The 55,292-nt window shown below is 26.3% G+C and overlaps 2 protein-coding genes across 7 annotated transcripts in view; one reads left to right on the forward strand and one right to left on the reverse strand.

Annotated features, from left to right (window-relative positions):
• Positions 1-697: 697 nt before the first annotated feature.
• Positions 698-28,179, forward strand: LOC107448581 (BCL2/adenovirus E1B 19 kDa protein-interacting protein 2). Of its 2 annotated transcripts, none has more exons than XM_016063843.3 (12): positions 698-933; positions 7,409-7,534; positions 8,682-8,871; positions 9,786-9,876; positions 11,151-11,372; positions 12,206-12,322; positions 14,170-14,272; positions 16,698-16,829; positions 22,529-22,615; positions 24,227-24,325; positions 24,775-24,813; positions 27,635-28,179. In XM_016063843.3, exons 1-11 carry the CDS (start codon positions 869-871, stop codon positions 24,803-24,805), a joined length of 1,263 nt encoding a protein of 420 aa, XP_015919329.1. In that variant the 5' UTR covers positions 698-868; the 3' UTR covers positions 24,806-24,813; positions 27,635-28,179. The 2 variants fall into 2 exon arrangements, with proteins under 2 accessions (XP_015919329.1, XP_015919330.1); XM_016063844.3 differs by lacking the exon at positions 698-933 and adding an exon at positions 6,015-6,218.
• Positions 28,180-46,634: 18,455 nt separating this feature from the next.
• The window catches only part of DPCoAC (dephosphocoenzyme A carrier), a 20,110-nt gene continuing 11,452 nt past the window's right edge, over positions 46,635-55,292 (reverse strand). For all 5 annotated transcript variants that reach the window (XM_071187968.2, XM_016063839.3, XM_016063840.3 and 2 more), the window contains 4 exons: positions 53,064-53,253; positions 52,198-52,314; positions 51,116-51,267; positions 46,635-48,347 (listed from right to left, as the gene is read on the reverse strand). In XM_071187968.2, the coding sequence (XP_071044069.1) occupies positions 48,028-48,347; positions 51,116-51,267; positions 52,198-52,314; positions 53,064-53,253 (779 nt within the window). In that variant the 3' untranslated portion in view covers positions 46,635-48,027. The remainder of the gene's footprint in view (positions 48,348-51,115; positions 51,268-52,197; positions 52,315-53,063; positions 53,254-55,292) is intronic.

Raw genomic sequence — 55,292 nt, forward strand, 5'->3', positions numbered from 1 at the left:
ATTTTAGTCACCAAAATGTTCAATTTTAATTTCATTTTTAAAAAGATTTCAGTTACAAAAATGTCTCAAATTTGAAAATTATCTCATATTAAAATACGCTTTGAATAAACAGATATTTTACAGCATTTATTAGCAAGTCCTGTCAAGTTCAATACCCAATTTCTAAATTTCAAATCTGATGCGCAGTTTGATTAACTTAATACCCAGGTCTAAATTTTGTTTCAATCTTGATGCTGACTATTAAAATGCGTGTAAAACATATGGAAGAATTAATTTTAATCAACAACAATGTCAATTTTCATTTCATTTTTAAAAAGATTTCAGTTTCAAAATGCCTTAAATTTGAAAATCACCCTCATATTAAAATTCACTTTGAATTACCAATTATTTTTCCAAATATTGTAATTAGTAAGTCGTGCCAAGTTTAATATCCAATTTTAAAATATTTAATTTAATTATAACAAGTTCTTATAACTTTTTAGTATCAAGTTTTGCATACGAGAATTCTAAACTGCAATAATTAAATATATTTTAAACCAGAATCTTTAAGATAAAAAGTTCCGGAGAGATAAAATTATTATTTAATGGATTTGTGAAATAAACTCCTGAGGGTAGATTACAATTTTCTTGAGTACGCACTGTTTTTTTTTCTTTCTTTTTTTTCTTGTTTTTAAGGTGCGTTTTTCATCCGTTCTTCAATTCGAAGGCAATGTGCAGTTCTAGCTGTATTGATTCTCGGATTGCGCTTGCGCTTCATGCATTTACTCCTCCGTTTTAACAACTATGATGTGGAGGGAGATGATCAAGAATCTTAACATTTGAGAAAGCATCTTTTATCTTACGCTTCTTTAGTTTAAATAGAAGTAGGATGCCTTCTTTTGATGACGATCCCTTACAACTGGAATTTATATTACCAAAGAAAACTGATAAAGGGTAAAAAAAATTCTAATTTCATTAATTTTTTTATTTTTCAACGGCGTAATGATTACATAACTCTCTTTAAAGATACTCACATTTTACGATCATTTCTTGTTTTGATAAATAAAAAAATATTATTCGAATTTACTAAAGATTGGATTTTAATTTTATATATTAAATCAATGATTTTTGTTGTCAAAATAATATCATGAAGGCCAAGTTATATTCTAAAAATAGAATAATCTTTCGTGGTGATGCTTGTAGATGTCGCAACTCTCCAAGTATGTTATTTCTACAGGTTTTTTCTTCTTTTTTACATAAATAATCTATACTTTACTTTAACCAATATTTACTTTTACAGACGTTATTTATGTGAGTAAATATAAATGTTTTATTGTTTGGATGAATAAATTCCCTAACTAAAAGTTTTTAACTTATGAGTTTTCTTTCGATTTGCTTCTGGTTTTAACTGTGATTCCAATAATGTTTTGTCAATGTAAATTGTATCGATATATTTGATTATTTTATCTGTATTAAAAAACTACACACGGGAGCATTTAAATTTATTATTTACTTGTTACGATATTTGGAGGGTAATTACTTCTGACATTTTCAAATGTTTTGTTTTGATAGTCAGTTTTGATGATTTTTTTAATTCATCTCTATAAACCAAAATTGAATGTGTGATAAAAATCAATATTTTATATAAATGTTAATGAAATTCGTACAATTTTTATGATTGATAAATTTTTATGTATAATAAACGAACAGGATTCATGTGTCTTTGAGATAACATGGTTTAATTTATGATTGAGAATGTCACGAAATCATTATATTTCTCATAATATTAAAAAAAAATTTAGTTGAAAAAGGATTATAATGCGTAACTTAAAACGTTTTAATATTTTTATCGCTAAAATTCTAAGTAACAAAACTTTTTAAGTTAAAGAGTCAAGATTTTTTTATTTGTGAATTGATTATTGCATGATACGTGAGTAACTTAATTGTTTCATATATATAATTGTTTCGTATAGATAATTGTTTCGTATTGATAATTGTTGTTAATTGTTTCGTATAAATAAGCGACTACTTATTATAAAATTAGAATTTGTAAACCGTTTTTGAATGAACGATTCTTTGAATTCATTTCATATTTTGTTTTGATAAGTGTAGCTTTTATTGGATTAGAGTCATTTAAAGTACCAAGTTTATGTACTTAATATAATTTAAGTACTGTTTAAATATTACTGATTCAAAATATTTACAGCCGGTTTTCAGAACTTTTAAAATATTAAAAGCAGATTTGGCAGATCTTTTTCTTATTTACCCAGCTCATCTTGAACAGCTGAATAATAACACAATCTGAGTTCCTTTTATTTCCCATAAATCAAATAGTCTTACATCTTATAAATTATTCAAATTATTACAAATGTATTTTCAATCGATGTTAGGAATAACATTACAACGAATTTAAGAATTTTATGATCTTATTAAATACATAGATTTAATTGAGCCATGAATAATCATGAATATTTTAATCCATTTAGACTCTAGTACATAATTTGAAATAGATTATTTGAATTTATGAACTTATTTACGAATTTTTTTCATTTAAAAATTGATATAGTCTTAATAACACACGCTTTATTTTAATTTGGAAAAAATTACGCCAAAGTCACATTTTTATATTTTATCATACATTTGCATCATTATTTAACTAGAAAATTATCTATCTGTCTTTTAAAAGGAAGAAAATGCTTCTTCTGTAAGATAATTCCTTAACCCATTTTATTACCCTATATTTAGAAAATTCTCTTTTATATTCAATCCAATTAAAACAATTTATCCTCAAAACTAAAAGTTATTATTTCTGTGAACTGAAAATGAAGTAACCTTATAATTGTTGCATATTTCAAATTAAAAATAATTGCGGCATTCTTATTAAGGAAAATAATCTTCTTATTAAAAGCTCTGCATCGGCGTGTAATAAGGATTAAAAAAAAATTTATATTTCATACATCAGTAAGTTAAATATCATCTGACTATTTTTCGTGAATAAATCATTTTGTAAAAACCAAAAGTGGTATTATCTTTATGCATTAATCCTTTTGTATAATTTTTGCAATTTATACTTTTTTTTTCCATTCAAAGTGTACAATTTCAAATCAAAAGCACATGCTAAGCAATGTGCAATCTTGTTTTACACATATACTCCTTGATTTATCATCAATCATTGATCCACATACCCTAGCTTCCCCCACTATGTATAATTATTAAAATATTCATTTTTATTTGTCTTAATTGTACAAAAATAAGGTACTCTGATAACACATTTAACTAATTAAAAATGAAAATTCGTACGATATAATGTATTTTTCACTATATTTTATTTATCTTAAACGGAACCTTCGTTTTGGATCATTTCAATAATTAATCGTCATTTAATGTCCGTTTAAAATATATTTTTTCTTGAAGGTTTTAGAAATATTATATGATTTTTCTCTATAAAATGAGCTTTAGTAGACACTTTCAACAATAAGAAATATAAAACTGAAGGGCATTATTAAGAAGAAAAAATTACTTTATACCTGTATTAAATATTCCAAATTGTATTCTAAAACGGCTATTAAAATCAATTAATAAAATTGTAAGTATTTGCAAAAGTAAATAAGGCTCTTTGCAAATTTATCGTGCCTGTTACAGCACACTTTTCGCATTTTTTTTTAAACTATGTCATACGGCAACGCACGTTTATCATTGAAAACAGTTTAAAAAATAAAAGCTCACATTTTGAATGTATTCTATGTACATGATATATGGTTCATAAAGCAAGAATTTTTTGTTATAAGTGCTTCTTTTACTGTGCCACGTGTATTACCATAATTAGTTGAGTCAAAAGTATTCATTTATTCAGCAAGAATATGTTATTATCTAGTTGCGTACAAATTTTTAACTAATGCCACAGAGCCATGATGGCTCAGGGAATCTGTTACCTTCCAATGAGGTGAACCTGGTTCGAATTCCAGTGATGACTGGTCGATACGAGCTCGCATCATTCACCGACCACAGTGTTAACGTAAAATATCCTCAGTGGTAGACGGATCATGGGTTAGAGTCCCCTTGCCGTCAGGCTAACCGTGTGAGGTTCTCTTCTCCATGTAAAGCAAATGCGGATTGGTTCCATCAAAAAGTCCTCCACGGAGGCAAATTTCTTCCAACGCTTGATATACTTGATTCCTTGTCTTCTGGATTGGGTTCAAAGTTACAAGGCTATGGAGTTAAACATTAGTAGTCGTAAACCCAAAATTGGGTGTGCTGTTCAACGACGGTTGTAAAATTAAAAAAAATAATGCCACAAATTAAAAAAAATATATATGTATCTTTAAAACTCGTTAAACGAAGATAATCTCACGTAAAAAGTAATTCTTAATAATTAATTTAATGATAATTAAAATATTTTTGCCCAATTTTTTCTGTAAACTTTAAAATAAATTATGTCTTAAAATGCTCAGTTTTAAACAGCAAAATCCAGAATAACAATAATTTTGGTTAAAGGGCATTAACATTCTGAAACGCTGAGGTACCGGGTTCGGATCCCGCCATAAATCTTGACGTATCTTTATTCTGTCTTCCTCTAGTGCGTGCTATCTCTTCTTCTATGTATGTGTTCCGGATTTGTAAGCTGTTACATTCTATTGAGCCCACAAACCCACAAATGTACGTTATTAAGTAATTAATAAATAATTAAATAAATAAAACACTGTGCTATTTTAAAACAGAAATGGTTGGCAACAGAAAAAAATATCCTCATATCCGCTTGCTTTAAACAAACAAGTATAGTGTGCAAAAAAAAAGGAAGCCACTTTGAGTAACTTTTGATCAAATGATCGAATCTTCAATTTTTTTGACTCAATCTTAATGGCTTGAGGGGGTGACCTAAAATATGCTAATTAATTAGTGCCCCCGATATTTCAAGTTATGAAATCATACACAAAAACATACTTTCCCTGAATAAACATACCTTTTCTTCGTTAATTTGTATTTATGATCCCCAAAATACAGCGGCAATCTGGGAAATATGGTTCCAATAATTTGGTCAAGAGAGTGATCCAAACTTTGGATCCCTTAATTTCAATTTTACATTTTGCGTATTTCACCATATTTTGAAAAAATTTTAAGCGAATTAAAATATTATTGAATTTATAACATTCGTTTATTCAAAGATAATATCCTGCAAAGAATAATTTTTAGTAAATATTTATTATTTTTATTCTTTTATATAATAATTGTTGAAACAATTTTGAATTTAAGGATATAAATTTTTTTAACATCGTAATGTAATTTTACATTGCAAGATACAAAATTGGCATGAATAGTTCCTAAGAAATCAAATTTTAAATTTGATTTCTTAGAAACTATTTGATCGATTTTGCTCAAACTTTGTATTTTACCGTATGAAGTTACATTAAAAATGATGCAAAAAATTTTATTATTACTAATTGTACAAATTATGATTTCTGATTTATTTCTTCAGAACAATAAGCACAAAAATAGAAGAAATATTACATTCAGACTTACTATTTATTCAAATATAAAAATTAAGACTTAAAAAGTGACTTGCTAAGAAAGATAATAACAAACAAAAGAAATAAGATTGCAAGCAAGAGAAATAACAACGTTATCACAAAGGTTATAGGTCACTTTAATCTCACCAGATTTTTTTTTTAAAATTATCTTTTTTAATTAATAAATCGAATATTTGAGCATCAAATTTTTATTCCATGAATTAAATAAAAAGTGAAAACCTATTCCATTACTCTCCCCCTTAAAAAAATAGTTTGCTAACGACGCATTTTTATTAAAAATATTTCTCTCAAAAATTAATTTTTCTAACTGTGCAGCTTTGGAGAAATATTTGCTGCCTTAAGATTTATAATAAAATAAACTCGGATATTAGGGACTAAATGGTTTCACACGTATTGAAAATGAATCATAGAATTGCCCTCAGGCGAAGCTATTTCTGAGCCTTGGCGATTGCACTGCTGTGGTTTCCATGGAAACTTCAACCATGTTGTTGCCAGATTATAACCGCATTCGATGCCGAAAGAGTGGAGAATCGTATATATTTTTAAATTATCGTACAGAAATTTAACTTCACATACTTTCCACTAAAAATATTTGTTTTAAAGTGAAGATATTAAAAATTAAGTAGGTTTTAAATATTCTCATGAAACCGATAGATCATTCATTCATGACCCTTGTGGTATCTCAGTTTCGTTCTTTCACATGGTCACTTGAAAGTAAGTTTATTTTTAGTTTTCAGAGCATGTTTGCTTTTTAACTTAATTTTTTGTAATAAATGTAGTAAAGAAAATGGAAAGTGAAATAAAGTCTCATAAAAAAAGTGTAAATAAGCTCCGAAAAAAATTTTGTTGTTTTTTATTAGGATACATGTATCCACATTTGAGAATATAATATTGCAATATACAATAAACAATTTCGAACAAATGTTAGAGAAAAATAATTTTCGAGTGTATAAACGCAATTTTTGATGAAAAAAGTGTACATTCACAAAAGAAAAAATGCATTCATTATGTTCATCTAAATGATTAATATATTTTTATTATAAAGAATAATTATATGAAAGAATAATTGCAAAGCGATAATTATTATATATACAATAATAACTGTGTATAACCATTAATATTATTAGTCATAATATTTCTCATCATTTAATATATATATATATATATATATATATATATATATATATATATATATATATATATATATATATATATATATATATATATATATATATATATATATATATATATATATATATATAGAAATTATATATCAATAAAAATATATAATTGACATTGACATTTAGAAATAAATTTAAAATATGAAACTCGGGATTTTTCATTTATCCTCAAGGAATTAAGAATTATTTGAAAGAAATTTCAATTAAGGGTAATGCACTCTACAGGGATAAAAGCACCCAAGACACAATGTTTCCAATTTGCTTAGGCAAAAAGTTAATAGAATTTAAAACCATATATAAATATAAAATCGAAAAACAAACATTTTAAAGTAATGTATAAAGCAAGGAATGAAACATTCATTAACATATTAATGAGCGAAGGAAAAATATTTTTATTCCGTAGCTAATTAAATCATGACCGTTTGTTAAGAAAATATGCAAAATTTATTTTAGTTTTATTTGTAGCACTAAATTCAAGGTAATTATTTAAATAACTATAATAATTTCTCGACGAAGTCAGTTAATTTTCCATTTCTGATATAAAAAAAATTACATATTTCTCGAAAAATGAGTATTTGTTTTATATTGCAAATTCTCTTCTTTTATTATGTTAATCATCAATTAAAAAATTAATATTTATTGTTTACTTACATAATATAATTAAAATGTTGTTTAAACCTTGACAATTTTTGATGCTTAGAATTTTTTGTTTATTTAAAATAGAATGACTGAAGATTTGACTCCAACCGTTGTACTTCGTAACAACAGGCTGGCAAATCCTAAGGACTCTGATGCTGAAATTGCAACCGGAAAAGCATCACCAGAAAGCTGTGAAACTTCTAAGGATTGGTAATTTACATTATTTGAAATATCCTAATTTTTCTAACTATGAGTGGATAAGTTTACATTTAAATGTTTCATGCTTTCAATTTTTAACTGTGAAACTTCTGAGGGTTCAAATAAATTACATTATTTGAAATGTCCTAACTTTTTCCAACTATTCAACTATAGTGTCGGAAATGAGTCCAAGAAATATACATAATAAAAGTCATAAGTAAATGGAAAAAAAAGCGTTAAAATCATTATCGAGGAAAACAGGAAGATATTAAAATCGGTTTGGTTGACCACCAAAACATGAAAGCCGTTTTTCATCTCGTCTAATTTTCCTTCAGACAGCTAAAAAGTTTCAATACTTTTAACTTTGCTTTTTTTTCGTTCTTGAGTCATCAAGAATTTATAAAAATTCTTCTTGCTTCATTTTTGACAATGATTTTAAAAATATATATTAAGAGGTGATTATTATGGAACACAATATAAATATTATTTGAATTTGTGTGATATGTTAAAAATAGCATACACAGCAATTCAGATATCAGTCTATAGAAAATAACAACCAAATATTTTATGCGTATAGTTAAGTAAAAAATAATTTTTGAATTTGAATAATATATTAAAAACCACGTTCTCGGTAATTAAGATATCAAACTGTAGAAAATAATAACCAAATATTTTATGTGTACAGTTATTTTTTGAATTTGTAAAATATATTAAAATTCACGAATTCTGCAATTTAAATGTAAGTTTCTAGAAAATAATGACCAAATATTTTATGCAAATTTTATGTAATATTTTAAAGTTATGTAATTAATATTTTTTGAATTTGTATAATGTGCTAAAAATCACATACTCCACAATTTAGATATCAGTCTATATAAAATAATAACCAAATATTTTAAGTATGTTTGTTATATCTTATTACCGACTCTAATTATAAATTTAAGTATAAAACTGTTCCTGTATAAATTTTGGTTAGTTATTCTTAATCCCGAACAAATTATAAATTTCAGAAGAAAAATAGTATAAATGAGAAAAAAAATTATTATAGTAATTAATGCTTGAAAATTTTTATAAAATTTAATTAAATGCAATAATATGTTTTTGGAAATATTAATTAATTGAAGCTTAATTAATTAATTGAATTTTTTCATGTTTTCAGTGGGACAGAGAAAGAAGAATCCACTGAAAAATGCCAATTTTCTGATCCACTACAAAGTGGCAGCAGAGACATAGATTCAGATCCAGAGGACGATGCTCAAGGATCTAGAGGTTACTTCGCAGAAACAGTTGATTTTCCAGATAGCCCCCTTCATTTGAAACTTTTGAAAAAAAGGAGTAGAGAGGCTCAAGTAAGTGCTCATTCATAATTGAAGATTTTAATAAAAAGATGTTTTAAAAGATATTTTTGAAAATTTACGATTTTTCGGGATGAGATCTTATTTTAGTCGTGTTCAATTGTGCAGCATAAATTTTTGTCAAGTCTTTGAATCTGGTAGATTTTAGTGGATGAAGGTATTAAGTGACAGTCTTTAAGTGGCTTCGGAATGGAAGAAGATTCCTAGTGCGTTTAGTCAAAAACAGTCGACGAATAATTAGAAAGTCGTTCTTTTGGCAGCAAAGCAAATCGCCAAGAGTTCAAATGCTAAAACGCCAAATTTTTAAATGAGTTTAGAAATTTTCAGATTTCGCTAAATGGAATCTTGTTGGCAAGAAATAAAAGCAAGGCATAACTATATTTTTTGTCAATGTGTAAACTTTAAAGTTTTTTCATTAAAGTGTCTTTCGAATCTTTATCCACTTAATTATTAAAGAAAATGTTTCATGCGATTTGAATTTAAATAAATGCCAAGAACTATTTAGCAGGATTGGAAACGCAACATTCAAAATTGACCTAAACTCAGTGGCGCGACAGCCCATTGAGGGCCAAGGCCTACTGTGTCCATCTCAGTTTTCTGGACCTTGGGCTCTGGGGTGCAGGAGCAGATGTTCCGGTTAGGTGGTTAGCCGAACGCGTAACTCCCAGAGTTCAGTTCCCAAGCATGCTTTGTACTCATTTATCTACCCACTGAAGGGATAAAAGACTGAGTCAACCTCCGCCCGAGGATCAAACCCAGGACCTGTGGCATGGGAGCGCGAAGCGCTACCACTCTACCACCTGGTGTCCCGTAATTATGTAGCTCATGTGAAATTGTATGAACTTCAAAATTTAAACTTTTGTTATTAAGTTAAATTTCTGTGTCTTGATACAATTATTTTCTTACAGGGTCTTGATACGGAGGATGATGATGAAGAAGAATCAACAACTTTTTCTATTATGGGAAAGGGTCATCATCCACCTAATCGGTCCAGAAAAGGTTACATTTTATGAAAAAAATTTTGATCTTGAATTATTTTATAATATATATTTCATATTTTATAAAATATTTTTTATATTTTATAATATATTTTTTATATTTTGAAATATATTTTTTATATTTTATAACATTTTATAGCATTAATATGAAACTTCTGCTGCCATAGAAAACGTTTTGGTAAGAAGGCCATATAAAACTTCTGAAAAATGTCAAATTTATATTAAAAAAACCAGAATAAAATACTGCAAAATGTCAAAAAATACATTTTAACAAACTGCAGAAAAATAAAAATAAACGCTTAGCATACTTATACGTAATAATACGAGATGTAATACAAAAGTACCTTATTTAGATCACGTCCGGAAGATCTTGAGCCTTTGGAGTCATAAAGGCCCGTGTCATACCATGGGTCGTGAAGGGAGAATCACAGAATCACGGTCCTGAAGGGGTTAAGTGCATTGTACCTTTAAATGCGCCATTTTTGAATTTTTATTTGAATGAATTTATTGGGAATTAATTTTTAGGAACAAAAATAAATTCGCATTCAGTACTTAAAAATTAAAGTTGTACTCATTTTCAGTGACCGCGGAAGTGTCTTAAGATTGAGAAACGGAAGTTAAATATATAAGCTATATGAATGCAAATAAAATTTCTACATGAAAGTAGACTATTTACTAAAAGTATTTCAATCAAATGTAACGACGAAAACTTAAACACATAATTATTTGGAGGCGTATTGTATAAAGTGGTATTTAGTAAATCATATTTATCCAAAAATGTATGAAACACTTAACTGAAGTAGCTAATAAATTAAGAGTAGCACATAATTTTAATAATGAATAGCGTGCAATGTTACATAATTTCAAAGTTTTATACCATTAATTTAAAAATTAGGCTTACATAAAGCTTAATAAGCTAAAAATAAAATAAAGGCATCTATCATTATATGAAAATAATTGATTTTTCAAATGTTGGTAGACGCCTTTATTGTGAAGAGCTGGAGGCAGTTAAATGATAAGTCACATTTTCAAATTGTTCAGGAAAACTACGGGCATGAAGATGTTTCTATGTTTTGTGTTGTTATCTTGCGGAATATAGTAACACTTGTGAAATACCTGTCTAAAATTTATACTATATAACTTTATAATATATACTATATACTTTATAATAACAATTTTGAGGTAAAAATGTCATTTTTGAAAAACTGTGACTTATCTTGCCCCAAACCCTTCAATACGCATTCGTATTCACTAACAATGCCCTCCTTTTTTCAGAGAGACCTAAAACTCTAAGTACTTCTAATGCTAAGAATGTGGATTCACGACGCAAAATAACGGTAAATCCAGATATTCTTAGTTCAGATGTTCTTAAAGATGATGACCAAAGAAGCATTGACTCTTTAAGTAATAGAAGTGATGGATTCACAACTCTCGATGACCTAGCTACTCCGGATGATATTGATACTCCAGATGATCTGGATGATGATTTATTTGATAGTAAATATTTTTCAAACTAATATATTAAGTAAAAAGGAGATAACAATAATTCCATCATAAAATTAACTAGATAAGTGAAACCTGGTGTATAGGGTGTTCTAAAATGAATTTGAATTACATTTTGAAGTTAAAAAAATAGTTATATAAGGTTATAATATAAGGTTATAATAGTTATATAAGGTTATAATATAAGTTGCATAGTTATACAAGTTATAATAGTTATATAAGGTTATAATAGTTATATTCACTGCTTGAGCTTCTTGCTGTTATAACTAAAAAACTATTTGATGAAATAATAGGAAATTTTGAACATTTCTATAGAAATGTTTAAAAATCCATTCTGATATCAAAATGTTATAGATGCGGTCATTAGTTTTTTTAGTTATTTTGTGACGAAGTTGATTTTTTCTTTCTTCTTTTTTGTCTCGCTTAATACAGTTTAGCGAAAGCTATTAACAGGAGAATTATGATTATTTTGTATCCTTTTTTTCTTAAGTCTTTTTTGGAATTATTAAATTTTAAATTCTTGGTATTTTTTATACAATTCCAAATGGTTAACAAAAAATACCTATTTTTTCCTGTTTTTAGACACAATCCCAACCAAATATTCTTCTTTCGTCAATAGCAAAATTTTTCTTAGATTAGTTTAAGTATGGAGCTCAATATAAATATTTAAAGAGACTAATTTCGAGTCTGTGATCAATTGTTCTATGATTTCGAGTCTGTGACTCCAAAGTGACGTCACCTGTATGTAAGGTCAGACTATCCTCCTCCTTTAGTATTTTTCATTTTAAATCTTTGCAATTTCAATTTTAAAACAATTAATATTTTAGCAACTGAAGAAATTCGAGACGATGGAGGCCATTGGAAATCATGCGTAGTTGGTGGAGAGGAAAGGCGTATTGATATGAAAGTTATTGAACCTTATAAAAAAGTTTTATCACATGGAGGTGAGAATATTCTTACTTTAAGTTTCCTTCATTAAAAAATGTATTTACATAAATGAGGCTGTTTTTCCTTACATTTTTCAAAGCTGAAGAAAAATATTATGAATGAAAAATCGAAATTCGAAATCGAATTTCGGCTTAAAATTTAAATATATCCGCATCAATTATTATTAGTTTGATTTCAAATCCAAATTAAGTCTTATGATATGAAAAGACACTAAAAATTTAATTTAGTGCGGATATAATTAAACTTTGGGTTTAAATTTGCAATGGCATGAAAAACAAAAGTCTAAACTGCACCAAATTTAATGTAAAAAGTACTCGAGACAACAAATTTTAACGATTTTAGAAACTAGATCTGACGTAAAAACAAAAGAGAGAAGTAAAGCAAGAAAATAAATTAAATTATGAGATGTTACGAGGGATAGTTTATGTAAAAAAATTATAACTGTAGTTAGTTAAATACTTTTAAAACTAGATTCAATAAAAGATAAATGATAATTAAACTGCAGATCTAAAATTCTCTAAAACGTTTTGATTCCATTCAATAGATTTATGTAAGATGTATAAACTTTAGAAAAAGTAGATGACAAGTAGTAGACTTCAAATTTCTTATAACATTTTAGTTTGTGTCATCATTTATTTTGAACAGAATTTAATCGAAAGACCTCACATATTCAGACTAAATTTCTGTTTCCTCAAAAATAAAATAAAGCATACCAAAATTTTCCTTAGGCAATTTACTATAAAGATAGCAAACGGATTTTACTAATTTACTTCATACTTTTTTCAATTAATATATTTATTTATTTTACCAAAAAAAGGTATCCTGTCCTACTATGCTCCACCTACGTCTATTTGCAAGTTGATCAAAAGTTCAATCAAGTTGCGATTGAATTTTCTTAAATTTAAACAAAAAATTGCAATAATTTTTTAATTTGCATAAATTCTGGCAAGGAAAATGTATGAATGCAAACTCAAGACGTTTAAAAACAGTAAAAAATCTTAACTTTAAGTAAAAGAGGTTAAAGCTGTATAATGTAACTAAGATGAAATTTATTTATTAAATTAAACAATTATTTTTATTAATAACTTTAGTCAGAAGTTTATGTTGTAACCACAAAGTATTATACAAAAGCAATTTAAACATATTTTCTCCGTTTAAACAGTTTGTATTATAAGAAAGAGTGAATTATTTTTGTACCCATTCTTAGAACTAAAACTCTAATTATGACCATATTCTACAATCCTTGGGGCATATTTCGTAATTTTTGACCAATATTTCGTCACGAAATCACGCGAATTTTGTTGAAATGCGAATTCTCATTTATTTGATGCAGCTACTTTCTCACACGTGTATTATCTTAGTGCAGTTTTTTAGCTCTCTAACATTAATTTATTTGAGTTTTGCGTCATTTACACTGCGTGACGGGATGGTACAGAGGATAGTGCTCTTACTTGCCAATCAGTCTTCAAGGGTTCAATGCCTGACTTCGATTGAACACTCATACATTTATACTCATTTTATGTTTTATTTCCTAATCGATTGTGCAATCGATGACATGTTTCATTGAGCCTCAAAGCAGATAGCAAACAAATGAAATCAATGCAGATAGCAAACAATTTATAGAAAGTTCGAGCGAAGCATTTCTAGAGTCATTGTTTCGTCAAAGGAAAGAAAATTTTGTTAATTTTAAGTATGCATTTTGCACATTGCCGGACGCATCAAAACCTCATATTATCAAAAACATTTCTCCTCTGATAAACTGTAAGGATTCATATAAAAGTTAAATACTACATCCGAATATGTAATGATGCGTCTTGAATACATTGTGACTCTTTTGATTTAGGTTACATCGGATCATCGAATTTAGTCATTATAGTCTTCAGTGCATGTTACTTACCAGACCGTGCTAGACTTGACTACGATTACGTTATGGACAATCTTTTCTTGTAAGTATAAAAATATAATTCGTTATTTTTATTATTTGTTGAATAATCTTTCTAAGAAAAAGTAAAATAAAGTTTTAAAAAAACTGAGAAGGAAAATGAGAGTTTAATTTTGTTGGAAAATTTCCTGGATAATATTTGATTTCAAAATTGAATATCCAAAGCAAACTCAAATACACAAAGTCTTGTACACTATAAAAGTTAAACTTAAATAGTTGAATTTTTTTGTTGAATTTTAACTACCTATATTAATAGATATCTCTAAAACAAATCAAAATTGTTACCTAAACAAAATGTTAAAGATTTCATGTCAATTTCAAATTGGACATTAGAATGGTTATTCTTCTTCAGTAGTACAACAGCCCTGGGTGAGGCCTTCTCGAGAAGTTTTTCCCCGGCGTCTCTCCGTTCGGCGACTGTCCACCAATTTTTGGTTTTCAGAATGTTCATGTCCTTTTCGAAACTGTCGATCAACATAAGGCAATATCTGCCTCTTTGTCTAATTCCAATAAGCTTGGCTAAAAGTAGTTTTAAACAGTTTAGATTTTCTTGTATTCTAACCAGATAATCAACTCATTTTATCCTTAGTATCTTGAAGTATTTCATGACGTAATAGTTATTTATTGAATAAATCAACAAGTAGTCTAAATTTCGAAAATTGTTATTAAAATTGCACAAAATATTGCTAATACTATGGAAAATAAACATAATTTAATATTATTCTTAAAATTATAATGTATCTTTAATAAAGTGACATTAATATTTTTCGGTTATTATTGTTTTTGACATTAATGGTTTATGAATTAAGAAGGATAAGTAAAAGATATTATTAGTAAAACTTTTTAGCAGATATTTCTTACAGTGTAATTTCTATGTTATCGTACAAAGTTTAATTAATTTAAAACAAAGAGGGAAAAAAAGCAAATAATCCCAAAATTAATGAATATATTATATCTTTGAGTATTTTTTTTATCATCTAACAATTTAAAATATAAGAAGGAAATTTGAAATTGTATTATTGTACTATACTGTTACGTCACAAATTATTTACTACCGAGCTAGTATTTTTTTACTTAAAAAAAGCACATACAATTTAGCTATTAGGATATTCTATTCATTGGCGTATTAGCATTTCGTATCTCACCCTTGAAAAAATATGTGTGCTTTCATTAACTTTCCCTTCACCCTTCAAATAGATTCTAATTGAAATAAGTACTTTATCTTCGCATCACTGTAAAAAATTCGGGATCAAGTTACATGATAAAGTACCGGCACTTTAGCTTTAGTTGCATCATCCGTAAAATTCATTTTATCGTAAAATCCATTTTTACTGTAAAACATTTTACCGTAATTTTCACAACAATATTTATTTAATTAGAGTGATTCAGTGATTTTACGCTAATTATTACTGTAAAATTTACAGTATATTAGATTTTTTTTGTTCCGTAACATGTTTCGATAAGAATGAATTTTCTGGTAAAAAGTGCTGGCAGTTGAGTGCCCTTGAGTGCCAACACTTTTTACTGTAATTTGATCCGGAATTTTTTACAGAGTACGAACTTTCTAACTTTTTTTATTTTAAAAATATATATTATTCGTTTGCAAAAATCTGTTTTTCTGTTTTTCATAGTTTTAAATTATTATTAATCTCCTAAGACTCACCTATACTGGACAACATTTAATTAAACTTTATTACTTAATTAATGCTTCAAGATTTTTGTTTCTGTTTGTATCTCTTTACAAAGAAATTATCTATCCAAAAGCATAAATGGATTCACCTCAGAAGGAAGGATTTTTTAATTACATTAAAAAACTGTTAAAAAAATAAGAATTTCAATTCAAAAAACCTTTTTGATAGTATAATGTCATTTAAAGTTCCTGTTATTTGGATCTACGCTGTAAAAAATTCCAGATTGAATTATGGTGGGTGACTGTAGATTCTACGGTGAAATCCATTTTTACCGGAACATGGTACGAAACAAAAAATATGATATACCGTAATTTTTAAAGTATTAATTATCAAAAAATCACTGAATCAGTCTAATTAAGTAAATATTACTGCAAAAATTACTGTGTAATATAATAATAATTGAAAAATACTATAATAATTAAAAATAACTAAAAAATTTAAAAGTTTAATTAATTGAATTTAAACAAAAGATATATATATATATATATATATATATATATATATATATATATATTTTCTTTAGGTACATATTTTTAAATAAAGATCACATTTTTCTGCTTATATTTAAAGTTTACACATATCAGGAGGTTGTTTGTTCAACCTTAATTTATAGATCAATTTTTTTATATTATTTTTGTAATTTATATCCAATTTTATGATTAAAATTATTTTTACTGATGATTATTTTTACTAATGAAACAAACTAAAAAAAGTGTAAAAACGTTCATTTATTTTTAGATACGTTTTGACAACCTTGTCTCAATTAGTTGCTGAAGACTACGTATTGATTTACCTTCACGGTGCCACATCTCGAAGTTGTATGCCGAGTTTTGGATGGTTAAAGCGTTGTTATCAAATGATTGACAGAAGGTGACAAAGGATATTATTTTCATAATGCAATTATTGCTTTCATAGCTCTTACTCTAAATTTGTATCAACAATTAGTAATAACAATTAGTATAGTTTTAAGTAAAACAAAATGTTAAAGAAACTAGTTGTTCAAAATAATAATTGTTTAATTGTTTTACTTCAAAATCATGAATCAAATCATGATTTACTATCATCTTAAAGTTGTATGCCGAGTTTTGAATGGTTAAAACGATATTATCAAATGGCTGATAGAAGGTGATAAAGGATATTAATTTCATTACAAAATTATTGCTTTTATATATCTCACTCTAAATTTGTATCAAAAATTAGTAATGACAATTAGTATAGCTTTAAGTAAGGCATTAAATTCTTAAAGAAATTAGTTGTTCGAAATAATAATTATTTAATTAGTTTTTTCGGAATTGGATTTAATTGGAGGAAGTTTTTTCTCTTTATTACAAGACATAAATTTCGAGAAAAAGCCATCTTAACACAGATTTAAATTCCATTTCAGTTTCCAAAAATTAGACTTAACAAAGTTAAAAGATGCTCATCTTAAATATTTATTTATTTTTCTTAGATATATATTACAACAATTATTTCTGAAACATTTGGTAGTGATTTTATACTTAAATAATGATTGTACTATTATTTAAAAATCAAAGTATATTCAATTAAAATAATCTAAAACTTTCTGTATCTGTGATTTTGTTGCTAATATTGAAGAAAGTACTTATTTTCCTTTAAACAGCATTTTTCAAAAAGTGTCAAATATGTTAGATATAAATAACGAGTTAAGATTACTCCTAAATGCTGTTGTCGTGTCTATATCAGTGCAAAATATTTCAAAAAAGTTAGGAGGATGAGCTTTGCGAGTTCTGGCACCTGGAGATTGTACAAGATGTCCTCTGAGGGCGAGCCGAGTTTAATCTATGGAGCTAGAAAAGCCTGGCAGTTAAAAAAGTGTTTTAGCGTTAATTGTGTTTGGGGGCAATATCTTTACTTCTAAAAAGTACAGATAAAGATAAATACAGACCCCTAAATAATACAGATACAGATAAAAAAGAAAAAAGAAGAATGCCTTAAAATTCTCGTAAGATTTCAATTTCGCACTATTTGTGTGGAATAAAATGTTGCCAACGAAACGAAAAAAACAGAGGGTTTGCTACCAGCTCAAGGTTTTTAAAATGGCACGCTACTTAAAAGATCAGCGTGGTATCATTGTTGAAAAATATTTTATAAATTGTTGAGTCCATTATTGTAATTTCTTGGTTTGGTTAAAAGAATTAGAGGCCGAGAATATGCTATTTAATGCATATTCTCGTTTCTCGATCGCATTTTCTCGATGTTTTTCTTCTTTCTCTTTTGTCTAAGATAAAGGATTTTATACCATTAATCCCATAATCACCTTATAAAAATAGAAAATTGAGCACAATATTAAAATTGCAACCACATTTATGCAAAATGGTCATGGAAAGCTGTGTGCCAACAAAAATGTTAACACACAGTGTTGATTGATAAAAATGTTAACACATGAATTAAATTTTTTTTTTATTTCATTTCCTTCGAAAAAATATTGACAGTTATGCCTTAACTTAAGTGGTAGAAAAAATTGATATAAATTATATTTTTTAAGCTCTACAGTTTTCATTATTATCTTCATTTTCTATGATACCCCCTTTCTAACAACTTATTACACCTCCAGTAAAATAATTGGCAAAAAATACGCATTATCCAAGAATTTATGGAAAAATCATATATCATGAAAAACCGTGTGTTTCAGTTGACAAATAAAAGTATTATCACATCAATTATAATTTTTTTTTCATTGAAAAAACATTTATAGTTGTGTGTGAAGTATTGTGGCAGTTAAAATTTATAAAAATGCAAGCATATTTTTTCGTTTTTCAGTTTTAGTTATTGTTTTCTTTTCTGTGATAGCATTTCTATGATATCATTTCTTATTACACATTCAATAATATTGTTGGGAAAAATATGCATTAGTTAAGAATTTATCGGAAAATTATATGCGTGCCTAAACTTTGTAGCTAACTGTTGTACATAACATAAAATATTCCTTATACGTGCAGCATTAAAAAGCAAGAATGTCTTTAATTTGGAATAAAGTACTTAAAAATTTGAATATTTAAAAGAGTTTTTGAACAATCAATACCATATTCTGAAAACTTAAAAATCCATCTGAATTTCAATGTCACGTTGCTTAAGTTGTTTCATCTGTTCTGTAGTTAATGTAAGGAGAAAACTATGCTGTTCATTCCGGAGCGGGTAGCGAAGCAACCTTGTAAAAGTTGTTTCACCTTTGTTTTAGTTACTGTGCAGGGAAAAATGCACAAAACAGAAAAAAGGGGAAACAATATTCGCCACATGTTGAGCGATCAAAAGGCATTCTTACATAAGTTGTGTGCTCTTAAAGATGCATTAAAAAAGAAAACGCATCCCACTTTAGCTAAAAAAAATTTATTAAGAGATATTTAAATTGATTTATAAAATTTTGTATAATTTTAAAGATAGTTATAAAGATTTATATAATTTGGAAACTCTCACTTAATAATCTTTTTTGCATAAAACCAAGTTAAAATAAAAGCTTGTCTATTTCAATATACAGAATAGATATTTTCTTTAACGCATACATTCATTTTCTGTCATTCCGAAAGGTTTAGTTTAGTAATATTTTCAAACGCTACACACTTAACGTTTTAACTTTTTCTACATTTTACATTATTAATCCTTAATAATTTAACTGCGTTTAATTTTGAATGAATCCTTAGATTTCTTGACTTATTTTTGTTTTTAAATTGGGAAGATAATAAAGTGACAAATTATAATTGAAACTTTTGTTTAGTAACATTTGCAATTGTTCCACTCTTGAAAAATGCGTCCCGCACACACTTTACGTTTTTACTTTTTCTATAGTTTACTTTTTCATTCCTTAATAAATTAATTTGGTTAAATTTAGATTATAATCCTAAGATTTCTAGACATATTTTTGTTCTGCAATTGCAATGATAATAAAGTACCGTAAACCGGGGTGAGTCTACCCATCCAGGGGCGAGTCTACCCATTTTAGTTTTATTTAATTTTCACTATTTTAAATTGCAAATAAATTTTTTTTTACCGACCGAGGACTTAGTTCAGACTCTAAGGAAGATGGAGCTGTAGTAGTTTGATCCGTTTTTATTTATTTGTCATCTTTTTAACCGACCTGTTCAAACGTCTTTTGAGAGATTAGTATTGAAAATCAGCAAACTTTTAGTTGGTGCTCCGTAAGTATATTATTATTATTACTATTTTCACTTTGGTTAAGTGATAAACTTATCTAAGACTAAGATTACATTAATTTTATATGAAAAAAAACAAAAAGAATGTAAGTTTTGCTGTTGTGAACAAAAAGCCAGAATTCGCGGGGCGAGTCTACCCATTCGTATTTAGTTTTAATAAAGCATAATAATATAATTTAGAACTTTGTTTACATTAAAATTAAGTAATTTTAAATGAATTTTATTATATTATTTTAATTCTGCATTGATAAGTTTATCATCAATAAAAAATTTATAGGTTAAATATAAATGTAAATATAAAATATGTTTATTTTACCAATTTTTTCAATTTTTATATTACAAAATTAATTTTTTTTATTTAATATTATATTTCAACGAGAAAACATTGTAAGAAAAATGACACCTCCCAAAAGAATGGGGAAAGGATTTTTCATGATTCCTAATGTTTGAATTTCGATTTTGTTAATAATCTTTAATTATTATTATTTATTAATTATTTAATTGTAAATTTATATTAATTTTAATTTATTTTTATCAACAATAATCAGAAAAAAATGTTATTTTATAATGTTAATGATTATAAAAACAAAACTGTGATCAAAATGTGATAATCGATCAAATACTCAATTTGTGTTATTTTATGAATAAAAAAATGGAATATATAATAAAGTTATGAATTTTACTTCATACATATCCCATGTGGTAACTAAAATAACAATTTAATAGTAAAATTTGATTATTTACAATGTTAACATTCATTTTAGTAGAATGGGTAGACTCGCCCCATACGTCGATTTGTCAGCAGTTCTATAAAAATATACAGTAATAGCGTAACTGTTAATATTTTCTAAAATCGATTTCACAGCTTTAAAGAAGGATAAATAGCGATTCCGAAACACCTATTAAAAGCCTTTTTTCTTTAATATTTACAAAAGTTTGACCACTTGAAAGTTGACAAACTGAAAAAAATGGGTAGACTCGCCCCGGTTTACGGTAATAAATTACGAGTGGTTGCTGTCCCATGCAATTCACATGCAAATTAATCTATATTTTACCTCGAAACGTATTTTGTTATTATATTATCGTAACGTATTATATTATCGATGTTTGAAATATTTTTGCATCAAATGTAAATGCATGAAAATACGTTGTATAAAAAATTTTAGATAAAACTATGATGTCTGATTTTCTAGCGAGACATGGAGGAATAGCCCTTAAGCAGTTTTTTTCGGCTTTTTATCCACACACTTAACTTTAATAAAAAATATGTCTTAGTAGATATTTTAATGTGAAAGCAATAAGAATGATAAATTAGAAGTAACCATGAATCAAAAATTTCATCTTTACCGCGTGAATGTTACGTAACTAAAGGGTATTCCAAAATTCATGCATATGTGAATAGATTTTATTTTATATCCTGCGTTAAAGCAAATGACTATCAATATATTGATTGGGAGACAAGTTTTCTATACCCCGACCGACCACGGTTTATGATGTGAATAGAAAAAAAATAATGTAATGTAATAAAGTAATAGGTATCTAAAGGGTATCCCAAAATTCATGCAAAATATGAATAGATTTTATTTTATAGCCTGCGTTTAGGGAGGCAAGTGCTCTATTCCCCGCACCACCACGGTTTACGATGTGAATAGACAAAAATAATATAATGCAATAAATTAATACAATGTTATAAAATAATATAATGTTACAAAATAATATAATGTTATAAAATAATAAAATGTTATGTGAATTTTAAAAAATAGTAAAAAAGAAACAATCAAATGTTGCCAAAGAAATTGGGACAACCGACAGTTCAAAGTTACTAAAAATGGAGCTCTACACAAAAGAGAGACTTGTTTTCCTAATTGAGTACAGTTTTGGGCAGCATTTTTAGGTCGTGTAAATTCCAGTTTTGGTGATCAGATTTGACCAACCAGGTCATACAATTTAATACTTAGGGTTTTTCTCAACAAGACTATCACTATTCACGTTTTGAAGGAGGAATTTAAGCGCAGCATCAACGAAACTCAACAATAATTTTTGAAATATAATTGAGAATTTCAATGAAAGCATGCGTAGAGGCCAGAAAAATCATGGATGCCATTTACCTCTTATGTTACTCCCCACTTATACCCTATACACATAATTTATCCATTATGAGTCATTGAAATCTTCACAATATTCATCGAAATATCAAAATTACTTTTTACGTAAATTTTGAAATGTTTTAAATCAAAGGTGGTGTGTATTTCGAGTGACATGTCAAATTACCAGTCAAATTGATTACACTGATGGAGTCTAAATATGGAAAAGTATATAAATGTATGAAAAGTATACTTTGTATATACTAATATAAGTAAATAAAAAAGTTTATTTATAATATGTATTTTTTTATTTTAGGTTAAGAAAAAACTTAAAAGGATTATACTTAGTACACCCTACATTTTGGTTGAAAACTATCGTAATAATGACAAAACCCTTTATCAGGTAATATTGACAGTTCTTTTTCAATTTTTTTTTTCATCACCAACCATGGTTGATAATATATTAAAAATGTATTATTACAAGAAAAAATTATGAGGATTTCTAAAAATACGTTTAATCGAAAATGTATGATAAGTTTTATAATATTTTAAAAAACAAACGTAAGTAATATCGAAAACAAATGTCATCAATTTTTTAATATCAGAATCCCTACCAAAATTTACTGCCCAGACCAGGCAATTCTCACGATATATATATATATATATATATATATATATATATATATATATATATATATATATCAGCAGCAGTATACTATGCACAATTTAAAGCAGATGTTCAAAGTGTCCGCCGTGCAAGTCGAGGCAGGCTTGAGTACGCTGTGGATATGTCCAATAAAGTGTTTTTTTCTTGCACCGGCAGTGACGTCATACTTTGTTTTTCGTATTTTTCTCGTAAACTATGGATCGTACAGGAACGCTTCTTTAGGCAGTTTTTATGTACTCCCAACGAGGAATCTAGCTGTGCAGAGTTTATGCGGTCGTTTCGGGACACCCTTGAATATATATATATATATATATATATATATATATATATATATATATATATATATATATATATATATATATATATATATACATATAATGAAAGGATTATATTTTTTTTTTCCGATTTCTTTAAATAAAATTTTCATCCCTTTTTTTTTAAAATCGGTTTGTTATTTTTTAATTATTATTTCTGCCCCCCCTTTTTTTCATTTGTCTATGATTTTTCTTTGCTTTATCTATATTCATTTTGGAGTACTTCAATTATCTATCATCATTCATCTTCATTTATCTATTTTGATTTTAGTAAAATTTAGGTAATTTTATCACGATATCTGTTAAAACATGGCATAAAACCATAAATTCAAATTTGCACTTAATTCTTCAGTTTTGTATTTCTTACTAAATGTATGGTAATAAGAATTTTGAAAACCAGACTTTCCCCTAAACCCTTATCTCATGAATGGAAAAATTACCAAAAGAATTATTCAAAAACCATACATTTTGGTTTTTATTACCGAAATTATAGTATAGTATTTACCAGAAATGTTGTAACCATACAGTACGGTAATTTTACCAGAATTTTTCTCCATATATGCATATATAAAGCTTCATATTAAGACGGAAATTAAAATTACATTTATTCATTTTGCAATGATAGTTTCTTTTTATTTCACAACAGTATTATACTTATACTTAACAAATCAGTATAATCATCTTTGGTACATCAATATAATTTAATTTCATCATTGTTGCAGAAAATATGCGGGAAATGAATTCATTCTACTCATATTCATTCACTTCTACTCATATTCATATTCATTCAGAAATACTCTATGTTTATTTAAGATTTTAAAAATATCAACGTGTTAGAAACCATAAATTTTGGTAACTAACGCTAAAACTGTCATCTCCCTCCTGGCAATGAATTTTTTCCCTCTATTATCAAACAGATGTATGGCCCGTGAGACTTACAAATGGAACATTTAGATTATGATATCTTCATAAATTTAACAATAAGTATAAATGAAGTTTTTTTAACTTTTTACATCCCTCTTTTTGTTTACAGCTCCAAATTTAGCAGGAAGTTACGCTTCGTGAATAGTTTGCAAGAGCTAGAAGAGTTGATTCCTATGGACCACGTCTGTATTCCAGACAAAGTCAAAGAGTAAGTATTGACTAATAAAGAAATTATTCTAATAAAATATGCCTTATTTTACGTTTTTTATTCTAAAATTGCAGCTAATGAAAGGTGGCCAAAAGAAGAAGAATATTTCTGAAAAAAAAGACTATGGTTTTTTCAGAAATATTCTTAAAAAGCTTTTATGCATCGTATTTTAAAAGCATAATTTATTATAATTCTTACTGATAAATTAGCATATTTTAAGAATGCCTTTCCAATAATAGATATACTTATGTCATTAATCTATGCTTTCCATCTTAGTTCGTAAAAATCTGTTAGTAAATATAACTTTATTTTCGTACTGTGTAATTATAGCTTTCATTTGCATACAATACTGAACTTGTACTTGAAATACAGTATTGTTTTATTTCCGTATTGCTGACGAAAAATCTTTCATGAAACAAACGTAAATTTTACCTTTTTTCTCATTTTAGGTTTGACGAAACAAGAATTTTGATTCCGTGAAGTGAATGGTAAAACAACTTTAATTTCATTAATAGCTTTTATTATAAATTTTCATTTTTAAACAGTTTTTATTATAATAAGTATTCTACAAAATAAAAATCAGAAACGTTTCTGAAATAAAAAGTATTATGAAAGAAGTACAATACTGACCAAAATAATCTGATTTTTCTCTCTAATTTCAAGTTTGCAGTAACATATGCTAGAAAAAAGTATTTTTAGAAGTCGTGAAGTATTTTAAAAGGGTTTATAAATATGTTTAAAGTTTATCTGTAATTTAATAACGGAACCAGAATGTTTGTACAAGAACTTAAAAAAGTTTTTACTAGAAATATATGTATAAGATACAGAGAAAACTTCCAGTTCTGTCGGTAATGTGTAGAATAATATTTCTTGATCATGATTCTGTTCTGTAAAATAAAAGTAAATAAAGATAAAGGATTTTTTTTCTTAAACAGTCTTTCTGTTTAAATATAAATAAGAACCTTATAAATAAATAAAAATATATTAAATCAATTCAGCGGATAATCAAGGACAACAGAGCAAATAGGGGCTCTTACCAAACTCTAAATTAAAAATATTACATAGATATGTTAATAAAACATTAACGGATTCTTATTTTCATCTCATATTGTCAATAAATTATAAGTAATTAATTTGGTCTATAATTTTGATTGAGTTATGCATTCACCAGAGTCATATCTATGTGCTCCAAATATCGCAGATTAACCCTTGTCGTATATCTTCTAGATCCAGTTTAATGTAACTAAAAGCTTTTTAAGAAGAGTTGCAAATTATAGATACAGTCTTTTTAATCTAGTTTTAAGGAAATCATTCTAAAATTTCTTACAACTTGAAATTATTTTCTTTTCATAGTATAACTGCTATTTTAATTTTAAAACATAAACACTAATTTTTTTTCTCATTTTTGTAATTTTTTTAATATTATCTCAAAAGATTCTGAAGTTCACGGAGAGCTAAAAATTATCGGAATCATAAGAAAACTAGTAGCATCATAGAGATTCGATAACCTTGGGAAACAATTATTTTTCTTTCGTTTCTTTTCTTTTTTTTGGCTTGGTGTTGCAGGAGATTTTTTAACAGATCAGGTATTTTCAGATTGCTGATTTAAAATCTACAATCAGTTTCTTTTTCCAAACTACAGTTTTTCTTTAATTACATTTTCAGTCGAAATGTACAAGTTTAAAAGCATTATATATTACATGGGATCATGTAAATGTTGCGACAAACTTTCAGGGGAGTTAGAGCACGCCATTCGGATTAAAATTGCAAAGAAACCCATGTCCGAAAATGTCATCTTTGGCCGCTGAGGACGCTTGCTTCTTATGAACTGTTTCTTCGCGTGAACAGTTCATAATTGGGAAGTGCCCCTAGCCGTATGCGACGACATTTCCGGGCATGGGTTCCTATGAAATATTAATCCTGATGATGTACCCTAACTCCCCTAGAAGTTCCTCGTAACATTTAAGCGACCCCTGTTATATACAATATCTTTAAACAAAAAATAGACAAAAAATGTCATTTAAAAAAATTCTGTATTTTTAGAAACAAAACTAATTTCAGATATGAAATAACCACACCTGAATTAGGCAATATCAAGTATTTGTATAAATGCAAGAAAAATTTTTTTCCCCTGTGTCATTGATTTCAATATAAAAAGACAAGCAAGGTCCTCGAAAAATTTCGCAACTGAAGCGCCAAATATTTCAAAAAACGGCCGCTTGCAGTAAGATCACTAAAAACTTATTAAGATAGTTTAAAATATTGACAACTGCCTCTAGATTTTATAGTGAACACTTACATTTTTAAGGAATGTAATATTTTCATATTTATAAAATACCAATCTATGGTTTCCAAAGTTTGGTACACGCACCTCTTGCAAAAATGTCTATCTCATCAACCAAAATATGCTACCATTGAAAATAGATAATATATATTTAATAAATTTCCAAAATTTTAAAAATTTCATTTTAATTTAAATTTAGTATGATAAAGATCTTACCTAAAAAAACTTATTTCTGAAACTCGAATAAAAGTATCTGCAAATTTTGTTCTTGAAAGAGAAAAAATATATATTTTATAATGTTTAGTAATTTAACAGGTAATTCGACATTCTTTTTAGCTGATAATTTTTTAAAAAAATTGCGTCAATAGTTTTTAGACGGTTTTGAAATTTATCAAAAATTAAAAAGAATGTTAAAAATTTTAAAAGTACTTATCAAAAAACTACTCCCCCTTCTTTTAAAACAAAAAAGGGATACTTTCAATACAATGTAGTTTTTATAAAAAAAATTGAGATCTGCTGGTTAGAACTAATGATTTAAAACAATAGCCCTTTCAGTGCATTATTAAGTTATTCTTGAATGCAACTAACTATTCCTCATAACATATAGGTATACACATTAACAAATAAGAAATTTATATATACCTGGTAATTTATTTTCTCGTCTCTGTATATATTTTTTTATATTTTTTTTCTCAAAATGCAGTCATTTAATCTTTTCTTTAGGGTTGGAAAAAATTATATTTAAGAGAAGAGGAAAAAACCGAAAACTTTTCAATATTTTGCATAACATTATCTGAATAAATCGGAGAGATTAATTTTTTTAAAAACTAATTTATTACATCCCATGGTGCTGAAAGGCAGCTCTTAGTTATAGACCGTTTTTCCATGAATTCTAAAAATAATTAAAAATTCTGAATATTAAAGATGGTGAAATTAAGGATGGTGAATATGAAACATTTTGTGTAAGCTTTCATGCGCAAACACTTTATGAAACATAGTTTTCATAGCATTTTCTTTTGTTTCAGCTCCAGAAGAATATATATTGGTCAATCAGAACATTACTTCCAAGTACTCCAAAGAATATTCATTTTAAAAGGCAAACTTTTGTAAAAACATATTGATGAAACAGATTTACATTATGTTTATGCTTATTTTGAAGCGAAATAGTACACAAATAAATTAATATGAGGAGTTTTGAACGATATACAAACATTCAAACACTTCAAATAATGAAATTTACTAAAACGAATTTTACTACTTACGAAAATTTTTCGTCAGTTTATTGTTCAATTCCATTGCCAAAATATATTTTAAATACAGTTCTGATAAGAAAATCACAAAAGTAAAACCAAACTACGCAATGCATTTCAATGTCAATGTTAGTAAAAAATTTTCAACAGAGATAATGTACAGTACGTAAAAAAAAAAAAAAAACACCCTGAATAAATCTTGATCTAATGATCAGATCTTTGCGCACAGGTCTCTAACTTAATGGTTGGAGGGGCTGGCCTCAAATATGCTAATTAATTAGTGCAGATGATATTTTAAGTTACAAAATCAGACACAAAAACGTACTTTTTCTGAATAATATATTTTTTTTCCCTCGACAAATTTGGAATTCTTACCCTTTAAATAAAGGGAATAGCCGCAATCTGGGAAATATGGTCCCAATAGTTTAGTCAGGAGAGCTGTCCAAAGTTATAAAATTCCTTTATACAAAGACAATTCCACGCAAAAAAAATTTTTAATAATTATTTAAAATTTCATTTAATAATAGTTAAAAGTTTTTGAATGATAAAGTGCCCAAATTTTTACATCATTTTAATAATGTAATTTTAGATGACAAAAAAATAAGAATGAAATCAATCAATTAGTTCCTGAGAAATCTATCTTTAAACATAAGATTTCTTTAAACTTTACGATTTTTCAGGAACTATTCGACTGATTTCATTCAAAATTTGCATTTTGTCACATAAAATTAACATTCTTTAAAATGATGCAAAAATTTTTATACCTTACAATTCAAAAATTTTTGAAATTATTGAGCAAAATAATAAAAAACTAATTATTAAAAATTATTTTTTGTATGAAATTGTTATTGTATAAACATCGCGTGCTAGCATTCGAACATCCGATCATTAGATCAAAAGTTATTCAAAAATTTATTTATTTATTTATTTATATTTTTTCTGCGCTCTGTACAGAGAATTGTTAGAGAAACTGACGTAATACTATTACAATATTTTACTTAATGAAATTTCGGAAAAGATTCATTGATTTCACGTTAATTTTTTAAACTACAAATTAGTAAACGCAAGTCTGCTTTAAATTTATTTATAGAAAAAAATGTATTCTTTTTTAAATTTTGTTTCACCATTATTGGCTTAAGCAAAACCACTCACTCAACGTAAGACATTTTCGTTAAGAAATAAAGTCGTAAATTGAAACTTATGACGAAGCTATTATTAAATAGATTAAAATTATTATTAAATAGAGATTAACCCTTCACACCTGAATTTTTTTGACGTGCTTATTTATGCAAATGAAAAACAACAAAAAATAGACTTTTCAGAAATGAAAAATCTGATTTTGAAATTTCATGAGTTTCCTTCTTTTATTCATGCATATATTTATTTTATTATTTATTTATTTATTTTGAAATTGGCTATGTTTTCGTTCGTTTACAGGATTATGAAATCAAAAGAATTACTAAGTCAAAATATTAAGAAAAAGAAAAAAATAATTTCTAAATTCTGATTGTCACTAACCAACCTCTAAATAACAATTTTTAGAAGAAAAAAAATAGCAAATATATGAAAAACCTCATTAATTTTCAATCAAATGAGCAGCATTCCTATTTAATAAAAAATCCCCTCCCTAAAACCCCCACAGTTGTTCTATCCAAGAAATAAATAGTTGTGAAAAGGGTAAAGTGACACGAATAGAAAAATGTTTTTAAAAAAATCAAAACCATGTATGATATATGCATTAGTAATGAAATAACGTTAAACAAATAATTTTTTTGTGGTAATACAGTGCACAAAATAAAAAATATATCACCGTGAATAACTTTTGTTCTAATGATCAGATTTTCACAAACTTAGTGTCGATCATAATGGTTTAATGGAGCCATCTAAAATTTGTGATTTAAGTAGTTCTAACTACTAATTAAGCTATTGAATCAGACACAGAAACGTACTTTCTCTGAATAAAAATACCTTTTTTTCGATGGATTTAGACCTCTGACTGTCAAAATATGATTGAGATAATGTAATCAACAAAGCGGTCAAAAATTTCAGTCCTTTGATGTTAATTTTCCATCATTATATTTTAAGGAATTTTTTAAACGATTCAAAAAAATTGCACGTAACTATAAAATTCGCTTATCTATACATAATTCAGGGAAAAAATAATTTTTAATAGTTTTTTATTACTTCTTATTATTTCATTAAATAAGGGTCGAATAACATTTAAGTTGTAAGGTATACAAATTTTGTCATCATTTTGAACTATATAATTTTAAAATTGTATTATTTGAAATTAGATACTTTAAATTAGTGTAATAGTTTGCACACCTTATAATTTTATATTTTTCGACCCTTATTAAATAAAATAATAAAAAATATTAAGCATTATTTTTTGCATGGACTTGTAGATAAACTTATGACCTCTGGATAAACGAATTTTGTAAATGTATCCGAAATGTTTTTCGATTCGTTTTAAAATTGTCCGAGATAAAGCAAAATGCACAGAAAATGAAACTAACATCCAAACTTATGACAGCTCTCCTGCCGAAACTATTCAGATCATATTTTCCAGATTGCGGCAACATCACATATTTTGATGACGTTTATTCAAACAAAGCAAATATTCGTATCTTTTACTGTAACTTTATTAATAGTCAGCACTAATTTTTGGCATATTTGAGGTCACCTTTTTGAACCATTAAGATTAGCGCTTAGTTTGTGAAAATCCGATCATTAAAACAAAGGTTATTTAAGGTGATATTTTATTTTGAGCACATTTTAATTTGTATTTTATGCGCATGTGTCAAAACTACTTTTCACAAATTTAGTTACAACATAAAAATAATCAGCAATACTTTAATAACAAAATTAGACCGCTTTAATAATACTTTTTACACAATTATTAAATAGCAAATAAATTATTATTGTGTGATGGGTTATACATTATTGTTAGTTAACAGTTTTTACAATAGTTTTAACAATGAAATTATTATAGTTAAAAAAAATTAGGAAAATAGTTTAGTTAATTATAAGTTAATAATAAAAATTAGTTAATAATAAGAATAAATTTTTCATCACATGACAAAATAAAATGATTCTAAAATCGAAATATTTTTCTGTTTCTTTAAAAAAAATATTTTCTTAATCAGTATTTGTCGAAAGACAGAAATGAAAATGCCTAGAGCTAAGAAAAATAGTTAAAAGGCATTTTTTGCTCAAATTCAAAAAACTGATCAAATTGTGGTAAAAACTTCCCAAGAAATATAATTTAGTAAAATTTTCGGTGTTTTAGTTCTTATATCTTTCTAAGCAAGTTCGTATAACTCAAAATATGAATGCAATACTGAAATAAATATACAATACTGAATAATACAATAATGAAACTAATTTTATGTACAGGTTTATCTGTTAGTCCATCCAAAAATAAGAATGTAAGTTATTATTTTAGAATTAGAAAAATATATTGTAATTTATAATAATGTAAAATAATAAAAGTTCGAGAAAATGTAAGATTAAACAAAGTCAAATTGTTATTTTTTCTAAATAAAGCTTAATTATATTTTTAAACGAAAATAAGTCTTAATAAATAGAAATATACTTATTTATTGAAAGTATCAAGTAAAAAGCAATTGATACACTTAAATAAAGAGTTAATTTTTGTTCATCTTAACAAAGAATAAATGCGGATATTTTTGAATGAAAGTTTGTATTTTCATAATACCATTTATGTGAAAGAAATAAAACTTACACAAAATAGTTATTCAATATCAATTCTCCATTTAAAAGTTATATTTAATCAATTTAGTTTAAACCTTAAGTTTAAATTCATGTATCTACGTGTTCAATGGCTGATTTAAATATTGAATTTTTATTAAAAATATTTTACAGCAGTTTTGATAATGTTTATTAAGTATTATCAAGTTTCAAGTTTTGGGTAAATAATTATAAAGTTACAGTAAACAAATAACGATGTTCTTTTTAAAATTAGTATTTCAAATTAAATATTAGTTTTTTTTAAAAATATTTAAATAAAATTAATAAAACTTACTACAAATAAAGTAAATAAACAATTAATGTACTAAATTGTTTGGTAAGTTTCTAGTCTTGAATAAAAATTTGAAGCAATAATAAAAACAATTTTTTATTTAACATAATTTTCTCCAAATTTTATTTGTATATTATAATACGTTCTAAATTTTTTTTTAAATCTTGCAAAATAGATGTTTATGATTCATATCTCGATAAATATCAATAAGATTTTTTCCATTAGATAACAGTCTGATTAGTTTAATGATAAACCGGATATTTTAGTTATTCATATCCAAGTTTATGTATTTTCTACAATACTTTTCTTAATTTGCAGTATTCAATTATCTTAGATAGAAAAAAATCCTGTCAAAAATTATATACTACTCACTTGTCTCTAAAATCCAATTCATAAAAGGGGAAATACTAATTCAGTTAAAAATAAAAATTTGATGTTAATTATAAATTTGATGTTAGGAAAATATATGAAGATATTAATGAAAAGGTTTTTATTCACTAATTCCCAAGCTATAGTGGAAACTTTACAAACAGTTTAGTACTTAATCACATATATGTGAAAACTTAAGAAAAGACATGTTAAACAAATGAACATGTTACCCAGCTTGTATTTACCAAAAAAAGGAAATAAATGACTAATAGATATGAATATAGCCAAATGAAGAAATTAATATAATTTCTTTAAAAAAACATTGTTGCTTTTGGAAACTAAGTTAAGAAAATCAATGTTATCATAATTTAATATTTTTTTCAGAAGAAATATTATGCCCTATGATACTTCTATTCTATATATAAAACTAGATGTGATGTTCTATAGTACGAAAAATTCTCTTGATATTTCAGAAGAAATCAATTGTTCATCTAAATAAGACATTTCTAAATCAAAATGATAAATTAAGAAAAATGTTTTAAAATATTAATTAAAAGAATAATTTTATTAAATATAAAGTTAAATTACTTGTCCTAGTTTAATCCTTTGACTTGTATTAATAACTTGCTTTGAAACTTGTTATGTGACACATCTATAGATTATAAAGAATTTTATGTGTTTTCTCGACCGTTCGGAAAAAAATTTCAAATAGTAAATTTGCTTCTTTTGTAAATTATTATATTTGTTCTAATTAAAAATAAATATTAAAATAAATCACAGTCAAAGGGTTATAAAATAAAGTTAAACTAATGTGGAAATAATAACAAAAAAATAAAGCATTGTGCATAGTTCCTTGTTTAAAGCTATAACAATGTAGAGAAATATTTAGCAAAAATGTTTGCTTAAAATGAGCTGTGGTAGCTTTTATAATATAGATTGTAAATTTTCTGTAAATTATTTTTATTTTTTCATGAATTAGTATAAACATTTTTTTAATTCTTAAATAAATTAGTTTATGTTATTTTATATATGTTTGTACATTGTTGGCTATAATGTAACAGTTCTTTAACAATTACTTCTGCTACTTGAATTACAGCCGTATTAAGGTTAAAATTGGTTGCGATAAAATGTTAAAGAAATGAAATAAATTTTAAATTTCTACAAATGTTTTATTGTTTTTTTTTTGTGTGAGTGTTTAGTTCAATGGTTTATGCCATTCTGCATGTCTCAAATGTACTATGTGGTCAAATGTACAGTGGACAAAGTTGCTCTGCTTTCATGGATAAAACAAAGGTACCCCCTGAAATTAAAAAAAAAAAGTATGCAAGTAGTACTAACGCTTCTGTGACTAACTTTTTTAAATAACTGTCACTCGCAAAAAAAAAATCACAAAAATTTTTTCATTATGTAAACTTTTTGTAGATTAATGATTCAAAGATAGGAAAATTAATAGCTAGTATGCTATTTTTTTAAAGGGTCTCATAATGCAAACAAATATGTTCTGAAGTTATTTAATTACGTAAATTTTTTTTCTCAAAATAAGTAGTTATGTACAATCAGAAGAAGAAAACAGATCACTCTTATAACGTTTGAATGGTTGGATTTTTATATTGTTAAGTTCTTTGGCAATATCTCCAAGAAATCTCTTAAAATACGCATAACAGTAATCCTGGCGGGATATGCTTATTTTGACCACTTTTTCTGAAGAAACATCTCTTTTTTTAAAAATCAAATTCGGATTTATCAACCCCGAAATAAGAGGAATAGACAAAAATTCGAAAAGCTGGCTTTTATAGTTTAATCGGTATAATGATTGAAAAATTTGTTACTCTAATGTTATTTTACTGTGTCGCGTTTTTCTTCATATCTTTTAAATGTTTGGATAAACTAAAATAATTCTCTCACAGAAAGCTATAAGCCCGCGGCCCACAGACAAATATCTAAAATAATGGGGACTTTAGGTGAATTACATTTTTTTTTAATTATTTTGTTAATGATAATAAAAACTACAATTAAAAGGTAGAAAAATTTGGATGCACTAAGAATTTTCCAATTTTTTTAAAACCTAAATCCACATTTTCAAGCCATTTGATCAATAAAAAGTGCTTAAAAACTACTACTTTAAAAAATTTATTATAGAACGGTTTTGAAATGACCCCCCCCTCCTCATTTTGAAATCACATTGTATAGATTGCAAATTGCAGTACTTCATACAATATGTAATTCGAGTTCACCTATAAATGAAAGAGTTGATTCTTTCTTTAATCATTTATACCTGTAAAATTAGAAAACGCCCATAATTTTAAGAATCTTGTAAATAAAAAGTCTGGCAGATAGTCATCTTTCTTAATTTGATATTTTTCCTTCTCTTTAAATTATGTACTTTAGTTTTAGAATATACCAACCATCTTCATTAGTAACCCAGTAACAAATTCATTAAAATGTTTTCTTTTTTTTCTAAATAGTATTACTGCTTTTAAATTTTAGTGGATTCCGTTTTCAGAACTTAGATCAGCTAAAACTATTAAAAGGTGGAACAATTGTACTATGGTTGGACAAAAATATAAAAACGCTTCTATACTAACTCTAGATAAAAAAAAAAAAATAGCAGCAAATGTTTTGGAATATGTTACTTGGCAAAATTATTGGCACAATTTGAAAGATCGTGCTTGAAGCTTTTAGAAATATGATCCCCTTTTTTAAAACCCATGCAAAATTGCGTCAGTCAAAATAAACGCAGGAAGTGAAAAGCTTCTTTCCTTTTTTAATATCACTATAATTAAAAAAATTATTCCAAAATAAATATTGTAATCCTATTGAATGATTTCAAACTTACTGGTATTAAAACTAGAAAGAAATTGTTAACATCTTCTCCTCATTTTTGTCGATCCGAATTTCGCTTGGGTAAATATGACACCATTTCTAAAAAGCTTCAAACATAATCTTTCATATTATGCAAAGAGTTTGCCATGTAAACTCTTCCAAAACATTTGCGCTGCTAAAAGGAAGATTGCTTACATGGAGTTAGTATTAAAGTGTCGGCATTTTTTACTATAAAACTCTTGTCAGTTCTCATATCAGCCACTTTTAGTATTATGGATTAAATGCTAATGAAATATTGAAGAAAGCTCTGCAATCAAGTTTCCTCAATGAATGTGATTTGAAAGGATTTTAAATTCAGCGAGTATAAATTAATCAAAGGCCTAAATAAGCTGATAAATATGTAGTGATGTTTATAAATTATAGAAAAGTAAATGAATTTCTGCCATATTAATAACAAAATAATACGAACAGTTTCATACAAACCCTATACCTACAATCTTTCTTTAAGCAGCAAATGTTTTGAAAGATTTTAGATGGCAAGACTGTTGGCACAGTTAGAAATATCATGCTAGAGAGTTTTAGAAATGGTGTCATTTTTACATGTACAAAACTCGCATCGACCAAAATTAAGAAAGGAAATTAACCCTTTGATGATTTATTAAACGTATTTTTCATACTTCTTTCATTATTTTGTAATTAATTTAGATCAAAATAAATGAAAAAATTATATTTATTTTAATAGGTTAGGGTTATGAAATACAGCAGGAAATACTTTTTTTTGCATTAGAAGTAAAATCATCCAAACAATTAGTAAAAATGAAAACATAAAACACATGAGACGAAGAAAAATTAGAAAAAATGAAAAAATAAAAAATGAATTTCCATTTGGATGTTATTTTTATTTTTATTAATTTTATTTTTATTAATTGTTTGCATTAATATTTTGAATTCTTTTCTTAATCATCCAAGCAATTTTTTTTTTTAAGTTTGCCCTTATTTAGATATAAGAGGAACAATTATTCATTATTAGAATTTTTTTAATTTACAAAATCGATTATGGATACGTTTGAATATGAATGAGAAAAAATATTTAAACCACTTTTTTAATATTTTATATTTTAGTATAAATATGATTCCAATAATGTAACAAATTTTTAGTAACTATTAGACTTTTTTATAATTAAAAATTACTAAAATATATTTTCGCTTGTAATTAGAGCGTCAAAAAAGATTAAAACAAAGGAGCACCGGTCTATAGAATGGGCGATATTTATATAAGAATGTTTTCAAAATAAAAGTGGTATTAAAAAAGGAAAGACGCTTTAAACTTCCTACGTTTATTTTGGTGGATGCAAATTCTTCATGGGGAAAAAGAATGCCATTTCTAACTGTGTGTGCCAACAGTAAAATTTTCCAATGCCAATGCAAAATCTTCCAAAACATTTACTACTAAAAGAAAGTTTTAGTTAGTATAGAAGTGTTCATATTATTTTGCCACCCATCTGTGTATATAGATATATTGTAAATATGTTAAATAATTTTAAGGGTATATAAAATGACTGCTATTGCTTAAAAAAAATATTAAGTACAATGTAAAGGGTGTCATAATATAATTTTAACTTTAATTTTGAAAAGTTGTTCATTTTAGGAGCATTGGTAATCAATGTAGGTCACGAATAAATCAGGAATAATTTTTTTTCTTTTAAAAACATTTCGAGAGAGTTATGTAATGTTTAAACTTTCTTAGATAGAAATTTAAAATAATAATATTAAAATAAATGAATTGAAGATAAATATAAAGTCTTCCTTAAAAACAAAACACACATTAATATACTATTCAGAAAAAATATTTCACGAAAAATAAGAGAAATCAGCATCTGCAATACATATTTTTCCATACAATTTTTATAACAAAAAATAGTAATAAAATGAAATCTGATTGTATTTTTATACAGTAATGCCTGAATTTCAATACTGAGATTATGTAAAAAATGCTCCCGCTTAGAAAGCGGTTATATGTTTACTTTTAAACTAAGTGAACACTGGCAACTTTAAGTTAAAAAGAAAGAACTCCCACAGAATTCAGTACCCATATAAAATATTCTATTATAAATATTTTACGGTAAATACAAATGATTTGCTTCACCAAGAATAATGTTAATACTAATATCATGTTAATGGTACAGTTTACCTTTTTAATTGAAAATTTCGTTAGTCCTGAAAGCAAGAATGGGCAATCACGAGTCAATAAAAATTTGGAAATAATCTTTCCTGTATGTCATAAATTTTCATAAAAGACGAATTTTCTCATTTCAATGGTATTGAAAGTGCTATATATGAAACGAATGACAGTAAAATCATATGTAAATTAAGAAACCTTTATAATGTTAGCCACACTGAATTATTAAAAATTTATGACTCGATTATTACAGATCCAAATTAGTAGCTTAAAATCCATCATGGTGATCACTCACGTTTTATTTCGACAAGATAAAGGTAAATACTAAAATAATTGAAAAACCAGTTTTTCCTTCTTTCTTCCTTTATTTATTTATTAAATGAAAGAGCTTATTGTATATTTTCCTATTCGGATGTGAAAGGAGCCATCTTAAATTTAAGTTTTGACTTTAAAAGCATATTTCTATCAAGGTATTTTTAATATGCACTAGTTAAATGAAACAAACATATAAATTCCTGCAATTATATGTTTAATACGGCAAGAACAAATAGCCAGATAAAGAGAAAAGAAAATATTTTTCCTAGTTTTTATTTAAGGAAAGAAAATCTTACAACCACTTTGATATATAGTTTATTAATTTATGGTCAGATTCACATCGCTGCACTGATCAATAAGTTTACGCAATGAATTATTAAAAAAATTTTGCTTTTTATTTCGTTAATTTGGGTTCAAACTTACTTATCCGCTTAGGTTGGCAAGTATATACAATGAATAACTTTGAAAATCTTCCTACCACTAGTAATATTATCGTAACACTTTACAGAATGAAAATCTAACCAATCATTCAAAAATTATAATGGTGATCCATTTTATTATTTTTTATTTTTTTGCTGACTGTACACTTTACAAAATTACGCATAATGGAGATGAATTAAAAAAAACTTATAAATAAAGCCACATATGAAAATTTAAATATAACCCCATTGGCAGCCTAAAGCCTACCCAGCTTCAGATTGGTGGGATACCATCTAGCCTGGGAAGTAAAAACAGTCTGTGTGCAATGCTGACCACATAACCACGTTGGTCACAAAATTGTGCAGCCATAGCCTCCTGGACCCCCTGACCCACAGTGGGCTATTGTAAGAATACCCTTATATATATATATATATATATATATGTTAGGATATACAATTATAACAAATAACAATAAAAAAATTAATTCAACAATAACAATTTTGTTTGAAATAACAATTCAAAAAAGGAACCCAACTTAATGTTTAAAAAATATATCTTACTACTAACTAAAAATATTATTATATTTGTTTAAAAAATATTACTACAAACATAACAATAATTTTATTATCTCTTTAAATGATTAATTTTAAATGTTATTAATAATAGATAAAATTTAAGCTTCAATTTCACTGTTAAGTACATTAATTCACCACAGCACACAAATGATACAACGAATTGAATAAATGTGGCTTAAAAAGTCATCTGCAAGTAATGGATGGATTTAATGGATAAAGTTTTTTTTTTTATCATTGTTTTTGATGAATAATAGCTAACTCAAGCTTAGATCATTAAATGCAAGAAAAATGTAAAGAGCTTCAACAATAATTTATATTTAATTCAAAACTATATATAATAAATTTAAACAAAAATGATTCCATGAAATAAATAGAATATCAAATTTTTTCTTTTCCTTAAATTGGTAAGGTAATTAAATGAAAAAAAAGAAGTACATTAGTATACGTTCCTTACTGAAAATGCAGCGAATACAGACAGAAATAAAAGCATTAAATCATGAGGCAAACTGTAAGACTGATATAACAGTTCTAATGATAAATAATTATCCATAATATTTTCATACAATAAAAATACATTATCACATTGTTTGTATCAAATGACTTAATTAATTATATTTAATTATAAAAAAAATAAGTTTTAAGAAAGAAAAATTCTAAAATTCTTTGCAAATAGTAATAAAATACTATTAAAAAATAGCTCAGCAAAACTATACAAAATTGAATAACTCAGCAACACAATTTAATTAATACCAAGAAAAATATAAAGTAATGTTTAACATATATTTAATGCTAACCAAGTATCCTTAAGTGTTTAAAACAGGAAATAAGGACAGTTCTAGAAACTAAATGTAATTAATTACCTTTTTCTTTGTTTATTCCTTTCTTTTTAAAAAGTTATGGCCAATTAAAGATGTTATAGGGTAGCATATTTCTCATTTTTCTATAGACATACTTTATAATTAATGAAAAAAAAGAAAAATCTGTCTCAAAGAATTAATATTAACATCTAGTCTAATGCATTCTCTCATTCAAGTATATAGTGAAAGGATTATCATAACAATAATTTATTATAATATAATAGTGAAAAAATTATAATAATAATATTTTTTTATAAAAAAAAAAAAACAACTAGCCTTCACACTGGGAGGTGGGATCCATAATGGATTTATTATATTTATCATATTTGCTTATGAAAATTTTTTTAATGGTTGACCTTCTTAATTTTAATATGCATTAGCAATGTCATTTTTTATTAATCTATGAAATACCATAGTAGCCTAAAAAGATTTCAATGTTCAGAGCTTTGTTTTAACATTGGGTCCATAATGGACCCGACTTCAGGTTTCTAGTGCCTATTCCAATTCATTATTATCTTTTCACTACTACTCATAATGATATTTCTTGGAATAGTAAAAAATAATTACTAACACACATTAGAAAGGTCAACTACTAAAAAAACATTTTTGATTAAATATTAAGTGCAAATTGCTGGGAAATCAATCCTTTTCACTGTGAAAAATTATACCACAATTGAATAGTTAAGTTACATTTACATTATGATACATTTAATTACATTATGATGCTTGACATTTTTATCATCAATTGGAATAACATCAGTGTTCATACAGTTTAATAAAAAAAAAAGTGTGACTCAATATGCACCCCATTTTGACATCCATGTTAATGAAAACGCTTTGCTCTGCTGTTTAAGAAAGGAATTTTTTTTAAAAGAAAAATTTTTAAATATATAATTTTTAAAAAGTTAGAATAAAATTATATTATTAATATTAAGAACAAAGGTATTAGGGAAGTAAATTTAAATGAATCTTATGCTGAAAAGTTACGTCATAATTAATTTGTTATGAGTTACAAATTTCATTTTCATCATCATTTGCTATAAAACTATCAGTGTCCATAATATTTTAAGAAAAACAAGCATGATTCAATATGAACTCCACTTTGCCATTCATGTTAATGCAAAAGCTTTGCTATGCTGTTTAAATGGGGAGTTTAAAAAAAAAATTATTAAATATGCAATTTTTGAAAAAGTTGTTTTTAATAAAATTATACTATTAATATTGGGGATAAAAGTAGTAGCATAGTAAACTTAAATAAATTTTCATATAACAAATCTAAGTTAATTATAACCATATAAGTGAAATTCAAAAGTTCCAGTTAACTGTTGACTAGACTATGTTGCATTCTACATTTAAAATCAATAAAAAAAAAGTTTAAGATAAAGAAAAAAGTTTATTTCAGATGACAACTTCAATTTGAAAACTTTATTTTGCAAGTTTATGCAATAAAAAGTGACATAGAAGTAGTCAAATTTAACACTTTCATAGTAGCAATATTACAGCTTTTTCCTACCCTATGCGCTACAAGTTCCACTTATAGCATTAAAATTAAGAGAAAAGAGGATTAGATATCTCGTCGCTAGCGCACATAGATTTCCCAAAGAAACGATATATCTCGTCCTAAGCAATGAAAGTGTTAAGATATGAAACTACAGCTAAAAGAATAAATGATGATTTATGATACATTTATAATATACATTTTAAATTTTTATGGATTTTCAATGTTTAAAACACCATTTTATTACTTTAATTAGGAAAATTTTATAAAATGAAGAAAAATTTTGAAACAGCAGTTTTAGCCCTAGTCAAGTAAATGGTATGGTACTGTGAATATGAAAATGCATATATTTGTAAAGTAAACTAAAAATCTAAATGACTTAAATTAGTACAATTATAAATAAAATATTTGAATGATTGTTACTGGTGTTATAAAAAAATATGAACAGAACACTAGAAAAGTGTGTAATTTTTTCTTAAGAATGACCGTAAATCATATAATAAAAGAAAATTAAACAAAGCTTTTATTTCAATAATAAAGGAGTTTTTAAAATAAATTTAAACTTGACATTATGTAGTAGTAGACAAAAATAGCTCCACAAGTATTAGAGCTAATAACATAATTAATGACAAAAAAAAACTGTTAACAAATAATATAATATGCATAAATAGGATTTATAGAACAAAATAATCATAATCTAGCAACAAATTGAATGTTTATACTTACATTAAAAATAAAGTAATAACAGAAATTTGTGTGCATATCATAGCATAAATTCAAGACATATTTAGGGCTATAATTGCATTTTAATTTTAGTATTGCATTTTATAAATTGAATTAAATGTAAATTTAATTCAATTGTACTTTCAATACATTTAACATAACAATTTATAATCTTTATAATTATGATGCATATGACAAATATGTTATCAAGTATATATTTCTATGATAATAGTTAACAGTCCTTTGCAAAAAAGAAAATATTGTAAAAAAAATCTTATAGTACTTCGTTTCATATTAATGTGTGACAAACATCAATTAATGCTGAATTCTATCAAGAAAATAAAATAAAAAAGCTGCGAAAGAATTTTAACCAAGCATAACAAAATTAGAGGCTTTTGTTTTTTATTTATACTAAACAAAACATATTGAGCTACTGACTAACATAATTAGAATTGAAATTTTATTTAAAGAAAATAGCTCATTCAAACAAAACTCAGCATACACTTTACTCAGGCAAGTGAAAAGCAAAATATAAAACCTGTAATATGAATTTTTACTGTTTTAGTAGAAGTCAATTATAGAAAACAAAATAAATATAACAGCTCCATTATTTTTTAATTGAGTTTTTAACTCACTCAATCTTACTTAAAACTTACTCAAGCTAAAAAAAAATCTTTTTCAAACTGTTATTTCATAGGAGCTTCATAGTTAAAGGTAAACAGTGTAGATTGAATTTTTTTACAGTAAAAAACTTATGTATTTAACAATATTACAACTTAAATATTAATTACTTGTTTAATTACTATTGGGTAATTGGATTTGGGTATATATACTTTGAATATATATATTGTATTTGGATATTTATTACTATTATTCCATGTTAATTACCATTGGGACTTATTATTTAACTCGTGAAACAAATTTTCTTAAAAACTTCCACTTTTTATCTTGTGTTTTCAAATTTATAAATGCTTATACACCGCAGTATTAGCCAAGTTACCTTATTATTAATTTTAATATCCAGTTCTTAAATAGCGAAAGTTAGGTGTTAGTTGTAGAACCTATTTGAGCAAAGAATATTTCTTTTTATTTATGAGCAAAATCTATTATTTATACTATATACATACTAAAAATTAAGACAGTTTATTCTTAGACAATTTAAAAATAAGTTAAGGCACATAATTACATAAAATAAAGTAATCAATCAATTTTTAAAACTACCAATTTGAATAAAACAACTTTAAAAAATGACTTAAGTAACAGTTGTATGTTACAACAAACAAAATCATATAATATAATATCTACAGATTTCGTGTTTTGCACGAAGGTTTTGAAGACAACTGCTCATTCATATGTGATTTTATTGAATTCCTATTGAATTTATTTTAAATTAACATATTACTTTTAAGATCATTTTATTAAAACTTTTAAAATTTTGTATAAGATATCAATAAAATTGAGTACTATTATATATATGAATTGTAAAAGGTGTCATAAGGTTATTGCAAACATGTTTCATTTGCTTAGAGAGTAGTCAGAAAGTAAAAAAGAGGAAATCCAAGAAAAAAAAATTTAAAAAAAAAAAATATTATATATATATATATATATATATATATATATATATATATATATATATATATATATATATATATATATACAGATATATATATATATAAACAAAAAATTTGACAAAAAAAGTGCGATTTTTAAACTTGTAAACCATGTGATAATAAATCCCGATATGAGGCTTTTAAATCACGTGAATTTGAAACTCTACATCGAATTTAAAAAATGTGCAAAATACAAATCGTGATGCGTATTTTTTAGATCACGATGCATAATTTTTAAATCGCGCGATATTACAACCGCAAAAACGAATCACGACATTGGATTTTAATTTCGCGTAGCTACATAGGGTTTTAAAAGCTCGTAAATACAAATCGCGATATTGGTTTTTTTAATCTCGTAAATAAGAATCGCAATGTACAATATTTAAATCGCCTGAATAAGAATCGCAACGTTAATCGCAACTTTTAAATCAGGTAAATACGAAAATCGATGTTTGATAATAAAATCGCAATTTTAAAAATACATAAATACAAAACACGATATTGGATTTTTAAATCTCGTAAATAAGAATCATAATGTACGATATTCAAATAGCGCAAATAAGAATCGCAATGCGCAACTTTTAAATCAGGTAAATACGAAAATCGATGACTGATATTAAAATCGCGTGAATAAAAATCGAGTTATTTGCAGAGTCTGGACTTGAAATTTCTAAAAGGCTTGTTTGTATTGCTTTTGTTTAGACATAATAAATAAAAATTTGCAAGATTAATTGAATGAGCAAATAAATATTTTCACCGCAAATCCACCTATATATTTTTTTCTATTTTTTTGTTTGTTTTCACGCCAGAATACAAGAAGCAGCGATGTCTGAATTACGAAAATACGAGCTATCCCGCCGACGGATAAAAAATACGGAAAATCTTATTTTCTGTGCGTGAAATCGGAGAAAACAGCAAATGTAAGTAAAAATACGGAAGGGTTAGGAGCTAGGACGTAGTTTGAATTTTCAGTTTATCTTTGAAAATCGTAAATAAATATAATTATTTTGCTTCAATGACTGAATTTAAAAAAAAAGCGAGATATTTATTAAAAAAACAAAACTTTTAGAGAATCGGAGTTTTTGATAAAAAGGTTGAAATTCGAGAGACAAAAAGAATCTCATCCCTGGGATTTCCTTGGGATCAACCAGTTTTATCCCAAGGAAATGATTTTTAGAGAAACTTCAGAGGGTGGAATAAAGACTTCAGTAATTTCGCTCCGTGGAAAATTAAATTCCTCATAAAATATTTTAACTTGTACAAAAAAAAAATTTCAGAGGAAATCAGAGGGAAAAATGGAAAAATCTGAAAAAAAGCGGAAATCCGCGAATCCGCGGAAGAATCTCATCCCTGAGAGTCCTGCATTTTTAAAAGTTCTGCTTCAGAAATATAAAAAATATATATAATTATAAAAATTTCGATTTTTTGAAAAAATTTTAATGTTAATATTTAAAAGCTTTCAAATATTTACTTTACTTTAACATTTACTTTTTTTTCGTAAAAAGTTTTAAAATTTACTTTAATCTTTTTTTCTTTTTTAATTTGGTTGATGATAACCTAAGTATGACTCCTTAAGAACATGATCCTCATATTTTACATTATGCTTGCAAAATTTTCACATTTCTAGGGACCCCTGAGGCTGATATAGAAATGATAAAAATTAATTGAAGGCATAAAATTTTGAAGAAAAAATTTTTTGAATTAATTACAAAGAGTAAAAATAAAACAGGGTATTAATTATCTCTTTTTCTATGGAATCCTTACAAAAAAGTTTTTAAATAAATCAAAATGATAGACTTAAAAATTTTTTTAATTATTGATAAAAACAAAATTCATCAATAATGAGTAATTGATAAAAATTAAACGACAAATTAAAAATTTAAAAATAAATTTATTAAAAAATTCCAAGAAGCTTTGCACCAATAAATTAGACGTTATTATTTATGAGAATTGTAATAATTCCTGAGTTCAAAATAGCATACAGTAGAAGAAAAGTGAAACAATTTTGAAGCAATCATTTATATCTCTTCATAAGAGGTAGGTAGGTACTTTATTTACATCGCACTAGTGCTGCATAATGGGCTATTGGCAACAATCTGGGAAGCATCCCTGAGGATGATCCGAAGACATGCCATCGCAATTTTGATCCTCTGCAGAGGGGACGTCTCCCTTGCTTTGGCAGTTGAGCACTGTATGGTATTACAGTTCAACGAGGACCGATACCACGGTCCCTACGCAGGCTGATCAAAATAGCCACCCACCCGCTTGCTGATCGCAGTGCTCAACTGGGAGCCGTGTCTTTACGATAAGAGCAGGTTGTTTTCGAAACAAAATTGTTTTATTTCAAATTTATGATATTCTTTCTTTCCTCAAAAAAAAAATTCCATTTCTGTTAAGGTCAGTAAAACATTTTTCCTAAATTTATATTGTTCCATTGAAAATCCTTATTGAATAAAATTATAAAATTGCTGAAAATCCTTAATTTTTATCACATAAAAAACACACAAAAAAAGCATTTAATGGAGCAATAAAGGTAATTTTAAAAATGAAAAACACTAAAAATTTCAGAATAAAGAGCTTCTAAAAAATGTAATATTATTATTTAGGGCATTTTCCATGCTTAGCTAGACATATCATAACTTGGGCTGCAGGTTTGTTGCAGTGCAAATTTCCGCGAAATTGTCATCTTTCTTCGAAAATCCGTGAATTTCTCAATATGTTTTGATTTTTAAGAAATTGCTTTAAATTGCATTTTTTTAGCTTTTGTTTTATTATTTGCCCAATTTCTGTCTTTTACATCATCATATAGTAAATTTTTCTGTATTTATAATGTGCGTAATTTCAAAAATATCCCACGAATTTCAGATCTTTTTTACCGCGACAAGCTTACAGTGCTAATCATAACCTTCTAAAAATCAGGCAGTTACAAAAATATTACTACATTAATGCATTTCTCATACATAAATTAATTTAATGTCTGCAAAACATAAAATTCTGTGAATGTGTTTTTACAAAATGCTTTATATTAAATAAAGTATAGAAATCTATACAAATGGCAACATAAAATCTAAAAATCCAAATTTTTGTTGATTAAAATATTTTCGTCCAGACCTAATAAAAGCTATATTTTATATTTAGAGCAAACAAAGTACAGAAAAGTAAATATTTAAAAAGCAAAAAAAATTCTAGCCATGGCTCTGGGGGGTAGTTTAAAACCTGCAATATAGAATTCCTAAACAGAACTTTCTTTCCCCTATACTCACAATTATAATAGAAACCACACACAAAAAATAGTGAATATTTAACAGAAAAGTTGGGTTCAAATTAATAACAAAATGAATAAATGTCTCAAAAACTTTAAAAATTGCCATTGAAACTTCTTTCAGCATTTATTGACAGCTTTGAAATAGAGATGATAATTTATAAAAGAGCCAAACAATACTCGCTGCAGAATAAAAAAGAGTAATACGAACATCTTTTATGAAAACATCAAAAATTTTGATTAAGCACAAATACAGGGTCCTAGCTGAAATTTAATTCACTTAGTTTTCCATATATTCATTTACCTTAGAAATCGCATATGAGTACATTAAATACAATATTAAATACATTATTTTTGAAGCTACATTTAAACTTAAATACAAAGAAAAAAATTCAATTCCTTTGATATTTTATGGTAAAAGAAAAATTTCAATATAAAGTATACTGCTGACTCAAAATATATAAACAAAATGAAGAAGAAAAAATGGTACAACAGTTTGGGGGCAAAATAAGATGACTAAATTTTAAAATAAGAACTTAAATGAGAAATATTAAACAAATGACACACAGAAAATATGATTATGAATACACATACCCTTCACAGCTTATTGAATTTAAAAAGGTAGTTAAGAATGTACGTTCATAGTCACCTTTTTTAAGTCATTCATTAGATATATTTTGCTATCATTTTAAGAACTTAATTTAAAATTCAGTAGCAATATTCAAATAAGACATAATTACAAAGTTGGAATATCTTGTTCATGCTACATTTTGTCTGAATACCGGATTAAGCAACAATTTTTCCAAACTGGAAAATTTATAAATTTTTGAATGACAGGAGTCTTTTAAAGACAATTTTTAATTCACTGTATATTTCTAGAAATGTATGAATCTTGCGTGTGAGAAAAACAGTTAATAGAGGACAGTTAGCAGAAAATAGTTCAAATATGAAATTAACTAAACATGAAAATGAGTTTTGTTTTAACTTTGTACTCAACATAATATAGTCAATTGTAATCAGATATAAAAGAGGATGAGAAAATATAAATTGTCACCAGATAAGTATAAGAGGATTATGTATGTATAAGTATGTAAGAATAACAGTTTTTAAACACTGAGTATATCTGTTTAACAGGTTTTGTACTAAACACAATATCATCAAAACCATAACAATAGATATGCTTATAAGGAAATAAAAGAGTTATAAAAAGAAATTTTCTTATAAGAATAATTGCACACACATATGCTATCCCATACATAAATTTTAAAAATTAAGGATTGTCACAACCCATAAAGTCTCATACACTTTCAAAACTTCAACCAATTTATAAAACAAATTAGCACCTTGAAATATTTTATGCATTATTGTTATAATAAACTTCTACATTGTATAAAGAAATACAAAATATTACACACACATTTTATTACGTATACTAGCAGATCATTCATTAAAGCACCTATAAAAGAGTCTTATTTTTAGTAGCTATTCATTATTGTTAGCTAGCAGGAAAAAAAGCTAGACTCTTTAAAAATGTCTGTGTAATATCGAATGTGGTAAAACTGATACCAACAGCTATGGGTCCTTTTATCCAATTTAAGCTCAATCCTTTGTATAATCCTTTAATAACACCTTCTTCCTTAATTATTATACTTATGGTACTACGGATAGTAGCATAAAGACCTCCAGTTAAAGATGCTGTTTGCATACGTCTGCGCACAATATCAAGAGGGTATGAAGCTGATTGTCCAAGTAAACCAGACATTGCGCCATAAACTAATCTTTCAGTTGGATGAATAGGCCTATCATTCGTACGTTCTGAAAAAATATCAATCATTAGAAAACCATATACTTTCTTATAACACTCTGAGCTTTGACTTTTGCTTTTTTCAAACAGTGATCAAATTTTTTTACATTGAAATGTTCCTGTAAAATGTTGAAAGAAATTTCTTTATAATATTCAGAGTCAAATCAAATTCCTTACTTATTGCCTCAGAAATTTAAATCTCAGAGAATTATGGGTTGTTTTAAATATATTATGAAATAGTTTGCAATTCAAGCTTTGAAACTATTATTGTAAAATGGCAATACATTTGAAAAGTTCTAACATTAAACCAAAAGTAATTAAATGTTTACATTGCTATATTAAGCTTCTGCTTAAAGAGTGTTTTAAGGTAATCTTCAAAAGTTAATCTCCAAATCCATTTAGAAAACATTTCGCAATGAATTTTTCTGAAATATCAGAGACAATTTTTGCTGAAAGTTTAGACTTCATATTGACATATACTAATTAAGTTGTTTATAGAATAATAATTTTAAAAAATATTACAAACCATTTATAACATTCAGAAATCAATTATAATGTTAGGCTTAAAAAAGTCTAATAGCTTAGGTAAATATTTTAAATAAGGCTGCCAAGTTTAAACATCAAATTTCTTTTTTTCAAATCAAATAGCAAGTTGTATTATGTATATTCAAAAATGAAAAATTTTTTTAAACAAAAGGTAATGAAGAGAAAGATCAAAGAAAAAAAGGATCTTATACATGTTTTATTGCTTATTCATTGATTTTTTTAAAAAAAAATACATAATAATCATAAGGTAAACTAATCACTATCACTTTATGTGTAGTTCATTTTAAATTTAAATAATATTTAGAATTTAGCACATAAGATACAAATATGCTTCTTAAGCCATCCAATAAATATAATTTTTAAAGTCTGAACTAAGATAATGTGTGTGATATAGAATACCTCATTCGAGTCTTTCTATATTAAATCATAAGCTTAAAATAGATTTCTTTTTAAATTTTAGGACGTAGAAATCGTTCTGTCACAAAGAGCCATAAAAAGTCAAGATGCCAATTAAAAGATTATTTTATATTAAGTTAATGGGAAATAATTCTTAGAAAAATATGCATTTAGAAAATCCAAAAAATCCTCCATCGTCCGAATGGCGTCATCTTTTTAACAAATCAAAATCTCTAAATTTTCCCATTTGATTGACGTTTCATTAAGTTAAGGATATTCTTGCAACCAATTCCCTTTCAGAATCCTCGTTTAAATATCAGGAGCCAGCAAAAATGTGTGACTTTTTCATATTTTCATGTCTAGATAAATCTGTGCCAAATCCCAATATCCCTGCCATGGAAACCCCACCATTGTAATCCATGCAAAAATCCAACAAAAGTTGTTAAATAAACTTAATATAAATTAATAAAATGTCTACTTGCTTGAATTAGCCAAAGTATCTTGAATTATCTAGCCTTTGAACGCATATTATTACATATATATATATATATATATACAGTCTGACTTCTATTTAACGAAGTCGCTTAATCATGATAATAAGTTCGTTTTTTGGAAAATTCGCTAAATAGAAAATCACCTTTTAAAATACTTAAACAACACAAAACAGGTTTTTAATTCATAAACACTAGACATAATTAAAATAGCAATCGATACACCTATATGTTGTAAACTAGTATCTACTATTTATTTATTTTACCGTACTGTCTGGTGCAGCATGTCCTCATTTGGATCTTGTGCCACTAAACCCTACATTCAATAAATCAATCTACTATTTATTTTATAAATCTTAGCCATAAAAGAAATCTGCTTGAAAAACAAGAATAGAACAAAACATTATCCAGTGTTACACAACTATGCTATAACATTTTCAACTAAAAAAAGCGTAATTTATGTATAAAATTATAGCTGCATTTATTTGCTGGATAAAATTATAATTGCAAAGTAATTTCAAACATACATTACAACATGAGTTCTTAAGTTTAATGGTTACTGATAAGACCCGTTAATTTTGTCTGAGTTTTTTGTCTGAAATGCAAACAAAAAGGGAAAGGGATTTTACTACTGTCTCTAAAAGTGAAGTGGCTTTGAAAATCAATTGGAGATCATTTCCCCCATAAAATGCGTTAACAAGTTAATGTTCTGAAATATTTTGGGAAATAGGGAAAGTGGATCTCGAAAAAAAGTTTGTTAAATAGAAAATTCACTTCGCTATTTTAAAGTTATTTTACGAAGAAATTTTCAAAATGTTCTTGGTTCCTTGAAAAAATATGCAAATTCGTTAAATAGAGGCCCGAATGGAAGTTCGTTAAATAGAGGCCCGACTGTATATATAATTGCACACTTTGCCATTCAGTAAACAAGCATTGAAAAAAAATTACTAATTTCAGAACTGTGCTGCTGTCAAAATTTAGTTTTTCATAGTTTCATAGTCCTTATTTTTATTTAATAGAATTTAACTAAGTACGATGACTTGAAATTAAAGTGCGGTGTATTAGAGTATAATTGAGAATTTTAGTAATATTTTTCATGTGGATGGTCTGTAGAGTGGAGCAGTGATTCTACAAGAAATTACTGTATGTGTTAGTGACTACCTCATGCTCTTTAAATGAATTATATTTTCAATAGAAAAATCAAATAATGTAAAAAATTAAGGAAATATTTAATCATATGATACATTTTGGGTATCTTTAGAGCATTCAAATCAATTCTGTTCAGAAAAATACTGAAAACCAAATGAATCAAAATTAGTTTAACTATTTGAGAAAATAAATCTTACCACTGTGCAACCTTTTAAGAGTTTCATATGTAAAGAAACCTGTTCCTGAATATGGAATGACACCGAGCAGTGTGGGTGCATAACCTCGATACATTGTAGCACAACCTTCTGTTTTCCATGTTTTCATGAAAACATGAGTTAAACTGTTATACCTGAATGAAAAGTTAAAAGAATGGATAACCACAAAAATAATTCAAATTTTTTAACCATCACACACAAAGAATTATATTTCTGAAAATTCTAGTAATAGCAAAATTTTTCAAATAATAAATAAACTAATTAAATTGAAAGATAAGTGCTGCAGTCCTTGTAAATTATAAAAGAATTTTTAATCATCTAATAAATGGGACTGAGTGTACTGTAAAATACACAGAAGAGGAACATAAAGGATTACATTTTGAATTTGTCCATACATTTGAATGGCACATGATTTAATTTTCCACAGAATTCGAATAGTGATACTTGTGTGGCAGTACAGCATTCTACACATTTGAAAAATAAAGAAAAATGTTTTTTAAAACTGTTCCTAAATGATAATAAGAAATTAAGTTAGTTTTATTTTATTTACAATTTCTTACCACGAGAGAAATAACATTGTTTGCAAAATATGGATGATTTAGCTGGCAAAGCATTGATTTTTATAAACAAATGTTTCGCAATTGTTATTTTAAAAAATTATTCGCACTTAAAATGTTTATCTAAAAATAGTAAAATAATTTTTTTCCAATAATTACACTTTAAATTTTTCCATTTTTATTTAATAAAAATTGCACTTCACAAATATCTCATCGAAACTGATAAATGTTAGTAGCCAACAACACTTGATCGAAAATAAGTATATACTTCATTCCTACAATTTAAGGAAACACATAAATATTAATTATTTAACAGTCATTATAAATAAAGATTAACAGATTATATGTGCTGATTTAATAAATGCAATAATTTATTCACAATGCAAATAATTTGCTAATTATGTGATACCTTTAAATAACATACTTTCATAAAAAAAATTAAATCATAAAAATGCTTCATAATAAGAGATAAACACATGTAGAAAAAAATTTTATTCAATAACTTACATTTCTTTATGAGTAACAGCCATGCGAGCACGAGCAAGGTCAAGAGGATAAGTACATGTGGTAGATACCACACCAGCAAGAGATCCAGCAAGAAAAGATTTCCCAGGATTAGAACGTCTAAAAAAGATAAACAAACACTAATAAACTTAGCAATCAATTATAAGATCGAATGACTGTAAAGAAAATTTAAACATCATTAGTAGTGCTAACAATAACACTTGCATGAGAATTACTAATTACAATCAAAAGTCAAGGGAACATGAATAAGCTTTACTATCAGGGGTCTGTCTAGGTTTTTCTCAGAGGTACCTATTTTGTGAAAATTTAGATATAATTTGTGAAAAATTAAAAATTATATTAAAAAATCAACACAAAAATTTGGATTTACCGTTTCCTAAGGGATACAAAAATAAAATTTTAAGAAAAAGAATTTTGTGAAACTACCATTTTTCCTAAAGTTGATTTTGTGAAACTACCGTTTTTCGTAAAGTTAAATTTGTGAAGGTACCGCTAACTGGTAGTAAATTCGGCCTGGACAGGCCCCTGACTATAGATCTGAGGTTTCATTGGTATTCAGAAATGACAATATTTTTGACCAGCAGTTGTTGCAATGTTTGAATAGAAAAGAAAATAAGATAAAAAAGCTAATAAAAAGTTTAACTTTTTTTAGCATTCACAAGCCAAAGCTATTTTTAGTGTTTCTTTTTTGCTGATATTAATTACAGTTTTTTCTTTAAGGAATTCTACTTACCTATTGAAAATAAAAGATCCACAGGTGATCTTCAAAAGTATAAAGAGCAAAAATGCATAACTAGATGTTCAAATAAAAAACAAAAATAAGCTAATTTTTTAATAATAAAAATTACCTTTCATCATGAGTTTCTACATGTAGAACATGTTTCAGTTGTTCGTGAGATGCAAATTGTATTGATGCATATGGAATGATACGAGCCATTGTTGCTGAATTGCCACGCCATAAGCTGAAAAACCCAGAGGTACGGCAGCTATCAACAATGAATTTCAGTGCTTCTTTCAAGGAATAATGTTTGTTTGTGACTAGAAAGAAATGTTATAATTATTAAAAAGGTAGAAACTTAAATCAATTTAAATGATTCGCATGTTTCTGCAGCATATTACAATTTCTACTATAGTAAAAGACATCTTTTAACAATTAACACACTGTGAAACACGATGACTGTCATTAGTACAAACTACAAGATAAATATAAGTTTACGCTCAACCCAAGGTTAGTTTACAATTCTAATAAAGCTGTGACTACAGACAAACTGGACAAAATGTTAAAAGTACTTATCTCCCAGAGGTATTATATATTTAGTTGCAGATACTATTGAAAACTTATAAACATCAAAATTTCTGATTAAATACACGCAAATGCATTTATTAGATTTGAACAGAATTTTTATGTATGTATAAAAAATAAGAGAAAATTTTATAAAAAATTTTCAAAATTGTAAAATGAGCATCAGATGCGGCAGAAGACATTTTCACATCTCGGGCGATACAAAAAATGGCATCCTTAATTCAATTTTGAAAAAGGAATCTGAATTTTCTTTTAAAAAAATCCTTGAATTGTCTCACTGGTGAAGTAAGAACGCTGTAAAAAATTGATTTTAATATTTTAAATTACAATATTTCTACCAGAGAATTATAAATCTATATCAATCCCATATTAATGGTGATTTAAGAAACATATGACAAATAACAATTATTGTACTCAAGGTTTAAAAAAAGCCTTCAAATTAATTAGATAGAAAATTACCTCAATATTCTAGAATATATATTTATAATAAGTAATGTTTTTACTGAGCATATTACGCTGCCATTTTGTTAAAAATTATTTTGAAAACTAAAAAATTTATGGGTTTATAAACAATTTTATGGATTTTAAAAGCTCATTCATAGATTTGAATTTATAGATACATAGATAGAAATGCCCTTCAATGACTTGCCCATCAAAAAGCTCATTGCTATTTATTGCTGACGCGTTACTACAACTATTCACTTATCCATTGATTGATTTACTTTCATTCTTCATTCCTACTTGATTCATTCACTGTAACTAAAATCTTGCATAATAACATTTCTTGTGATGAAACAAACTTGTAATAAAATGTTTATGAAGTGAACATTTAAAGCAACCACTTAATATAAATTAAAAATGACCTCTCATAAAATACATTAATAAAGGAAGGGACAGTCATCATAGTTATAAGAAAATATTTAATGATTACTGCTATCAAATAATTTTTAGGAAAGAATAGATAGTCTCTATACCCAGACTAACATATAGGCACAAAAAACTATGTATAAAAATAAATAAAAACTACAACAATAAACGCTTAGAAAAATCAGATGAATAAAGAAGTTATCAAGCAAATATATGTATCTGTAGAAAAAGAGATATTTGCAGATATTTGTAAAGAAAAAGAAGTCCTACTTTAAGAAAATCTTTAAATAACTATTTTAAATACATATCAAAAAAATAAAATATGTAAAATATTGCAAAAATGAATAAAAGTTTCTTGTTGTTAGCAAAAAATTTACTATGATCATGGTAATTATCTAATCTATTAATTGTCTTGGAAATTGGCATTTCGGTTTTGTTTCTTAATAACCCCAATTTTTAAAAAATCCGTCAAAGTTCGACAGAAATTTGATTGGATTTTAATGTACTAGTAGTCAATCTTAATGTTTTGAGGGAGTACCCTTAAATATACTAATTAGTTAATACAGACTAAATTTTAAGTTATAAAATCAGACCCAACAAAAACCTACTGTCTCTGAATAAACATACTTCATTTCGATGGATTATGATTCCTAACCTCCAAAATACAAAGGCAATCAGTGAAATATGGTTTTAATTGTTTGGTCAGGTGAGCCATTGAAAGTTTGGACCCCTTAATGTTAATTTTACTTCTTATGTATTTCACCAGCGTTCCAGAACTTTGAAAGCAATTTAGAAACAAGTTTTTGCACGCAATTATAATTTGTTAATCCAAAGATAATTCCATGCAAAAAAAGTTTTAATACTTTATTATTTTTTACTATTTTAATTAATAATAGTCAAAATAATT

Source organism: Parasteatoda tepidariorum, chromosome 11 (assembly GCF_982258835.1).
Source record: "Parasteatoda tepidariorum strain Cologne lab strain chromosome 11, Ptep-v5.0, whole genome shotgun sequence".
NCBI classification, from domain to species: Eukaryota; Metazoa; Arthropoda; class Arachnida; order Araneae; family Theridiidae; genus Parasteatoda; species Parasteatoda tepidariorum.

Bases quoted from the DNA above. Each gene is read 5' to 3' on its own strand.
- LOC107448581 (XM_016063843.3), top strand. From the start codon at position 869: ATGCCTTCTTTTGATGACGATCCCTTACAACTGGAATTTATATTACCA. The intron at 8,872-9,785 runs GTAAGTGCTCAT...ATTTTCTTACAG, and splicing joins AAAGGAGTAGAGAGGCTCAA to GGTCTTGATACGGAGGATGA. The intron at 16,830-22,528 runs GTGACAAAGGAT...TTTTTATTTTAG, and splicing joins TATCAAATGATTGACAGAAG to GTTAAGAAAAAACTTAAAAG.